This window comes from Lemur catta, chromosome 15, assembly GCF_020740605.2.
Source record: "Lemur catta isolate mLemCat1 chromosome 15, mLemCat1.pri, whole genome shotgun sequence".
Taxonomy (NCBI): domain Eukaryota; kingdom Metazoa; phylum Chordata; class Mammalia; order Primates; family Lemuridae; genus Lemur; species Lemur catta.
In genome coordinates, this window is record NC_059142.1 from 5,302,115 (window position 1) to 5,363,062 (window position 60,948).

The window sequence follows — 60,948 nt, forward strand, 5'->3', positions numbered from 1 at the left end:
CCAGTTTCTCCACTAGGATCTGTCCAACTGGTGGAACGAGTGCCTGGACCTGAGCAGCCCTGCTGTGCACAGACACTGTTCTTGGGGCTGGCCCTGGGCTCTGTGCTGGGGCTGACCCAGGCGTGCCCTTCTGCAGGGGATCTTCCTGCCTTTTGTCTTTTTTATTGGGCTTCAGGCACTGCAGAAAGTGTTCCCTTTACTGAAGCGGCTCTCTTCTGTAAGTTTTCTGACAGAAAATCATAGTATTCCCTGATGCGGGCAGCATGGCGCATCATATCATCTTGGGAGGTCCTTGGTCCTGCAGACCTTTGTTCCTGCTCTGCTAGTCTGGGCCTCCCCCAGGGCTCTGTCCTCTCGGTAGGGCCAAACTTCTCGCTCTGACTCTTCCAGGGCACCTTGGATTTTGGGCTGCTGGGCTGCTGCTGCCCCCGGCTGCTCCCTCCCTTCCATGCGGGGTCACGGAGCCCCTGGGAAGATGACATTTCCCTAGTGGACGCACTCACAGAGTAGGACGGAGAGGCCTGAGAAGGCAACATGTCTGCGGGGGAGCGCGTCAGCGTGACGGCTTCGAGAGTGCAGGCCAGTGGCACAGTCTTGGAGGACACAAGTGGCAGGACCTTGCAGCTGGTTCTCTGACTCTGCCTCCACTTTGAACTCAAACTTACTCACAACCTTTGCTTTGAGGCGTAGCTCTGCTGGATCCTGGCTGGGAGAAATTCTAGAGAGTGGGGAGCTCTGACTGGTCCCCAGAGAGCCTGAGCTCAGATTCACATTGACGGCTTGGTACTTTGTGCTCATACTTGCTCCCAAGGTGACTTCCCAAGCAGGAATCTTCTCTTCCTGAGCCTCTATTGTCTCCTGGGCCCTTTGGATTCAGCCCCACCGCTGAGCTCCAGCACTGCTCCGCTACTGAAGGGGTCTCCTGAGGCCACAGTCTCCTTCTCCTCCCCTAGCACATTCCTGCCCATTGCTGGAGTTGGACTTGGCTCTGCACTGCCTCTCCTGGTCCCCAGGACAGTCCTACTCTGCCAGGTTCTGTGCCTGAGGCTGCATGTGAGGGGCTGAGAAGGTCACCTGCCCTCCTGTCCAGTGGGAGGGCCCTCTGAGTGCCCACAGTTGTCCCCACACTGTGTCCCTCTCTGAATGTCATCTTCCGCAGGTGAGGGGACAGACAGAAAACCAGTCAGGATAAGGACTGACTTCTCTATTGTCACCTTCTCTCCTGGACCTCTCCAAGGACGTTCTCCCAGGAAATTGTCAACGTCACCTATAGAGTGATCTCCAAACTTACTGATGGCCCAGGAGGTAAAAGCAGAGTCTGGAATGGGCCAGGGCTGAGGCTTGAGATCTGTGGGCTCCATGGACTAGAGGTTTGAACCCCACCAGTGCCTCACCCAGAAACTTACAGTGTGAGCTTGGAGCATCTGCTGAGTGCAGGGATCAAGGAAGAAAAGCTCCTGGGAGGTGTTCGCGCAGCATTTCCAACCCCTCCAGGGTGGCAGATTTGTGGGTTTTGTGTGGGGAACAATCTCTGGGAAGATCTCCATCAGGGGGAAAGGAAATAAGGACCGAAACAGGGCCCTAAGGCAAGAACTGGAGAGGGGCCTATAACATCCATGCACAGAATCAAGAAATACCTCACTGAAGGTTCTAGAGGATGAGGAGGAGGAGTCAGACAGTGAGTGGATTAGGTCCCAGAGTTATAAATGAGAAAATTGCTTACCCAGGGGCCCAGAGAAGCAGCATGTGAAAAGAACCCTGAAACCTCCCTTGCACAGAGCACCATTGCCAAGGCCGTGGTCCCTGTGCCTGTGTGCGGGTCCTGGCTTCCTCCAGCCCTGCTGTTCCCAAGTCTGACACCCACACAAAATCCACAAATCTACCATCTAGAGGTGTCGCAAATGCTGTGTGAACACCTCCCAGGAGCTTTTGTTCCTTGATCCATGCACTCAGCAGATGCTCAAAACTCACACTGTAAGTTTTGGGTGTGCCACTGGTGGAGCCAGAACCTCCAGTCTTGGAGCCCGTAGACCTCAAGGCTCAGCCCCAGCCCCTTCCACACTCTGCTTTTCCCTCCTGGGCCATCACTGAGTTTGGAGATGAATCTATAGGTGACGTTGACAATTTCCTGGGAGAATGTCCTTGGAGAGGTCCAGGAGAGAAGGTGACAACAGAGAAGTCAGTCCTCACCCTGACTGGTTTTCTCTCTGCCCCCTAATCTGCGGGAGAGGATGTCCAGAGGGATGTGAGGGGGTCCCAGTCTGGGCACAACCGTGGGCTCTGAGCTCCTGGGCCCCACCTGTGGTTCTGTCCTTGCTGCTTTCAGCTGCACACCCAGGAGGCTGGGAGGGCGGGGAGGCCCCCTGCTTGTCTTCTGCCAAAATCTGATCCCTTCGTGGGAATTCAGCCTGCTTGGGCTGGAACAAGGTTTGAGTCAAAGGCTGGGGCTGGGCCATGTGCTGGGGCCAGGGCTGGGCCTGGGGAGGCTGTGGAGATGCTTCAGCCCAGTTTATAGTGGAAAAGCCTCAGGGACTTCACTGAATGAAGGGGAGCCATGGGGGATGGCGGAGCGGCTGAGGACCCGGGAGCTGCTCTGGTTTGTCTCTCACGTTCCAGAAGGGGTGTGGGGTCGCAGTGTCCGGCTCCCAGCCCGCTGACTTGAACATACTCCCCAGAGAACCCCGGCGGCAGTCTGGGCCCATGTGTTGCAGAAATGACCCCTCCTCTTCTTCCTGCTTCCACAGCTTCGGTTCTGCTCTCTTGGTCAGGAGCATCTCCAGGAGCTTCTGGACATCAGGGTTGATGAAAATGGGGTCACCAGCCTTTATCTGTCTGTGCGTGGGGTCTCCCCAGAATGAAGCCTCTGGGGGATGGTGGCGAAGAGGCTCTGGCTGGGACTGGCTGTGGTGCCAGGTGGGGAATAACAGGGCCTTGGCCACCGCCCACCACCCGGAGAGGAACAAAATGATGCGTTCAAGGCCTGAGAGGGTCGAGAAGGGAGGCCCCAAATATGAGTGACCTAGAAGTGAGCCGTACCGCACAGTGCCCAGGGGACTCTCTTCAAGTCAGACTGGTCTCCGTGAGGTTCTGCTGTAGGGTGGAGCCCAGAGGTGGAAGGTGCCCGGCCAGGGAAGCCGGGGAAGCCCATGGGGATGAGGTGGTGGCAGAAGCCTCTTCCACCCGCTCCCCACGCGGCCAGTGGGCTCTGGAAGGTGCTGCCTTGCACGCCTCTCCCTGGGGCATCTGGACATGAGAGCTGATGAAACATGGGCTTGTCAGGGAGTGTCCCCAGGCAGCTGCAGGGGACAGGAGGCACAGGCTGCAGCAGGGGACGGTGGGGCAGGGGTGCAGGCAGGGTGCACCGCCCTCCACTGTCCCCACGCTGACTTCACAGAGCTCTGCCCCTCCCAGGCCCCAGGGCTCCAGTCACATCCCTTTTCCCTCTGAGATCTCCCCCTCCCAGGTCAGCCCCAGGCCCGGGGTCCCAACGCAGGCCCTTATAGAAAGGGGGCCAGGGAGACAAGGGACAGTCCCTCACCTCTGCAGAAGTGAAGTCAGGTCCGTAGACCCCTCCAAGTCCGTCTGGGCATCTCTACAAGCTGGAAATCAGAGCCAGTTTAGGGGGAAACATAGGGAACTGGGTACCTTGCAGGAGGGTGAGTGTCCCCCTAGGACAGACCATGGGGGGTTAGACCCTGCAGCCCAAGCGTCAGTGTCCAGGCCACATGACCCTGGCAGTGACAGAAAGAAGTGCAGTAGGCAGCGCTGTGTCATGTACTCAGTGCTCCACATCCATCCCCCAGGGTCCTCACACGCCCCTGTGTGGGAGAAGACAGGGGTCACCTCCAAGAGAAACCAGCCTCAGGCAGGCGGAGCCGCTGTCCACAGTTGGCCTGGAGGCCCCACCTGCACACGCAGGTGGTCATGGGTCACCCCCACCCTCCCGCTGTGGCCGCAGCCATGCCCGGCCCACCCGGTGTCATGCCCGGTGTCATGCCCGGCATGGGATCTGAGAAGAATCCGGGTCTGGTTTCCTTCCCAGGAGCCCCCCAGGTCTCTGCAGCTGACTTGCTGGGAGACTCGTCCCTCAGGAACAGCGAGGCTCAGTCCCCCGGGGACTCCGGGCCACAGCCTTACCTTGCAGACCACAGCTCTGCTTCCCGCTCCGGGGCCTCCCCGTCATCAACACTGGACGCTGAGGCACAAGAAACATGGAGGGGCTGAGACCGGTCCTCCCCCACCTGCCCCCAGAGGAGCTGCAGACGGTCAGTGTCTGGAGGACGTGACCTTCTGCATCTACCTGATGGGGCTCTGTCTGCTCTTCTTTCCTTGTAGTCATTTTTAAAGTGGATTAAAGTGTTTTCTGTTATCCTTCGTTGAAACATGCACGGAGGGATTTTCTATGTGAGATCCACCATGGGCGTCTTCTGTCCCCATTCCTCTGCTGGAGAAACTCAGTGACTCGGGCCTAGGGGCTGAGCTGTCAGGCAGGAGCCTGCTTCCCTAGGAGGCCAGAGGCCACCGCAGCCTCGGATGGGAGGCTCTGGGGGGCTCAGCACAGCCCTCAGGTCACCTGACACAGAGGAAAGGCCGGGCTGAGGCCCCAGCCACGGGAAGGGGACTGATGACTGATGCACCAGGGCCCAGGGCCTTCCTCCCACGGAGACCTCAGCTCTGTCATTGCCTCATTCTGGCCCCTGAGTCCTCCCGTTTGATTTGCCCTGATGCCACCTACACACCTGCACATGTGGTCTGAGAGCTTGGGATAGAGATCCCACAGCACTGTCCCCTCCCTGCCCCACCTGGACCTGGGAGGATGAGGGCATTTCCCATCTCAGGAGTCTCTAGTCAATTTGTAAAAGTAGAAATATTAAAAAGGAAAGAGAGACTCATTCTCTGTTGGGTCTGGGCTGAGGGTCCTTACCTTATGATACTTCCTTTCTGCCCACGGGCTGGTGAGGATGGGTCACCCCCGAGGCAGGGGAGTAACAGGAGGAGGAGCCCCAGTCCACAGGGGAAGCCCAGCATGAGGTCTGCCACCCAGGCAGGGGAGCTGGGGCTCAGCCCTGTGTCACTAGGCTTTTCAGAGGAGAGAGATGATGCTCCATCTTCTGAATCGCACTGTTGCCCTCAAGCCCCTGAGGCTGGGAGTCTCCCCTGGGCCTGTTGACCAGGGCCCAGCCCTGCATCACAGAGCTGTGGCCTCCCTGTCACAAAGGGCTATTGGGGGGGAGGGGCGGGAGGTGGTGAGAGGAGGAGGCTGAACCACAGCCCCTCCCCCCCGCCGATCCCTCCACCCCTGGGCTCCTGGATCCCCCCCTCAGACTCCACCTGCACAACCTGTCACACAGGGACCTCAGTCAATTTTCTATTCTGTCCCCCTGGAGCCCAGGTATTCCCTGGTTCCTTTTATCTGCTGGAGGTCATCCACCAGAGAAAAGAAGGCCCAGGACAAGGCAGGTGGACCAGGCCCAGCCCCTGCCTGGATCTGAGCTTGAGCCTGGGGGCGGGTGCCTGGGCAGAAGGGGTACACGTGGGGACATGGGCATGACAGCAGTAGGGCGCCTTACCAGCCACCCTCGATTCTTCAGTTGGTCTGTGTCCTGGCTGGGAATAGAGAAAGGCCTGTGAAGTTTCCCGTAGCAGAAAAAAACGTGCATGTTTTCAACTTTCAGACAACTAATTAGACAAATTCTGCCAAGGGCCACGGCCCCATCCTGTCCTTGGTACTTCCATGGCTGACCACAATGTTTCGGAATTCACGAATAAGTTACCACTTGATCAGACAGCGTTTACACACCCGACACTGTACACGGCACCCTGACAGCATGTTCATCTTAGGCAAGTCACAGAGTTGTGCAAAACTTTTTAAAACTCAGCTTCAAATCCGTATGTAATGAAGCAAATCTGCTGTGCTACAGACTGTTATTCAAGAGTGATAGAATACAAGGCTAACGTGGCAGTTGCCTTTTTATATTGGATTATTTTATTCTCCCAGGAATTTTGGTTCTTTTCTAGGATTTATACTGTCATTTAATTCTCACATTCTTAAATTCTACTTCTGCGTTGATGAAATTGGAAAACTTAGTATGTGGAAAAAGTATGAGGACAGAGGAGAGTTGGACAGTGTAAATCCCTAGAAAAGAACCAAAATTCCTGGGAGAATTTCAGACATTCAAAGACTATGAAATTAATGGGTTCAACCCAAGGTCTCTCTGACCTCCAGGAGATAAAAGGAACCAGGTAATAGCTAAGTACCAAAGACAGGATGGGCCTGTGTCCCTTTGTGGAATTCGTCTAGTTGGGTGGCTGGTCAGCACCCTATTGCTGTCACGGCCACGTCCCCACGCGTACCCATCCTGCCCAGGCACCCGTCCCCAGGCTCAGGCTCGGATGCCCAGGGAGGAGCTGGGTCTTTTCATGCTCCAAGTGAAGAAACGGAGGCTCAAAGAGGTGGCCTGACTCGCTCCGGGTTCCCCATACAGCAGGCGGCAGAGCCGCAGCTCAAACACTGGCTTCCCGATTCCTATTCCAGGGCCCTTTCAGGGACTTGGGGCTTTGGTCCCACCTGGCTGCGCCCCTGACTGTTCCACTTGGGGAACTGTCAAATGGAGTACCCTACTGGGCACCTTGCTGTCCCCCTAAATTGAGGTTCTGTTGAGAAGGAAGAAGGGGGTAATTAATACTGTGAAGCAAACATCAGCCCCTGACCCAATTAAGTATGTCTCTATTGGTGCAAAATAGATACTGTTTGTTACGTTATACATTATTTTACATATCCCTCATTGCTGGGAGATTTTTCTTTTTAACCCAAGAGTGGACGCGAAGTTTTATTAAACATCTTCTCTGGCCTTCTGCCTGACTTCATAAGGATTTCCACTTTCACTCCTGTCCTTTATCCTGGTTTCATTTCCAGCCTGACATCATTTGCCTGCGGTTGAGAAGCAGACTGAGGCAGATCTGTGGTGGAGACTATAGGACCACGATTTGAATTGGGCCAGGAGCTAAAAATACCTTAAGAAAGTACATTTCTAATGGATTTCAAAGTGTTCTGTGGTCTGTGAGATCCCAATGAGTAGGGACTGCAACAGTGAAGTTCTGCTGAGATTAAAGCATTCCATTAAATTATGTTCATTCAAAAACAGTTGCCGTCAGAGCCAATCAGTGTTATTTTAAAAACACAAAATCCTGAGGCCAAAGCACGAGACCTGCTGAATCAGAATGTCAAGGTATAGAGCCTGGACATGCACTGGTTTCCATGTGATACTGACACATTTGATACATAAACATCATTTCATTTTATTTAATCTTTTCTATGTTGGACATCTTTAAACCTGTTCAAAAACTTTGCTGTGTATAGGGTGAAGAGTTCCTAATCCATTTTCCTATATCAACGCTGTATTCATATATGAATCCCTGCCTGTTAAAAGGTTTGATTGGTAAAGTCTTGAAAGAAGAGGTTGACAAAGGTCTCGTGTGCCACTTTCCGTAATATTGTACATAACTGTTTCGCCTCTGAAAATAAGGCACAGCAGGCTGAGGTTGCAATTTGGTAAGATTCATTCCTTATAAAGGTCAAGCCAAGGGACAGTTGTGACTGAGATAAGACAGTTTTTCAGGATGATCTGGAGCAAGTAAACATCTCAGATGTGTTTGATTGTTGATTTTCGTCTCCGTTGTAGGGGACTCTACCCGTCCCTGACATCTTGTCTGGGCCCATCATTTTCTAAAACGTTTTCTATCAGAGGAAATGACTGGAGAATAAGATGCAATCCTTTCTCCCAGTCTTCATTAGCTCTTCCCACAGAAGAAGTCACTTATCTGATTAGTGAGAAAGAACACAACTCAGCTGGTCGAGACATTACAAGTTCCGTGGGTCAATGTGGCTTCTGTGTGTGAACTCAGGCACGCTGGTCTGGATCTGTCTCAGTCTGTCTCTCTTCCTCTGTCTCTCTCTCTTCCTTCGCCTTTCCTTCTCTCCCTTCCTCCTTTCCTCTTTGTCTCTCTCCTGTTTGCGACCATCTGCTCTGCAGAACTGACTTCACTCAGGGCAAATCTCAAGGTCTAGATCGGGAGAGGTGTGGGGAGGAAGTGTTAGGAAGTCCAATTTCAGCCTCAAGTCCAAGCCGTATTCTGCAGTCTAGCTCTACCAGTAAAAAAGAAAATACATCATTTAATCATAAATGTGGGACTACTTTGTTTTTATTTATTTTGTAACTTGTGTTTGACAATTTGAAACATACACAAAAGTAGAAGGAATAGTATAATGAACCCCCGTTAATCATCACCCAGCTGCAAACATGTATTAATATATTGCCAACTTTGTTGTAGCGATACCTCCCCAAACCCCACCTATTGCTGGTCACTTTTTTTACAGCTTTTTAAGGCATAGTTTACATTCCATATTGTTCACCCATTGTAAATATACAAACCAATAATTTTAAATAAATTTGTAGAACTGTGCTATTGCCACAATCCAGTTTTTACTATTTCCCAACAAAATCCCTCATGACCATTTCAAGGCAATCCCCACCTTTGGGCCCAGACATCCACTGATCTGCTTTCTGTCTCTGTGAGTTTTGCCTTTTCTGGACATTTCGTATAAATAGAATCATACACTTCTTTCATTTAGCGTGCTGTTTTGGAAGTGTATCCATGTTGTAGCATGTACTTCGCTGATTTTTATTGCTAGTAGTTTCCACTGTATGGAAATGCTACATTTTTAAATCTATTCACCAATTCACAGACATGGGATTTTCAGTTTTTGGCTGTGAGGTACCATAATGTACAAGACTTTCTGGCAAGCACATATTTTCATTTCTCTTCAGTAAATATCTACCGAAGGACTTGCAGGATTGTACGGTAAGTTTACGTTTCACTATTTTGGAAAGTTATCACACCATTTTCCAAAGCGGCTGCGCCATTTTATATTACCACCAGCAATGTATCTGTTTCTCAGCATCCTCGCCAACACTTACTTTATTTCTTTTTTATTATAAGCATTCGTGGATGTGCAGCAGTATCTTTATGATTCTAATTTATATTTTCCTAATGACTAAGGATACTGCGTATCTTTCCATGTGCTTGTTAGCCATTCGTATATATTCTTGGTGAAATCACTATTCTTTTAATTGGGTTGTCTTCATATTGAGTTGTAAGTGTTCTTTATATATTATGGGTATAAAATCTGTTATTAGACACATGATTGTAACTATTTTTTTCTAGTCTGTGGCTTGTATTTTCACTTTCTTAATGTTGTCTTTGGAAGCATAAACATTTTTAATTTTAGTGAAGCTCAAATAATCATTTTTTCTGCTTTTGATGTCATAGCAAAGAATGACCTATCTAACGTAAGATCACAGATTTTGTTCTAGAAGTTTTATAGTTTTAGCTCCTACACTCAGATAATCCATTATGAGAAATCTTTGTTTCTGGTGTGAGATAAGGGTTTAAATTCATAGATTTGCCTGGGGATCTCCAGTTGTGCCAGCACTACTTGTTACAAAGACTGTCCTTGCTCACTGAATTCCCTTAGCACCTTGTCAAAAATACATTGAACTAAACGTAAGTGATTATTTCTGGACTCTCAGTTCTGTGCCGTTGATCTGTAATACGTCTTTTATGCCAGGAGTGTGCCATCTCAATTCCTGTAGATTTAGAGTCAGTTTTGCATAGGATGGTATATGTCCTCCAATTCTGTTGTTTTTCAAAATTGTTTTGGCTGTTCTTAGTCCGTTGCATTTCCATATATATTTTAGGATCTGCTTGTTAGGTCTACACAAAGCCTGTTGGGATTGTGCTGATAGGAGATTGTGTTTTATATGAGATTTTCATGGGGATTGTGTTGAATCTACGGGTCAATCTCAGGGAATCATTCTATTTACAATATTGAGTCTTTCTAGTCACAAACACAGTGTGTCTTCCCAGTAGATCTTCAACTTCTGTCAGCAAAGATTTGTAGTCTTCAGTGTAAAAGCCTTGTATTTCTTTTGTTAAATTTGTTCCTGAGGTTTTTTCAAAATGTTATTATGAATTGAATTGTTTTCTTTCTTTTTTTTTTCCTCTTATTTATATTTTTAGAGATAGGATATCACTCTGTTGCCCAGGCTGGAGTGCAGTAGTGCAATCATAACTCACCATGACCTACAATTCTTGGGCTCAACTACCCCTCCTGCCTCAGCATCCCAAGTAGCTGGGACTACAGGCATGCACCACAATGCTAAGCTAATTTAACAAAAAAAAATTTTTAAGAGCTGGAGTCTTTCCGTTTTGCCCAGGCTGGTCTCAAACTCCTAGACTCAAGTGATCCTCCCACCTTGGCCTCCGAAAGCCCTAGGATTACAGGTGTGAACCACCATGCCCAGCCTGAATTGTTTTCTGAACTTTCTTCAAATTGTTTATTATAAGCATAAAGAAATACAATTGATATTTATGTTTTGATCTTGTTTCCTATAACTTTGCTGAACTCCTTTATTATTTCTAGTATATTTTTGTGATTTCCTGCATTTTCTATATTTAGGTCAAGTTATCTAAGAATAAGATGATTTTATTTCTTCCTTTCTAATCCAGATGCCTTCAATTTCCTTTCTATTCCTACTTTGTTGAGAATTTTTATCACAAATAGGTATTGGATTTTGTCAAATACCTTTCATGAGTCTATTTGTATGATTATGTGGTTTTTGTCCTTTATTCTGCCCAGAATTGGTATACTACATTGACATTTTCAAACGTGAAAGCAATTTCACATTTCTGGGATAAACTACATTTGGTCAAGGTGTATAATCATTTCTATATATTACTGGATTTAATTTGCTAATATTTCCTTTAGGATTTTTGTGTCTATATGCATGAGGGATATTAGCCAGTAGTTTTTTTGTTCTTGTGATTTTTTTTTTTATTTTCATATCAAGTTAATACTAACTTCAGGAAAAATGAGAAGTTTTCCCTCCTCTTCTAAATCATGAAAGAGTTTGTGAAAAATTGACATTATTTCTTCTTTAAATATCTAATAGAATTCATCAGCAAAGCCAGCTAGGCCTGACTTTATGAGAGTTCAGTAACTAAGTCAGTTTCTTTGATATAGGTTCATTCAGATTTTCTGTTTCTTCTTGGATTCATTTTGGTAATTTGACTCGAAGAATTTTTTTCCATTTCATCTAAGTTATCTCTTTTGTTGGCATAAATTCGGTCATGACATTCCTTTGTAATTCTTTTAATTTCTGTTAGGTTGTTATTGGTGTCATTTATTTCTGCTCTAGTCTTTAGTATTTCCTTCTTTCGGCTTGCGTTTGGTTTAGTTTGCTTTTTCTTCTTCTAGTTTCTTAAAGTAGAAGCTCAAGTTACTGATTTGAGACCTATGATCTATCCTAGTACAGGTATTTAAAGCTCCAAATTTTCCCCTAAGCTTAGCTGCATCCCACAAATTTTGATATATGTTTTCATTTTCATTCATTTCAAAATATTTTCTAATTTCCCTTGTGATTTCTTCTTTACCCATGGGTTATTTAAAAGCCTTTGAGAATTTCCCAGTCTTCTTTCCGCTGTTGTTTTCCATTGCTGTTTAAAATTTCACTGTGGTTAAGAACATACTTTTTATTATTTGAATCCTTTTAAATTAATTAATGGTTTTATGGCCTAGTATGTGATCTATCCTAGAGAATGTTCCATTTTGCACTTGAGAAGAATGCATATTCTGCTGTCATTTGTGGAATGTTCTATAGATGTCTTTTAAGTCAAAGCAGTTGATAGTATTGTTCAACTCTTTTATATCCTTGCTGATTTTCTAACTGTTCTATTAACTATTGAGGGTGAGATATTAAAGTGTGTTATCGTTCAGTTGTCTATTGCTCCTTTCAGTTCTGTCATTGTTTGCTTAATGTATTTTGGGGCCCTGTTTTAGTTGTGTATGCACTTACTATTGTTATATCTTTCTGACAAATTGACCCTTTATTCATATGATATTGCCCTGGTGACTCTAGTCCTATTTATAGTTTTCAAGTCTATTTTGTCTGCTATTAATATAACTATTTCACATCTCTTACTGTTAATATTTACCTTCAACTTCTTTAAATCTAAAGTGTGTCTCTTATAGAAAGCATATATTTGGATCTTGTTTGGTTTTCTTTTAGTCAAGTCTGACAATCTCTGCCTTTTGATTGGATTGTTTAGTTCTTTCACATTTTAATAGAATTATGATGTAGGTAGATTGAAATGTGCCATTTTGCTATTTTGTTTGCTCTATGTCTCTTATACTATTTTCCTTTTTCTCTTTTACTGCCTTCTTTTTGTTAAATAACTATTTCTAGTCTATCGATTTAATCTTTTTACTATACATAGTTTAGTTTTGTTTTTGTTTTTGTTTTTTTTGAGACAGAGTCTCGCTGTGTTGCCCGGGCTAGAGTGAGTGGTGTGGCATCAGCCTAGCTCACAGCAACCTCAAACTCCTGGGCTTAAGCGATCCTCCTGCCTCAGCCTCCCGAGTAGCTGGGACTACAGGCATGCACCACCATGCCCGGCTAATTTTTTCTATACAGAGTTAGTTGTCCATATAATTTCCTTCTATTTTTAGTAGAGATGGGGTCTCGCTCTTGCTCAGGCTGGTCTCGAACTCCTGAGCTCAAATGCTCCACTCGCCTCGGCCTCCCAAGTGCTAGGATTACAAGTGTGAGCCACCGCGCCCGGCCATTTTAGTTATTTTTTAGTAATTCCTCTAGGAATTACAATTTACATCATAGTTTATCACCATCTACTTCAAGTTAATACCAACTGAATTCATATAAAATACAGAAACTTTGCCCTAATGTAGCTCCATTTCCTTTTCCTTTCATACTATCCTTGTCATATATATCCCATCTATATGTGTTATAAACTCAACAGTGCAATGTCATAATTATTATTGTTTTATGCAATCTCAAATAAATCTTTAAAGAGGAGAAGAAAAGAATAAAATGTAAACCTATACAATCTTGTATGTTAATCTATTCTTTCATCATTCACAGTTCTCTTCATTTCTTTCTTTGTGCTGATCTGAGTTGCCATCTGGGCTTGTTTTCTTTTCAGCTGAAAAGACTTCCTTTAGTATTGCTTGTAAGGCACGTCAGCAAGCAACACATTCTTTCCGTCTTTGTTCATTGAGGAAGAGGCTTTGCTTTGCTTCTTAAAATTTCATGGGAAGAAAGAAAACTAATCTCCATAAAGGTCAGTTTTTAGTTAGGAAGGAAATTGACCTTATCTATGTATTAATTTCATTTGTAACTATTTATATATAATACTTTCAAGGCAGTGATTGGTGATAGAGGGTAAAGATACAAGATTAATTGTATAAATACATATTTTGAAATAGATGTTTTGTATAAAAGTGTGGAGCTGATTTGGTTATTTGACCAAAGCATGTGATGTTCAGGACCTTGGTAGCAGTAACAGTCTCACTGGGTGACAACTTAATCAAATTTTAACCAAGTACATCAAAAGATATACTATGAATAATATAACAATATAGTTCCACACTTTGTTATACAACCAGGAGGGCCAACTTTTAGCTCTGTTTGCTTTTGAGATCTTAAAGGCTAGAAAACCAAAAATAAAGGGGAGAGTGTTAACTCACATTAACCAATTGGAAAACTTAGAAAAGGTGGGAAAAATTTTAAAAGGACCATTAATAAAAATTAGCATATTAAACTGATGGTCTTGTTTATCTGAAGAGAAGTGTGTGTGGGGGGGAGGGTGGTGTAGGTTCAGGAATAATCACGTGATCTACGCACTCCACTTTATGGGAATTACCCATATCACACATGCTGGATGGATTAATGGTTTATTAAAAAACGTCTGTTAGCTTTACTTCCTAAAGTTCATTTTTGCTTGTGCTGTCATACAATAGTTCCTCTACAGTAAGTATCTGTGCCTTGGGACAGGCCTCCAGGGGCTTGGCACATAATTCATAACAATAATGGAAATGACATGCTTAGTATTGATAGCCTTGGGACCCCGGCATATTTGGACAGAAGGAGAAGTTATATCACCCATGAAAAGGCTAATGAGATAGGCAGATTTCAGGGGAAAATGATCTTTTTGTGCTGCCCTTTGACCTTGTTCTACCAGTGGGACTCGTGTCTGAAGTGTACTGATCCCAGCATGGCCTTCCTGAGTGTGAGATTACAGGACATGGGGGGTGAGTTACGCAGAAGTTGGAGCATTCGCCAGTAAACACCAACTTAATTGGATGCCTTAATTATGTCACCTTCACTCCCAGGACATAACCCCAGGGACAGTTTGAGGACAAGATTTCAGTTCAAAATCTGTGTCTACTCTCCAGCTTTCAATATGGTCTTTCAGACAGTTAGCCGTGGTCCTCTGCAAATTGGAGAATATTCGTATATTTGGCAGTTGGAAATGCAGTTCTGGGTCTCGGGAGAGAATTCGGGGGAGGAGGAAGAGATGTGAGAGATGGAATATGTCTAAACCAGGTTGGCCTGTTTTCCAAGGCAGTTCTCTGGGAGACAGCCTTCTTGAAGCAGGTGGCACTGCCAGGACGCTGCTGGCCCTCTGCTAGCAGGTGGATTACTCCCTCGGGTCTCCAGACGTTGCATCAGCACAGGACTGATTCAAAACGAACAGAGAATCTGTGACTGTTTCAAGGTTTCTGAAACCTTAGGATCTTAAACATGAAGCCGTTCTCCAAGCTAGCAATGTGCTAGCTAGTAGAACACAGGAACTAATTGGAGAAAGGGGGCATTTGGGATACATTAGAAATTCAATATCAGCTTTGTAAAGTGTTTAATAATTAGCCACAGCTTTTGTCTCTATCCCTGCAGCTAGTGACATGAAAGTTATTAGGCTTCTAAAAAACAGTTTAAGCTTATGAAATGTATTAAGTAACAAGGTTTTTAATCAACAGTTCATTGATTCCAATGGGACAGTTGTGAGAGCAAAAAGCTCTGGATGCTGATAGCATAAATCTGTAGGCCAGTTCACTGCTACTTAAAAAAATCAAAGCAAGAGATATGTTAGAGGAATTTAATCCCCCTCCCCCTGCCTTTAGTAGTAACTTTAAGACAAGGGGAAAAGTTACCATAATACTAAAAATATTATTCCGATGTAAAACCAGAAGCTTTGTACCTTTCGTTTATCCTCCTTTTCACATTTACATTTTAGATAAAAGCGGTTTATAATGTGTCACTTTTATTATCTGTACTCAATAAATATTTCATGAGATTTCCAATTTAAAATACCATGCTTCAGGCAGACGACTAAAATAATTGAGAATTCAGAAATATAAAAATTTGTAGGCCAGGCGCGGTGGCTCACGCCTGTAATCCTAGCACTCTGGGAGGCCGAGGCGGGTGGATCGCTCGAGGTCAGGAGTTCGAGACCAGCCTGAGCGAGACCCCGTCTCTACTAAAAATAGAAAGAAATTATATGGACAGCTAAAATATATATACAGAAAAAATTAGCCGGGCATGGTGGCGCATGCCTGTAGTCCCAGCTACTCGGGAGGCTGAGGCAGGAGGATCGCTTGAGCCCAGGAGTTTGAGGTTGCTGTGAGCTAGGCTGACGCCACGGCACTCACTCTAGCCCTGGCAACAGCGTGAGACTCTGTCTCAAAAAAAAAAAAAATGTAACCATACTAAAAATGATAAACAATATAATACCTGAAACTTGGAGGAGTCTCGCTAACTACGAGGCTGATAGAACTGGATTGAGAACCACATCTCTCTGTTTTTTCACCTGAAACAGAAACCTCCTACAAACAGACCAGAAGATTCTTCATTTCTAATTTTCTGCAAGCAACTCGGGAGTCCGGGGCTACACCAATCAGAAGACCAGGCGCCAACCCTCTCTCTTGGGGCGGTGACTTTCTGAGGAAGCCGTGTCCCTGATCGCCATCACCGTGCCCATCGGGTCCCACCTCCTGCACCCACTCCCGGATGGCAGCTTGCAACAACTGGGTGGGAAACCGAGGAAAGTGGTGCTGGACTGTGTTGCCTGAGCTGCGTTGACCACTGAAGTCGATCCTGCCACTGGCTATGGGGGTTCCAAAGCGAACAGAGAGGATGGGCACAAAATGGTCAAAGTGGAATTTTCCAGGACCGAAGGGTTACAAGTCTAGAGAGACAGGAATTTTTACATTACAAAGGGCTACAGACTGCCAAGTAGGCTGAAATCTTCTCACATACCCTTGTATGTTTTTAAAGGAAAGGGAAACCAAAGAATTTTGTTTGTAATTAAGGTTCTCCCTGGGAATGGGAGTGTGAAGATGTTTCATTTTCCATCGTCTATATTTCTATATTATTTGGATTTTATTCTGACAATGACATTATAATCCAAAAATTAAAAATATTTCTATTTAAATATAACTAAAGGCCAGGCATGGTGGGTCACACATATAATCCCAGTATTTTGAGAGGCTGAGGTGGGAGGATTGCTTGAGGTCAGGAGTTCAAGACCAGCCTTGGCAACATAGCAAGACCTCATCTCTAGAAAAAATTAAGAAATTAGCCCAGCATGGTGGCACATGCCTGTGTTCCTAGCTAGCAACTCAGGAGGCTGAGGCAGGAGGACTGCTTGTTCCCAGGAGTTTGAGGCTGCAGTGAGCTATGATCTCTCTCACAACTGCACTCCAGCTTAGCCACAGAGCAAGACCCTATCTCTAATACATATATATATGTATATATGTGTGTGTGTGTGTATATATATATATAACCACATATATAACTAAAGATACACTTTAATCAAAAAATGACGGAGGCTGAGTGTGGTGGCTCATGCCTGTCATCCTAGCACCCTGGGAGGCCCAGGTGAGAGGACTGCTTGAGCTCAGGAGTTTGAGACCAGCCTGAGCAAGAGTGAGACCCCATCTCTGCTAAAAACAGAAAAAATTAGCCTGGCGTGGTGAGGCGTGCCTGTAGTCCCAGCTACTTGGGAGGCTGGGGCAGGAGGATTGGTTGAGTCCAGGAGTTTGAGGTTGATGTGAGCTAGGCTGATGCCACAGCACTCTACTGGGGTGACAGATTGAGACTCTGTCTCAAAAAAAAAAAAGAAAGAAAGAAAAAGAAGGAAACGTAGGGCCTAAGAATGAGGCAGCTAAGGTATAAAAGATGTGGCAAAGGAGGGCTTATTTGTTGTAAATCTGCAAAAATGAATGTAAATGTAAAAAATCATTCTTAAACCAGAAGATGTGAAATGTACTAATAATCTCAGATGATATAAACATTTTTTTTAGCATAATAGATATAGAAAGCAAGAAGAAACCATATAAATTGCTTAATTTTTCATGTTTTATAAGGGAACTTAAAAATATTTATCATTGAATAACTCTAACAGTTAGGAAAATATAAATTAAACATAGATTATTTTTAAATTTGTACCATTATATACAATATATATATTTCAAGAACTCTCAGAAAGAAAGATCACAACAGAAAATCTGTATAGACGAACACATACCTTAAAGGAAATAACAAGGATATAGCATAAAACAAGGTTGTAGAGGTGAGACAAACCTGTCTAATAAGAAGCAATAAACTATTTTAAAGTTAACACTTATTTTTTAGGCCTCATAGTTCTTGGCCTCTCAGAAATCCTCAATGTTACTAACCACGCCCTTGTTAAGACGCCTTTCCCCCTGGACCTGCACAACACCACATTCTGCTACAGCTCTCCATCTACTGCTCGTTCTGCTGGTTGACTTAACCTTAAGTACACAGACATTTAATACTGACAGCCCTCCTGGTTTGGTTTGACACCTGCTCTCAATTTGGTAAAGACAAAGGCATACGTACCCGCAGCTCCAGCCACCATCTGTATTAGAGCGACCCTCACATTTGTCATTGAAAAGCAGGCCTTTCTCCTGAGCTCCAGACCCACACAGACCTCTGCCCACTTGTCTTCCCTGAGAACGCCTCGAAGTCACCCCCACACAACGTGTCTGACACTGAACTGAACTCCCAAACCCGCTCTTCCCTGAAGAAGACAACCACGTCTTCCCGGTCTCCATGAAGGCCGTCGCCAGCACGCAGGTGCTCCAGATAGAAACCCACGTCATCTTGAATGCTCCCTGACATACTTAGTGAGCCTCCCCCGACACATGGCCCCTGCCGCCCCCTTAGCCATCACCTCCCACGGGGTGTCCTGCTCCAACCTGCTTTCAGGTCTTCTGACTTTCAATCAGCTACCACGCTCACTGCTTCTCCATGCTGCAGCCAGAGCAATCTTTTGGCAACACAAATCAGATAAATGGCCACTTCAAGCTCTTTGGTGACTTTCCTAGTTCTTTTGGGACAAAGCCAAAATAACTTAACATGTCCTACAAAGTCCTCATTGTCTGTCCCCTGTCTACCTTTCCTATCACCTTCCCTTTCATCCCCTCCCCCCCCCACCCCGCCCTGTCTACACTAAAAGGATCCTGTTCCCTCCTGCCACTGGGTCTTTGCATATGCTGTTTCCGCTGTCTGGAACGCACGTCTTTCATCTCTTCATTCAGTTAATTACCATTCAGGTTTCAAATTAAGTGTCATTTCTCAGAGAAAACTTCTCTGACTCCCAGACTAGTGCAGGTCCCAGATATACACCCTCACATAGTACCTTGTACTTTCCCATGAAAACATTCATCTCCATTTTAATTATATATGCACTTGTATGTTGTTTGAATAATGTCCATCTTCTTCCTCTAGACTGTAAGCTACGTGAGGCCAAGGATTATGTCTACGAAAGTGCTAGACATACATTATAAATACATTTTTGCTGAACGAATTTATTTATACATATCATACATTCCTATAACCATTCACTCATTTAGGAAATGTTATTCTGTTCTTTTGGAGAGTAGAGAAGGATCTTGGACTCAATGCGTTTCCAAACAAATCATCATCAGATTATGTTTCTAAAAGGCAATGTCTTTTTCACTCACAGCTGTGTTTCTGCAAAACAAAAGGGATTTTATTGTAAGAGATTCTCTTCTCTCTGAAATTAGAGCAAATCAACAGCTGGAGTATCTACGGAGTCCTTCGGTCCGTCTGTCTAGGGCTAGTGAGCATCCGCCTTGTGCTGCTTATTTCCACTCTACATTTGGGCCAGAGCCTGGATGCTTTGCTTTCCACACACACAGCACAAATCAACAGCTATGGTTGTTCAGACGCATGCATTTTTCCATTTCTATTGGAGACCAATGAAGAGTTCCCTATGGCCAGCTCCGAAACTTGATTTGCAAATGTGCCTTTGTGAAATGGGGGATACATCAGGAATTTGGTGCTGTCATCAGGTGCTTTAAATTCTGCATTTGGATATTGCTGTCATGAAAAATAAAGTTTGTACAACTGCCTATGAGGGCCACGTTAGAGGCTCTAGACCCTGTCTCAGAACAAAAGCAGGCGACAGCATAAAAAAGCGTAGGAGAAACTGAAAGCCTGCCACATTGTGATGTTACAGTAGCTTGCTTTCCAGCTCAAACAAAAAAATCCACGATTGTCTTCAGGACCCATGGAGATAATGGGAATGACCTCTGTTCTGGGAGAACACAGTTTTATGGGACCCCTAAGGGAACTGAGGAATGTTTTGGTTAGAACGGAGGTGCACTCAGGGCAAGTGTCAACCTAGAAAATATGGTAAAATATTTCGCCACACTGAGATTGGAATAATCGAAACAAAACACAGTTCTTTCAAAACAATGTATGTTTAAGTATATACATACAAGAATTACACTGGAAACCTATTAGAATGGCTAAAATTAAAAAGACCGACCACACCAAACGTTGGTAAGGACGGGGGTAGACTGGAGCTCTCAGCACTGCTGGGAATGTAAAGTGCTGCAGCCACTTTGGAACAGCCAGTTGGCAGCTTCTTAAAAGTTAAGTAGACATTTATCATCCCATACTAGTCACTGATCCAAGAGAAATAAAAGCATTTGTTCATACTAACACTTGAACACACATGTTCACAGCAGTTTCATTTGTGCTGGTCAAAAACTGGAACCAGCCCAAGTGTCCATCAGAAAGTGAATGAATAAACCAATGGTGGTACATCTGTACGATGGAATACTACTCCGCAATAACAATGAGTGAATAAAAACGAAAACTGGATGAATCTCAAAATAATTATGTTGAGTAAAATAAGCTAGAACAAAGAGAGAGAGAGAGGGAGGAAACAGACTTTATGACTTAATTTGATGCAAAGTTCCAGAAAATGCAAACCAATTTATAGTGACAGAGAGTGGATGAGCGGTTGCCTGGTGACGTGTGGCTGGGTGGGCAGGCAGAGGCGGGAGGAAGGATTCCCAAGGGGCATGAAGAAACTTCAAGAGGTGATGGATGTGTTAATTTTCTTGATGTTTATGGCTCCGTAGGTGTATACACGCACGAAAATGTATCAAATTTTTCACTTTAAATATAAGCAGTTTGTTGTACGTCAATTGTACCTCAATAAACCTACTTTTAAAATGTGTGAACACAGAAAAAGAAAAAAAGAGAGAAAATATCAACAGTCAGTTCTCATGAGAAGGGATATAATCTTGGGGGAAAAAATTTTAAAACCCAAATGTTTTTTAACTAGCAAAATAAAAGATGCAAACTAAAACAATGATATATAATTTTCTTTCTGTCAAACTGGGGAACTGGGGGATGGTTTTCAAGTGGTAATTTGAGTGCCAGGGACTGGGAGGTGTGTGTGTAAATGGTGCAACTTTTTTCGAGGGGACACCTTTAGTGACATCAAGTACATATCAAAGCCCTTAAAATGGTTTATCCATTGATCCAGTAACTCTATTGCTCCATTTCTAAGAATGCATCCTGAGGAAATAATCAAAGATGTGCACAAACACTTGCATGCAAGGATGATGTGCTTTTCAATGTCTGGCTGTTTGCTATCAGATTCATGCCCACCTTTATTGTCCTGTTTCAAATTTAAAAAAAAAAAAAGAGAGAGAGAGAGAGAGAACACACATTTCCCAGGCTCTGTGGTCCTTAGGTTTCTGGATAGTTGTCAGCATGGGAGGCACTGGCAGAAAATCAGGAGATTGGAGGCTGGGAGAACTGAAGGTGCATCTCAACTCTCTCTCTGCTTTTTGTGGCCTCACCAGAAACAGCTCTGACTTTTCCGTGTCTCAGCTAGCAGCAGACAGGAAGCTCTTCCTTGTGTTTCCAGCACTTTCCAAGCAGTGCCTGCCAGAGTCCTCATTCCTACTAGATAGTTCTATCTCACAGCTCCTCACATCGTCACTTCACCTCTGAGGCTTTCCTGCTCTCCCTAGATACTGAGTTGCTCGCTGACTTTGGCTTCTCAGTGCTTCCACCAACTGAATAGCAAACTCCCTGTATTAAACTCCCTCTGAAATACCTGGAGCAGTGTCTCATTTCCTGGCCAGTCTCTGACTAATACAGGTATTGATCAGAATGAGAATTTTCCTACCACAAATTTGAAAATTAGATACCTAGTAATAAGTCATTTGATAAAATGTATTATGGTATATCCAGATGATAGAATAGTTTGCAGACACTAAAAGCATGTTTTCAAAACACATTTAAGGAATTTTTAAAATGTGATATAAAATTGTATGACAAGCACAATTGTATGATAAGATTTTTAAAAACTGAATTATTGCTGGTGAGAATGTGAAATGATACAGCCACTCTGGAAAAGAGTATGGGTAGGTTTTTTTTATATATATGAAGTTAAATATATGCCTGCCATATAATCTGGCATTCCCACTACTGGGTATTTGTACTAGAAAAATGAGAATGTATGCTCTTACTAAAACCTGTACATAGATGTTTGTAAAAGCTTTATCTCTAATAGCCCGAAACTGGAAACAACCCAGATGACCTTCTATGGATGAGTGGCCAGACTGTGGTACAACCACACCGTGGAGTATTACTTAGCAATTAAAGGGTCCACGTCACTGACATACACAGCAACTTGAATGGATCTCAAGGGCATTACACTGAGCAAAAAAGCCGCGCTCTCAAAAGGCTACACTTCATACAATTCCATTTAATATCCTCAAAGTGATACAACTGTAGTGACGGATAACAGATCAGTGCATGCTGGGGCTACAGTTAAGGGGAGGGGTAAGATGAAGGAGTTTCTTTGTGTTTTATATCCTGGTTGCAGTGATAATAATAACACAAATCTACACAGAGAATAAAATTTCAGTGAAATACACACCAAGAAAAGGTGCACGTTCCAACCCATGGAGGAACAGGCAAAAATAGCAAAAAAAAAAAAAAAAAAGAAAGAAAACAAAGTAAAGGTGCATGTAAAAAGTGGTGAAAATCAAGTGTGGTCTGTGGTTTAACAGTTAATAGCATTGTACCAATGGCACTGCCCTGACTTTGACAATGTACTGTGGTTGTATAAAGTTGAGTAAAGGCTTCACAGGAACTCTCAGTGCTATTTTACAACTACTATGGCTTTTAAACTGTTTCAATATAAAACAATTTTAATAAAAAGATGTATGGACCTTGTGCCCTCTGGCCTCAAGCAGATTGCTGGAGACACAGCGGGGAGGTCTGTGAGTTTGATCTGGGTGGCGAGGAGGCCAGCGTGGATGGATGTGACAGCAGAATGCTGTGGGCTTCCGAGATGCCCTGCGATGGAGAGTGCCCGCGCTCCCGCCCCCACGCAGGAAAACCTCCCTGTTTGCCTAGGGCAGATTCCCTGGTGAGGGAGAATGCAGCCCCGGGTGCCATAGCAACCAGGTGCAGGTCATTCAGGTGCTGGGGCTGAGCAGGAGTGGCAGCCCCTCCCCCACTGTGCCGGGTCCCACCAGGGCTCTGAGACAGGCAAGACGGAAGCCAGTCCCTGGGGCAGCCCGTGGAGAAGCTGGAGCGCTTGCTTTCTTGCTGAGCTGAGGGGAAGGCCCACGGCAAGTTATTTCTCACCAGTCCAAACTGCTGTCTGTGCCCCCAGGGCTCCTGGGTGTCTGCAGTATGGTGGCTCCCATGTGTGCTTCAAGATAAACATGGCAGAGGCCAGACCCTCATGCAGCCTGGGGGAAAGCTGGAGTGTTGGACACATGGTGCATCTCTTTCTCATCCCAGGAAGAAGCTCGGATTTAGGGTTCTTCACCCACCCACTCTGGGCTGAGACAGGGACAGGGCTGTAGGGAGTGCTTCTGGCCTGGTCCAAACTGCCATCTTTGCTTTCAGTGGCTCCAACACTGGGGTCCTCTCCTGTCAGTGCTCAGATCCAGGCAAGACATAAACCAGTCCCCTGGGCAGCTCTCAGAAAAGTCAGAACCTTGGACGTGCGGTTCAGTCCTTGCCTTCCCTTCCCAGGGAGGAGCTGGGAGCTGGGGGTTTCTTGCTGATCACGGGACACGTGCAGAGGGGAGGGACTGTGCTTAGAGGGCTTCTTGGCCTTTCCTGTGGGCTTCGGTGCGACTGGTTTCATGCTGGCCTGTGTGTAGGAGCCTAAACTGGTTCCAGACTTCTCCCAAGGGAACTGCTGTGTGTGTCATTGCTGGGTCTGTGTGCCTGCGCCAGGGAGAGGCCAGGACTTCCTATGCTGCCATTTTTCTGCTGTCACCTACAAGCATTTTCTTTTTGATTGGTTTTCTCTCCCTTCTTTCTCCTTATCCCTGCATCACTGAATTCCCTCCCACCAGGTCACCAGGTTTCTAAGGAAACACTGCCCTTTCTTTGTTGGGTCCATTGTAATCCAGTCCTGTGTAGACCTGTAGACTTACGTTCACATACATATGTATCTGTCCAAATTTGGCACTGTTTACAAAAATGGGGGTGTATATATGAGCTTTCTGCATCTTGATTTTGACTCAGCAATACCTTCTATAAATTCTTTTGAGTTACCAGGTATAGTTCTGTTTTATAACAGTCATTATGAAATGTCAGTAACTGTGTAGCACTCACTATGAAAGGGTACTATTATTTAGTTAGTCATTTTCCTGCTGAGGGCATTCGCTTTATATCTACTTTTTTACCGCTAGGAACAACAATAGCACGTGTGTTTTCGGGTACACTGGGGCTTTTATTTTAGGAGGATAAAGTTCCAGGAGCGGCGTCTCTTGGCCAGGCGGTCTACAGCCCGCCACTCGGCAGGGCTGCGGCCGGTCAGAGGGGGAAGGCAGCAGGCTGCCCGGGCGGCCGGGCTGGAGGCCGGGCCGGGCCTACGGCTTCCTCTGGAGCTCCTCATGTCCCCCGGGCAGCAGTACAGTCACTGTCCACGAGGGAGCCAAGATATGGGTTTAGGGGCGGCTCCTGGCTATGGTTTGGGTCCCGTGAAGGACCGTCCAGGCCTGCCCATGCCACTGGTGACCTGCGCTGACACACTGCTGCCACTCGCTGCTCTGCCCCCAGCATGCCCCTTCCGGAAAGTGATGGAATTCTTCCAGAAGGCAGGAGGAGACCGAGGCCAGAAGATGACAGCCTAGGGAGGAGGGGTGGTGTCCATGGCATCGGGGTCAGAGGCCGGCGTGGACGATGGTATAGCAGAGGCCCTGCCCGCTGGAGCGGGGGCGACTGGAGGAGCCGTGGTGGGGAGGCTCGTGACGACAGGGGCCCTGGGAAGAGGGGCTCTCTGCTGCTGCCCGGCAGGGCTCCCGAGTGTGGGCTGGCGGGTGGGGCCGCGGCCCCTAGGTGGAGGGGGGTGGATGGGGACTCTGTTCTTTGCAGGGACGTGGGGATAGACCACAGTAGGGGTTGGGGGAGAGGTGAAAACATGGGCGGCAGAAGGGGGAGTGGTGTCCATATCTGTGACCTCAGCGTCTAAATGAAGTCGCTGGGTCACACGGGCAGATGGGCTGCCTTGGACGGTGGACTTGGCTGCTGGGGAAGAGATGAATGTGCCCTTGGGCAAAGGAGGGTTCCTGGGGGAAGGGACTAGAGGACCAGTGCGGAAGGAAAGAGTAGAATGGGTATGGGATGAGGGAGAAGAGATGGGGAGGGAAGTGGGAGGAGCGGAAGGTAAGGAAAGGGAAGAAGGGGCGTGGAAGGAAGGAGGAGGCTGGGAGTGGATGTAAATGGGAGGACGAAAGGTGAAGGAAGGAGGAGGGGAAGGGATGGAAAAAGGAGGAGGGATAGAGAAGGAAGAAGGAGGGGAGGAGATGAAAATGGGAGGTCGGAAAGTGAAGGAAGGAGGAGGGGAGGGGACAGGAGGAGGAGGGGGGTTAGGGAGGGAAGAAGGAGGAGGGTTGGGGAGAGGAGGAGGGGGAGGGTTGGGCAGGGGAGGAGGGGGAAGGTTGGGCAGGGGAGGAGGAGGAGGCTTGGGGAGGGGAGGAGGGGGAGGCTTGGGGAGGGGAGGAGGAGGAGAGTTGGGGAGGGGAGGAGGAGGAGGGTTGGGCAGGGAAGGGGGAGGACGGTTGGGGAGGAGAGGAGGAGGAGGAGGGTTGGGCAGGGAAGGGGGAGGAGGGTTGGGGAGGGGAGGAGGAGGAGGAGGGTTGGGTAGGGAAGGGGGAGGAGGGGAATCCACAATCATGGGCGTGGGGGACTCGGTTCTGCAGGGGGGCAGCATCAAGGAGAAGGGTAGGGGGCCAGGAGGTGCGGGCAGGTGCGAGGCGGGAGGCGCTGCGGGGAGGCCTGAGAGGGCAGGGCTTCCGTCCCCCTCAGGTGGTGTCCCCGCAGCAGCGCTGGCCCTACGGGGAGGAGGAAGGGCAGCGGGAACAGGCGCAGGGCAGCTAGGGGTTGTGAGGCTTGCGGAGGAAGGTGGAGGGACAGGAAGGACCACAGGGGCAGCAGCCAAGTCAGGGGTGGGAGGACCTGGGTCGGGGTCAGGAGAGGCCCGGGGCTGGGAGGGGGCCATCCGAGCAGCAGGGGAGAGAGCGGGGGCAGGCTGGGTGGCCCCGCAGCTTCCCAGGGCCTGTGTCTTATCCTCCCAGGCCTCTGCTTTGTCCCGCACGACCTTGGTGTTTCTTTGATCCCCGATGCTCTCCCCCAAGGCGCCTCGGTCTTCCTCCGCGGCGATGGCAGGCAGCTTCGCAGGTGGGGGCAGCTCACCTCTGTGCCATGACAGTGGCCCCAGCACAGGTGGTGGCAGTGGCAGCAGCGGTGGCATGGGCATTTTTCTCTTGAGGGGCCTTTGCCTGGTGGCCGAAGAGCCCCCACTCTGTTCGGCCTGTGACCCAGACACGGGCGCCTGGAGCGAGGCTGCAGAGCGGGGCCTTGGTGGCGCTGGTGGTTGGCCGCCGCCGGGAGGGCCCGTCTCCCCGTGCAGCCCGGGGGTCTCCGCGACATCCTCCGCCGCCGCCCGCGCGGGGTCCTGCTCTGGCTCCTGCTCTTCCTCGGGCTCTTCCTCCTGCTCCTCCTGCTGCTCTGCTGTCACCTGGGCCCTCTCCTGCTTCTGCTCCTGGCAAGACATGGGGAGGTGGCTGGAGGTTAGAGGCCTGGTAGCCCTGACCTCCGGCCCCCGTGGTGAAGGCAGGAGGGTCACCTGGCGTCGCTGGAGCGGCGGGATCCTGACGGCTCTGTACCGTCGGATGGTGGCCCTGATGGAGGAGGCAGGAGACAGCGCGGGCTTCTTTCGGGCCTCCAGCCAAGCTGTGCTGGGGAGGGTCCCCAGGGGGTAGCGCGCCCTCGGGAGAGGAGCATCCCTCCTGGGGGCTATGAAGAAGCCCCCGGACAGAGGCCGGCGACCCCCACTGGGGACGGGCGGCCTGCGGACGGGCCGCGAGGGGGGCGCAGGGGCCGCGGGGTGGGCGCGGACCGGCGCGGGGACATCGCGGGCGACAGGGAAGGGGGGATGGCGGCCCGGCGGGGCCCGGCGGAGGGTGGGGAGATTCAGCTTCCTCAGCCAGTTGCCCATTAGGGCAAATTGTGCAGTATGTGTCTCTGGAGAGCAGAAGAACTGGAGAGACCTCTCCGAGCACCCAGCTCTCCCGGAGACCGAGCAAGCACTGGTCAGCGGGGCGCTTGTGACGTCCCAATGGAACCGGTGACAGAGAGAGGCCACGCCGCGGCCAACGCGGGGGGCGAGCGCGGGGCCCAGCCCAGGGCGCAGAGAAAAGGCGCCAAAGGGCAAAGGGCAGCTCCTGCTGCTGGCGGCAGGTGTCTGGCACGAGATGGGCCACCGCGTGCGACTGTGGGGAACCGTGGGGCTCCCCGGGCCAGAGCCCTTCCCGCCTGGGCGCCGGCGCTGCGGGCTCCAGGGCGCCCGGGCCAGGGCCCCGCGCGGGCTGCCTGTGGCCGTGTGGCCGCCCTGTCCCCCGTCACAGGCGGTGGCAGGGCCTGCTGGAGGCCGAGCCCGGGGACAGCCCCGATCCTGCCAGGCTCCTCCGGGGACCTCTCCCCTGCCTCTGCGCTGCCACAGGGATCGCCAGCCCAGCTGCGAGGGTTTCCGAGAAGGGAGCACGGGGCCCAGACCAGGTTGGATGCTGCCCCCTATGACATCCCTTCCTGGCAGGCGGGTTCTGCTCACTTCTTTTCACAAGTTGGGTAAAAGGACAGTTAAGCCCTAGAGCATTCCTGAGGTCACACAGGTGGGAGTGGCCCAGCCAGGCTTTGAACCCAGCCTGCGTGGTTCTAGAGCGGTGCCTGCTGGGCACGTACACTTCATGTATTACCTTTTTTTTCCCTGTAGTTTTTAGGGTACTTATGAGCATGGCATAGCTGTACCAAGCACATGCACACCGAGGAGGAGGTCTTTACTTCAACTCGAGTTGACCATGGCCCACACTGGGCTCGTCTCCCCAGAAGAGATAGAGCAGGTCCACCAACTGCCAGCATGGCATCAGCCCGCATTTCTCTTCTGTTGAAGCCTTGCATCCCAGATTTTCTTTTTGGTCTGGCTTGAAGGATCACAATGTGTCAGGATTATTGTCTACATCAGTTTTGGTCTATCCTGAAAGAAATTCACCTGTGGATTATTCCATATGGCTAAGAAGCCGGTTTCTGTGGCCTCTTAGAATTTGTCTAGAAAGCAAATGTATCTATTTACAGGTTAACAGTGGAGCACTGTATTGGATGCAAACAGGGTCATTGTGATCATGCCAGCAGGGTCCACGCTTCGCCACACATTATGGTCACCTACATGTAACTCTAGATATTCTTATGCCCAACAGAGGAGACATAATTTTGGGTGTCAGGATAAAGGAAACCTGAATCATTGTCCTAGAAGCTGGAAGCTTCAGGATGACAACAAACATTAGAAAATCCTGCAGGTGACTTTATCTAGTTTTTATCTTGTTTCTTTGGCTTACTTCATTGGAATATATTTCTCATTCATGGGGCTGATGATTTGTTGTAGACTTACAACATGTAGGAGTTTCAGAATCAGGAATCAGAGATCAGTAAAAATGTTTTTATACACTTTTTAAGTTTAAAAAGGTCTGTTTAAACAACATTGGGCATAATTAAAATACTACAAAATTGGTTTTAGCCCTTTGCTCATAAGATTCCTTTCACAGTGTGTCTCCTTGCCTGTGCTCTGACACCATTTGATTTTTCCTTCTCACTTACTCACAGGAATGATTCTAAAATCTACATATGATCTTGTCACCTTTTTGCTTACGATGTCACACTTCCAGGAAAATGGACCGATGCCCCAATGCCTCGTCAAGGCAGGTAAGTTTGTCCCCATTCAGCCCTCCCTTGTCATACGGTACAGGTGCAGCTCCCAGTTTTGGTTTCACTCTTCATCCACATCAGGCCACCTTTCTGGCATCCCACTGGCTGGTCTCCCTTCCCTAACCTTTTGAAAGCTACTGATTTGACCAGGAAGGAAATAGTCCTTTTCCGTTTGTGACTATCCCCTTCTCCTCCTTGAAGGTGCAGTTCATGTTTCATTCCCCCAGAACTAATGTTCTTCTTACCTGCCCCTATATCTCAGTGCTTACCCATCCTTTTGAATTTTTGGTCCAGCCATCTGTCTTCCCCACTGCATTGTAAATTGGTCTGGGACAAAAGATGTCTTTCAGTTCTATTTCTCTACAGCCTACCACAGAATTTACTGTAGAGTTATCATTGAACAAATGTTTCATGAAATTACTTAGAAGCTGGGGGAAATGTTTATATTTTTCCCTTTTTCCCATCTTCAGATATTAGTAGTTTCCCTGGGTTGTAAAATGCCTTAGAGAATATTGTATTTTCAGCAATTAAGTCTAGCAAAGACCCAATAGAACTGTAGTTTGGCCCAACATTGGTATATTTAGAACTTTTGTGATGTGATTTCTTATTGGTTTAGACTAGAGCTAGCCTAGTTATTAAAGAGAATCATTTTTGAGCAGCATGATAAATTCTAAGTATACTTAAATTTTGAATAATGGCAGCACAGACAAGAGTTCTTCCTTTCTTTGCTCTTCTAGATGCAAGAGGCTGGATGCCAATCCCAGCCTCCCTGAGTGACTTGGGAATGTGTGAGGATGACTGGCCTAAGCTTAAGTTATAGAAAAAGACACACAACAAAGAGACATTTAAACATTTTTAAATATTAATACCAAAATCAGAAAGTGTGTCTCCTGGGAGGAGGGGCCCAGGTGGAGGGCTAAAAGCAGACTTGCACACACTGCTTTCATGAAGCAGATCGAAAGTGTTCAGTGGATATTCACTTTCAGATTGGTGATCTAAAAGAGAACATTGGGAATCAATATGAAGGTGACAGGAGGCTCCCAAAGTGAGGGGGAGGGAAGAGATGCACCCCACTCTGTGGGATCAGAGGCACCTAGGGAAGGTATCTGCATGTGGAGAAGGGACAGAGGAGATGACCCTCGGCTTAACCCTTCTCCCGTGCACTTTGCAGTCTGAGCTGTGTAAGGGACCCTCCAATGTAGCAGGCTGCTGGACTGACAGAGAGAGTTGACTGGAGACTGTGCCCGTGGTGTGGCTTTGGTGAGAAATCTTGGCAGGGCCCCACTAGCGGGAACCCTGGGTGGCATGGCTGGTAGCATTTTGAGATCACAGCCCCAGAGCACTGTGTCTATTAGGGGTTAGGTCAACCATTGCTACTGCCTCCCCAGTGCCCCTGCCAGGCCAAGGAGGGAGCAGAGAGGCTGGGGGCTCTTGCATGGCCCTTGGGCAAGTGCCATGTGCCCCCACCACTGGTGGGGGACTTGGGTAGTGTCAAAGATTGGGCCGCCATGTGCTGGTCCCTGCTGCCACTGATGATCTTGGGTTGGGCAGTGCTTAAGCCACCATGGGCCAGTGAACACTGCTGCCCACAGACATGAGTGGGGCAGCACTAAGGTAGACACGAGCAGACAATTGCTATTCCTATATTATGTTGTTTCTATTTCCACATCACCTTTTCATCTATATTGTCTTTATCCTCACTTTCTCTTCTCCAGATTGCTCTGTGAAATGCCTAATTAAACTCTTGGTCTCATTACTCCACACTCTTCCCTTACCATTTTCTAGTTATCTAATCCTTGGCTCAAGACTAATTCTTATCATTGTTTCGTGTAGAGCTTTTATTTATTTCCTGTGTCTATCTGTCTGTCATCAATCATCAATCTGTTGATCTATTCATAAGGATACATTGTTAACACTCATTGATCCACCATCCGACCTGAAAATTAGAATTTAGTAATAGCCTACATCAACTAATTGTAGCCCCACTTTCATTCCCTTGTGTCTGCTCTTACGAATCTTCTAGTCTTGAACCTATATTCATCTTCCCCTCGCTTTTGTTTTTAATGCACTTTTATGGTATCTATCCTAGAAAGTGGTTTTTTAAAAAATCGTGTTAGTTATTTATAGCCTTATAAGAATTTATCAGTAATAATCTTTGGATATACACTTTTTAAACTTAAAATTATGCTGCTAAGATCAGCCAAATTGTGGCATTTCTCTATGAATCATTCAGGGGAAAAAAAAGCTATTTCTCCACTGGTTTGAGTGACTGATCCCAATTACCCAGGACATTGTGTTGCTGCTACACAATGAGGGGCAAGGATCACAACCATGTCTCGGGTGCTTCTTAATATTTCCATGTCCAATAGCAAAGATTAATAAAACCTGCGGTAACAAAAATAAAAAAGTAGTACTATGGCAGTTTCAGACCCCTGAAAAATAAAAGTTTGGGTCGCCTCACTAAATAATGACCAAATGGCAGCTGTTTAGCAGCTCCCCTCAGAGATTTGGGGATCGGATATGTGGTCATCCCTCCTCTGAACTCCTAGGTTCTGATAGCACCACTCTTCCCTTTTTCTACCCCTAGTCCTAGTAGAAGTAACATATTTCTACAGTTAATAACTTTTGAGTTATAGTAGAACGTTTTTCACCTTTAGTCTCTTTCAGAATACAACTAAGTATCTAATTCTCTGTTTTAAATCTTTTTGTTTAAAAATACTGGGTGATTTCTGTTTACAGAATGGATTCTAACTGATCTGTATGGGAAAATAAAGTCCAGTCTATGTCTAATCACTAACAGATTCCATTTCAAATATGAATATTTTCATACATTTATTCCACTTCCACCAATAATTATTGTATGCATCTTATATGATCAAGACTGTGAGATACACAGTGTGGTATATTAAGACAGCTTTTGCCTTCATAATTTGACACAAAGTAGAGGTGCTTAAACATAATAGTCCAATAAAAATTGACCTTTGTATAGTGATTTATAGCATTTAAAGCATGAGCTATTGTGATCCTCAAACCCAAGGATAGAGACAGGGCAGGTATTATTATTCTGATATGTACACAAGCTTCAGACTTTCCCAACTTTATTCTGTTAGTCAGTAGAAGCACTGGCACATGTGCCCAATATTCTTATGCTGCCACTCTGCCAAAAAGAGCTAAAATGTGTTAAAAGTGATAATCTCAGTGAAATATCAATTTGTTCCAATATTTCTGAGAAGAATTTTCTGGCTGCCAAGGTCAAAGGTAGCTTCCTGGAGGGAATTACGTTGAGGGCGGACTTTCAAGTGCATGTTGCAGTCTCCGAGGCGAGCCCTCACCCGGCATGAGGAGATCCTCTTGCTGAAGAGTTTCCACCGGGCAGCCTTCGTGTCCCGATTTCTCAGACTAGAGATGAAACGATTTAACTTTGGGGTCACTGCCATGTACGTCACAGTTATCACTGCATCCTTTAGACTGTACCTAGTCAGAGGACATAAATACATGCCCATGATTATCCCATTATACAAAGAAACAACTCTGAGGTGAGAACCACAAGTGGAGAAGGCTTTGAGCACACCTGTGGTGGATGGAACCCCTAAGACTGTGGAAAAAAACCAAATATAAGAGATAACAATGCACAACGGTGGCACAGAGAAAACACCAACCCCCAGGTACATCATCTTCACATTAAGGTGGATGTCAGAACAGGACAGCTTGAGCAAAGAGGCAATGTCACGGTAGAAGTTGGCCACTTCGTGGTTGTCACAGAAGGACAGACTAGCTATGAGCAGAGTGCGGGGGAGGGAATTGGTGTTTCCAACCACCCAAGACCCAACAAGTAGCAGGACACAAGACTTTGGACTCACAATTGTTGTGTAGTGGAGTGTGCAGCTGATGGCCACAGCTCGATCATATGCAGTCACAGCCAACATATGGCTGTCTGTGTTAGCCATGGCAAGCATGGAATACTTCTGTGTTAGGCATCCTCCAAAGGAGATGATTTTGCTGCCCAAGAGATGGCTGGCTATCATCTTAGGGATGCTTACAGATGAGAAGAAGATGTCAACCAAAGAGAGGTTGGCAAGGAAAAAATACATTGAGTTGTGAAGGTGAATGTCAGAGTAAATGGCCAAGATGATGAGCACGTTTCCAATCAGTGTGATGGGGTAAACAAATAAGAAGAAGGAGAAGGAGAAGGAGAAGAAGAAGAGAAGAAAGAAGAAGAAGAAATCTGGTTCCTGTTGACCATTAACTCCCAGGAGGATGAATTCCAGGGTTGATGACTGATTTACTTCTCTCATGGATTCTTCAGCAGGAAAGGGGAGAGAATTCAGAATTATTAGTAAACTATTTTTGTGTAATGATCTTCCTTACCCATCACTTTTGACTCTGGGAATCAGATATGTCTATACCTGGTTTTACTAAATCCACAGTAATCTGCAGTAATTTCCCAATTTCATTGGGAAAATTCTGGTTGATAACTGAAACTCATTGACAGCTAGCCCTGGACACTTATGCCTAAGAAAGGAACAATCTGTAATTCAGAAGTGGTCATCCTCCTGAACCCCAGCACCACCCCCAAACACCTACAAGTTAGTCATTTAGCAAATAGTTAAATTTCATAATGTGTGTGTTGCACACTTTGGTAAGCCTTGTGGAAAAATCATATTTGACAATAAGTTTATTCATCTATTTATTCAATGAAAAGACATTGTCTCTGCTCCCAAGGATCTTACAAATTAATAGAGATGCCAGAATCATATACTAATTTTATTACACATGGATGAGGAAAGGATAGTATCGTGAAGTCTTTGAAAACAACACTTCAATGCAAAGAATGTGTAGTACAAGAGTACCTGGATAATGAAAAATGTTCCAGTGATCAAACTCAGAGTGAGCCCAGAGGCCAGGAGGTAACAGGTGTCTACATTGCCATTAGAAGACTATAAATCACAAGGAGCACAAAGTAGATTTTCAGCATCTCTTTTGATATGTTTTAACTCTTTCCAAACCCTTAAATATATGGAATCTACTGTTTTTCTCTCCCATCTTCTCTTCCTTTTATTCATTGTTTCTTTTGGAGACTCATCTAAGTCCATAGTGACATCAACTACTGCTTAATAGACTCTCAGATCTTCACCTGAATGTTTGATCTCTTTTCTCCATGTTTCCAATATTAAGTCATCCTGCCCACATGTCTGACCAAATCCCATGCCCTTCACATACAACCTATGTAGACTATAAACTTTTCTTAAGGAGGAAAATATCATCTTGTTTATTTTTATCTCCTCCAGAAACATTAGTTTGGAATATTGTTCATTTAAGGCACCAATAAGTTTTTACTCTATAATTCTTGAGTTGGATCCAGGTTTACTTCATGATTTCCCCACATGAGGGGAAGACAGAGTATAGAAAGTATAGTACACTCTCAAGGTCAGTAGAGAGCGGATCGTTCCAATAAGGGACAGCACCATCCCAGGGTTAGGGTCTGTCCTTTATGCTAATCCCTAATAATATGTTAAGCTGGGGGTGTAATATTCATGTCTTTTCAGGGAAATGGGTGGAGATTCCCAGAATCATGTATCCTCCCATTTTCTGTCCTTGTATGGCTGGCTCCGGAACTGTGATGGCGCTAGGGGAGGTGAGTTTTACTATGTTAATGGGGGAAGGAACTCCTGGACAGGTTCTCTATTCCTCCGCACATGCCCCCAAGGAGGGAAAGTTGCTGAAGCACCATTTCCCACTGTTGTGGTTTCTACTCTTTATCCTCATGGTCACCTGCATACCCTCATCTCTACCTAACAGGAGCAAGAGTCTAGAGTGGTCCTTTCCAACCAGCATTCCCTGAGGGATTTAACCTAATGCCATCCGTTCTATGTGATAGGCAACTCTGACCTATGCATCTAGAATGTTGCTAGTGTTGCTAGCTGTGTCTCCTTGGGAGAATTGAGAAAACAGTGAACCCAGTTGAGAAATGCGAGTATAAAGAATCTTATTAAACTAATATAGGTCACATGCCTACCTAGAACCCTCCCAGTGGCCAGGGCAGTAGATGCTCTGATCCCGCCACTCGGGAGCCATGGCTGGAACCACACTCCCTGGAACCAACTGGATGCCAGACAGAAATTGCCAGCTATTAGAAAGGGTGTAATAAAAGTCACACAGACCATAAGTAGTTATCACAAACAATTATCAAATAATAAAATGTGGACTTCTGTTTTATGCTCCAACATGCAGAGAACTTGGAAGTCATCATTCCCATCCTCACAACAAGAAAAAAGCTGAGAAAACTGGAAAGCAACAACTCTTCTTAGATTCCTCAGATAACTGAGGTCACGGGGCAAGCTGTTCCTTGGAAATTGGAGAGAGGTTGATAGACAGAATCCCAGCTTACCTGGAGCAGAAGCCACTGCTGCAGACAGCGAAGGTAGGAGCACTTAGACTGCAATCGACTAATTGCTGGAGAATAGAAGTGTCCTAGCTTGAGAGTTAAGAAGTCTGGGTTGGAAGGACAGTGTTAACAGGACTCCCACACTTTCCCGAGTTTTACCTCCAGGAAGCCCATCGGATTCTCCATGCGAAGGTTGGGAAAAAAATCCCTTTATGCTTCTGGCAGGCGGAGGGGAAACTTGACCATATTGAAATACGCCGAGAGTATATTTCTTTAACAAAGTCTTGCCCTCAAGGGAAACTGTTTTATCAGAGCCTAACCAAGTGTGGGATTTCCCAGAGGCTAATTGACAATGTGGGGAAAGAAAAGTATCCAGCCCCCTCTAGCCTTCCACATGGGAAAGTAAATACTTACCGGGACTCTAGCCTTCCTGTCCCACCTAAGTGGGGGAGGGAGAAGGGTAGCACTGTGAAGGTCACAGCCCAGGGACACAGACTTGCCGTGAGTCCTGAGTGAGACTGGGGTCTAGTCACAGGATTATAGAATGCTTTCCCTGCCCACATATCTTACCACCACATCAGTAGGACTCCTATATAATAATGCAATTATGATGGAAAGAACAGCACGGCTCAGATCCTGTTACAGGAGGAATGGCTAGGGAAACCCAAAGACAGCAAGGGGACAAAATCTAGGACAGCAGGGGAAATCTTAGTGTCTGATACCTACAGCTACAGCAAACAGTAAACACAATCTAACCCCTGGGCAGATAAACACAAAATTTCACACCAAAGGCCTACTTACTACAATTCCTTTTACCCAAAACATCATGTCCAGCATTCAACAAAAAATTATTAACACAAGGCATACCAAGAGCAAAACACACAGTCCGAAGAGATAAAGCAAGCACCAGAACTAGACTCAGACGTAACAGAGATTTGGAATTAAGACTGGGAATTTAAAATAACCACGATTATTATGCTAGGGGCTACAATGGAAAAGTGGCCATGTAAGCAGAAAGATGTAAGCTTTAAGAATCAAAAGGAAATGCTAGGAATCAAAAACACCATAACAGAACGAAGAACGGATTTGATGGGTATATAGACTAATGTTTGTCTCCCCTCCCCCCAATTCATATGTTGAAACCCAAGCTCCAGTGTCACGGTTTTAGGAGGTGGAGCCTTTGGGATATGATTAGGTCATGAGGACGGAGCCCTCATGGATAGGACTGGTGCCTTTACAAGAGCGGCCCCAGAGAACTCCTTGTAACGTATCAGGATGCAGCGAGAAGACAGCCATCTAGGAATCAGTAAGTGGGCTCTCCTCAGACACCAGATCTACCAGCACCTTGATCTTGGACTCACCAGTTCCCAGAATTGTGAGAAATAAACTTCTCTTGTTCATAAGCCACCCAGTGTATGGTATTCTGCTGTAGCAGCCCAGATGGACTAAGACAATCGGCTCATCAGTGGACTGGACAAGAATGAGGAAAAAAAAATCTGTGAGCTTGACGATATGTAAATAGAAACTTCCCAAACTGAAAAACAAATTTTAAAAAGGCATGAAAAAGTGGAAAAGAATATTAAAAAATTGTAGGACAATTACAAAAGGTGTAACATATACATAATGGTAATATCAGAAGGAGAGAAGAGGAAAAGGGACAGAAGAAATATTTGAAGTAATAATGACTAAGAATTTTCCAAAATTAATAACAGATAACCACAGATCTAGGAAACTCAGAGAACACCAAACAGGATGATACCAACTAATCTACATGTAGAAATATTATATTTAAACTTCAGAAAATGAAAGACAAAGAGAAAATCTTGAAAGAAGCGAGAAGGCAGGGGGAACCCCACTTTACCTATAGAGGAACAAAGATCAGAATAGTACCTTGGATGCTGGTCAAAGAGCACAATGTTTCCATTAGACAAGTGGGATAAGTTCTGGAGTTCTGTCGTACAGCATGGTGACTATAGTTAATATCAATGTATTATGTACTTGAAAACTGCTAAGAGAGTAGATCTTAAATATTCTCACCACAAAAAAGAAATGATAACTATGTGAGATGATGGATATGTTAATTAGCTTGATTGTGGTAATTGTTTCCTGATATATACATTTATCAAAACACCATATTGTGTACCATGAATAGATATAATTTTTCTTTGTCAATTATACCTCAATAAAGCTGGAAAAATTTCAATACAAATACTACAATTTCTTAATCTTCAGATTGTAAAAATTAAAGATATTTATTTATAACCCCCCTTAGTGGCATGGATTTAAGTAAATAGATATTATCATTATTTAGTGAACTATAAATTAGTGCAAAAGTTTAGGAAATTAAGAGCGATGTGTATGTGTGTGCATGTGTGTCTCAAATTTAATATTTGTACTTTTTAAATCTGATAACGTTGTTCATAGGTATTAATCCTAGAAAATAATTGCATAAATCTGGAACAAGAGCTCTGTAAGGACATTCATTACAACATTGTTTGTTACTGCAAAACAATTGGAAACAACCTGATTATATCCATAGAGATTTAATTAAATAAATTATGGTCTATATGTTTAATGTTATACTGTACTACCATTAAAACAGATAAAGCAGGAATTTAGTCTTTGCCATGTAAGATACTGCATTGCCTAAGTGTAGGATAAACAAAAAGCCGATCACAGAACAGTATAGTTCTGCTGATGTGAAATGAGCATATCACATATGCATAAAATCCCTGGAGGAATAAACACAAAATTCTTAAGAGGTGTGAACTCTGAATAATGGGATTTTTGGTGCGGTGAAGGAACACTTGGATCTTCATTTTATACTTGACAAAATAATATTTTCTGAATGTTTCCACTGTCAGGTGTGGCATTTCTGAATGATCTTAAAGTAAATATATTTACATTTGGGAGCACAAAGAGAAAACTCCCCAAGGAAACGCAACTTCCCCACTTGTTAAGGAAACCCCTTGGGTCTGCAGAAAAGGCAGAACACAGGAAAGGGATGAATGCTCAGGAGGAAGCGATGCCAAGACCTGGGGACCTTTGGGTTCATAAACAAGGTTAGTTGAGGCTGTGCTAAGTGCCCATGGGGTAGACAGGGAGGTGGGAGTTGTAGCGGTCTCAAAAGGTCTCACAATGTTTTCTGATGTGTTCAGACCTGGGGAAAAGTTCATTCACGCTATTATGACTGATCGTTAAATGTGATCAACTGTGGAGAGACAATCTTGTCCCAGTCCCTTATGGTACCGGTGGACCCAAGCCCAACCATAGGCTTGGAAATTTACCAAGCATGGTAAGGAAATTTCTAAGATCACAGAGTGGCGGATGAGTGGAGGTGCTGCAGTTATAACCCATATTCCTGATTTTTGTTCACAAGAATTTTTCCTTTGAGGGAAACACATTCTCTTTAATCCTGAAGCATCTGGAGACCCACGAGTATCATATTTCATCTCTGTTCTCTACACAAAATTGGCAAGCATGTCCCCAAAGGCAGGGAGGCTGAGGACTTTGATGGCACATCTTCCTCCCTCTCTCCCATCTGTCAGTCCTACTTCTGTCCTTCTATAATCATCTCCTAGCCAGAGGAAGCAGGAGTACCCAGGCTACTTTATATCATCACACCTTCAGGAAAACCTAAGTTCCATTTTTTTTTTCCTGGTGGGAAGGGTGAGGCCAAGTGATAACATCAAAGGCACAGAAGCTGGTTATTATACGGCCACACACTGATGGGAGGTGATCCCACAGTATGAATTTTATTCTCATCCCCCCACCCCTTCTCATTCTTCATGTATTGCGTGTCAGTTTCTTCATCTCATTGACATTCCCGAAGCATCTTGTTGGAGGCCCCTACCTCCCCCATTCTTTCCCAGCTCCCATTTTCTATCGTGCCCTTTCCCTCACTTCCACCCTTCCTTCCTGCCCCTTTTGCCCACCATCCTGTCCCTGTGTCCTCACATTTCATCCTCCTTGCTCCACTCCAGTCCCGTCCTGCCTCCCACTCATAGCTTCACTTCCTCATCTCAGCTCGTCTTTCCAGTGCCTTGACCCCAAGAGGAAATGACAGAGAAGCCAAGCTCCAGGTGCAGCCATGGGGACAGTGTTAGGAATGACACAGCAGAGGCAGAGTAGAATTGCCAGGACAGGGTGAGCAGCCTTCCCAGGGAGGCTGGACAGAATCAGAAATGAAGGGGCTGAGGGCTGGATGAACGCGAGGGGGAGGAAATACTGTGGGTCGGAGCTGCCCTGATGTACTAACAACACAGAGCCAGAAAGAGGCATCGCCAAAGGGACAAAGGGTGTGGTGTGTACTTGGTAAACACCTTTGTGAAGTGGAAGAGAATAGTAATTCAAGTAGAGATCACAACACATATTTAAAGACAAGTTTTAATGTATGCATACAACACCTTTGTGTTCCTTAATTTAAATAATCAGCTCAGTCCATGCAAGAGAGAGAAAGGGAGAGAGGGAAAGAAAGAGAGAAAAAAAAGAAAGACAGATTTTCTTTCATGAACTACATTTATAGATATGTATTTTGCAAGCAAGGAGCTTTGGGAGAGAAAAGAAAGACTTTGGAGGAAAAGGCTATGTTGGGTACTCCACAGTGAAAATTCTAAGGACCTAAATGGAGTATAAATGCTTACTCTTTCAAAGGCTTTATCATGTGTGTGAGGAAGGTGACATTAAATAAGAGAAAAAGACATAGCAGGAGGCCGGGCGCGGTGGCTCACGCCTGTAATCCTAGCACTCTGGGAGGCCGAGGCGGGTGGATTGCTCGAGGTCAGGAGTTCGAGACCAGCCTGAGCAAGAGCGAGACCCCGTCTCTACTAAAAATAGAAAGAAATTATCTGGTCAACTAAATATCTATATAGAAAAAATTAGCTGGGCATGGTGGCACATGTCTGTAGTACCAGCTACTCGGGAGGCTGAGGCAGGAGGATCGCTTCAGCCCAGGAGTTTGAGGTTGCTGTGAGCTAGGCTGATGCCACGGCACTCACTCTAGCCCGGGCAACAGAGTGAGACTCTGTCTCAAAAAAAAAAAAAAAAAGACACAGCAGGGGATGGAACATCCCTTTCTTGACTTTAGGATATATCATGTGTGCATTAATGCAGTTTCATTTAGTGGGCTCTTTTCCTCTCTAGACGCATCTGTCCCCTAAATATCCAGTGGGATCCATGTGGTAGTGAAGAGAAGAAACTGATTTTCTTGAAGGTGAAAGGCAAACAGCTGAATGAAATAGTGTTTGGCACTGGGCTCACGGTTTTGAAAAACTTTCCATACTCCGATCTGGAGGGAATCTCACATCCCCACCAGAAGGAAACTTTGCAGTGACGTTCTTAGTTACTTCAGCTGTGACTAACCCAATGGCCCTTCCCCAGGAAATGCTGCTTCCCAGGCATACCGGGCTGCAGGGCTTCAACTCTGCCCAGAAAATGGGCACAACTGAAAACAAGGCAGCCACGTGCCCAGGAGGCTTGCTTGGCAGTGCCCAACTTCATATCCGCCGTCTTTGTTTTTCTCCATAGCACGGATCACCGTGTGACACACTACACGTGACGCTTTTTTTTGTCTACTTTTATGGCATGTGAGATGCATGAGTGCAGAGATTTTTCTCTGTTTCATTCATTAATGCTCTAAAAGACTGGATCATGGAAGGAATTCAATAAATCTTTGTTGAGTGAATAAAGGAATGAATTATGCAGGGTCTCCTGCATTTGTATATGACAAATACAGAACACTGATCTTCAGGCATCAGGAGATAAGAAAAATGGTTATTGACTAATTTTTACTGGTTACTGCCTTCCTGGGAAATTTCCCTCAGTCCAGAAGAGGCAGGAAAGGAGGGACCTTGTCACCTCTCAGGTCAGTGACTGCCTCCCCACACATATCCGCCACAGAGCGCCCTGCACATCAGTGTTTCTGAGGCTGTAGATAAGTGGGTTCTGCATGGGGTTGATGACAGTGTTGAAAACGCCAACCCCTTTATCCTTGTCCAAAGCTTCCTCGGAACCCAGACGCATGTAGTTGAAGACCCCCGTCCCATAGAAGAGGAACAGCACAGTGAGGTGGGACCCACATGTGGAGAAGGCCTTCTTCCTGCCCTCCGCTGAACGGATTTGTAGACCCGCAGCTGCCAGGTGGATGTAGGAGGTGAGGATGAGAACCACAGGTGCACCGGCCATCAAAAGACCCAGAGCAAAGAGCAGCAGCTCACTGAGTTGGGTGCTGGAGCAGGAGAGCTGGAAGAGCTGTGGGAGGTCACAGTAGAAATGATTGACCTCTTTAGGGCCACAGAAGTTGAGAGTAGTTAAGGCAACAGTGTGGGTCAGTGCATTGGTGAAGGTGCAAGTCCAGGACGCAGCCACCAACATCCTCTGGATCGTCTGGCTCATGTGGGTGCTACAGGTGAGGGGCCAGCAGATGGCCAGGAACCGGTCATAGGCCATGGTGGTCAACAGGAAGCAGTCCATCGCAGCCAGAAGGTGGAAGGAGAATAGTTGTGTAAGGCAGGCTCCCTAGGAATTGTACGCTTGTGGGACAAGAGATGACTCAACATTGCAGGAACAGGAACAGTGATACATCCAACATCCAGCACTGATAGGTTCCCCAGGAAGAAGTACACGGGGGTGTGGAGTTTGGGCTCCGCCAGGATGGCGGCCAGGATGCTGAGGTTGCCCCTGACTGTGACCAGGTAGGCAAAGAGGAAGAGCACAAAGACCACAGACTGCATCTCTCCTGTTTTCACCAGGCCCAGAAGAGCGAACTCAGCAACAGCGGTTCTGTGGGTCCCAGGTTCTGGCTCCATGAGTTCCTGTAAGGAAATGTCCCAGCAGGGGAGCCATCAGTCCGCTCATTCACTTACTCAACATAAACATTTTCAACCATTTACGTTCAAAGCCCCATGGTGAGTTCCCAGTGTCTAGGTGAACATTTTCCCAGGACCCGGGCCATCCCTCACACACTGACCTCCACCACCTCAGTGCCTTAGTCCTGCTCTTAGCTGGGATGCCCAGTGCCACCACCACCTTGTCCCTCCCATCCTCTGCTAGCTGAGTGGATCACGATACTTGGGAAAATGAATTAAGGTAAAAGATCTAATGTACAACATGAGGACCAGGGTTAATAAAGTGTATTTAGGGTTTTGCTAAATGAATAGATTACAGCTGCTCTTGCCACGGGGTAACTGGGTGAGATGATGGGTGTGTTGATTTGTTTCACCATAGCAACCATTTTACTGCATAACAGTAAACAGTAACAGTAAACTGCACCTCATAACATCATGTTGTTTACCTTAAATACACACAATAAAATTTGTTTAAAAAATGATAAGAGAAGGCTTCCTCTTTGAATGTAGTAAGATTTAGGTGGAATTTCCTCATTGTTTTCTGAGGGATGAGCCGAAGCTAATATGCAGATTTCAAAATAGAAATCCAGAGAAACTGGAAAGCATTTAAAACGTAACCCGGGTATACAGGGTTCTAGAAATAAATGCAAATCAAGTGAAGGTACGGCAAGAATCAGACAGAAAACACCCATGATTGTGGGTGTCAGACCAGCTGAGTACATTTCTCCAAGGTGAGGGACCCTACTCTGACGTATACATTTAAAACCCCTTGTTCAATAAATCACTAGTGTTATTACTGTTACTTAAGCCCTTATACTGGACTTTGTTTAATTTAAAATTATTTATTTCGTGTATGTTGTCTGCTACTCCTCTCTAAGGTCAAACTTGCGAGCACAGCCTGTGGGTTGGCTGCTGACAGGTGGAGTTGGGACTCTGCATTGCACAGTCAGTGACTGGATTTCTGCTTGTCCTTGACTCAGGCGTGGTAGATGGACCAATGGCCCTAAGGATACGTCCTCTAAGGAAGAAGGCATATACTTGGAGACCCAGACTGAATTAAACCTTTCAGATTTTATGTCAAGCTCTGGATCACAAAATACCAATGTCTCTGTTGCCCATGGAATAAGCATGTCTGGAGATTCACTAAGAGCATTGTCATTTCCTTGCACAGAATTGCTGGGAATCAGGATGGGAAGCATTTGGAGTCTGTCAGCTCTAACAGAAGGGGAAGGGTGATGATCACCTGAGCGGGGGCTGTGAAATTCGGGGGCAGGAGTGGTTAAGGAGATCCCAGAAATCAGAGGTGCTGTAGCAGTAGGACTGATATGACTGTCTGGGGATATGGTCACCAAAAAAGTTTTTTAAATCTCTTGTTGATAAAAATGGGAATTGAGTGCACACACTGGTGGCATAATCTTGTCTGGTCTCAGTTTGGATCCGAGAAGCAGAGGAGGCAGTACTGAATGAGAAGCCCCCCAGCAAGCGGATTGTGCAGAGTTTAGGTGAGACTGCAAGAGCAAGAAGACTGCACTGTCTGATCTGACTCTAGAGAAGCCCAGGCAAATGCGCTCACACAGCCGAGAATCGAGGACAGTGCAGCGAGTCTCAACGTCGGCTGCGCGTTAGAATTATGTGGGACCTTTAGACAACCACGGTGCTTGGACTTCACCCCCAAGCCAACTAAGCCAGACTCTCTGACGGCGAGACTCAGGCACCAGGACTCTTCACAGCACCCGCCTGATCACTGCTGCCTCAGAGTTTCACTCAACAGCTGCTTCCAACCAGCAGCTCCTTCTCGCCACTCCCTCAAATTAAGACGTAGTCTTTTTTCATTTTCCTTTTACCGGTAATCCTGAAGGGAGAAGAGACAGTTTGAAAGACCACCCATAAAAGTTACAGAAATTTCAGGTATCGTGCAGAGATTTGGTGGTCAGTATTTCCAGCCGCAATTCCTGACCCGCTGTTAGACCAGATGCTCAGCTCCCTTGATTATTGCAATCACCTGGGAGGCTTTAGGAAGAAAATACAGATTCTCAGTTCTTTCACCAAGAATTCTGATTTAATTGGTGACACCTGGGTATGAGTACATCCTTCAACCTTCCCAGGTGGTTCTAATGTCCAACCAGGACAGAGAACCTCTGACAGATTTGCAACCTTGGGAGTGTGATAATGGCTTCTTGCTCCCCTCTTCCCTGCTCTTCTCTTTACCGGATGTAAAAGGGCCCTTCCAGGTTGTGTAGTCCCTTCCACAAAGACCCGTCCACCTAGGCTTGCAGTCAAGGCAGTGACCACAGACCGACCCACAGTTTCAAGCGGACAACATGCATCTCCCCGGGCCCTCTATTACAGCAAGAGGACGTCTCCAATGTGAGGCTGTCTCAATGACCAGCCTCCCAAATGAGGCAGAGGGGAGACTGCAGGGATTCGGAGGTCTCTAAGATGTCCTTAAAGTTCCAAGTTTACTTGATTTGGGGTAGGGCAGAAATCATCCTCGGGCCTGATTATCATTGATAACCTTGGTAACAAATAAATGCTTTGCAAATCAACAGGTCAATGGTTGGATAACACCTCTTTACATATGTTATGTTAAAACCAGTTCACTACTCCCATTTCCCCACATTTTAACTCAAGCATTAGATTGTTACTCTAGGATTTTCCCCCCTTGCTTATGCTGTGTTTGCTTCCTGCAATGCTTTCCTCCAACTCTACATGACCGAGTATTTCAAGACTTGATTCAAATGTTAGTTGCTGAATGTATTCTTCCTTGAAAATTTCCCATCTCTCTCTTTCTCTCACACTCTCTCTCCTATCTACCACTACAAACTATTTTTCAGAACTTATGACTGTTTACCTTCTAGCTCAGCCATTTCTCTATAGAGCTGGTCTCTCCTACTTCTTTATAAGGGACTTGAGGACAGAACATATGTTGGATTCATTTTCTAAATAGCAATGCTCATCATAATACTAAACACATAGTAGTTTTCCAATAATTCTTTTTTTTTTTTTTTTTTTTGAGACAGTGTCTCACTCTGTTGCCCTGGGCTAGAGTGAGTGCCCTGGCGTCAGCCTAGCTCACAGCAACCTCAAACTCCTGGGCTCAAGCGATCCTCCTGCCTCAGTCTCCTGAGTAGCTGGGACTACAGGCATGCACTACCATGCCCAGCTAACTTTACATGTATATATTTTTAGTTGTCCATATAATTTCTTTCTATTTTTAGGAGAGACGGGGTCTCACTCTTGCTCAGGCTGGTCTCGAACTCCTGAGCTCAAACGATTCTCCCGCCTCGACCTCTCAGAGTGCTAAGATTACAGGTGTGAGCCACTGCGCCTGGCCCCAATAATTCTTAAATAAATAAATGGATGGTTCTAATATTTATATGATTTCAGAGAAAGGGAGCATCAGTATGAGCTAGAGTTGTCATGAAAGACTTTATAGGCACATTGGGATTTGACCTAGATTTTATGGATTAGTATGAGTTAGAGGAGCTGTGGGGTTCAGTGCAGGGTTGTGGCAGGAACCCCTTTGTGTTAAGAGACAAGTGGGTCATGGACCAATCCTTTGCTGACATGTTTTTCACTTATACCTCCCCAAACAAAAAGACGCTTACAGAAAAGCACATCACGGCCAAGGACAGAAGAGCCATGAAACAGCTGCTGCCAACCCTCAGAAGGCTCGAGGTGCAGCTCACTTAAAATCTGGGATTCTGGGATGACCTCAGGTCACCTGAGACATCCCATCCAGAGTGGCTGGCAGGGTCGCCATGAGGCCCTCCTGCATGACCACTCTCCAGGCTGTCCTTACTGAGCTGTGACAGCTCCCTGTGCTGGAACTCCAACCCATCCCTTCAGGTTCCCAGCGATGAAGATGCTCAACAAGGGCTTTGCTGGAGAGAAGGTCCTAGGCTGCCTGGTGCAGCGGGTGTGGGCAGTGAGCCGGACTCCGCAAGTCCCCTCACACTCGGTGACAGACAGCAGGCTTCGCCCGAGAGGGGGACATGGGCAGTGGGGACCACAAAAGGAACCAGGACCTCTTGATTATAGTCCCAGCTCTTCCCCTAAATGGTTTTTCCCTTTCAGGGGCATCCGAGGCGCTGTGTATAACGTCAGGCTTATCAAGCCGTCGGGAACAGAAGCCCCTTCTCTGTTTGTGACAGCAGAGGAAGGACTCCCGGGAATACTCACCCTGGAAGGGCACAGAAGCCAGAGGGGTTTCTTCAGGAAAGGTGAGGAGCTGTGCGGACCCGGCTACCCGCCCAGAAAGCAAGCAGGTAGCTGTGTGTTAGAAACGAGAGGAGAACAAGCGGATACCCTCTCTGCCGTGGGGCTCCTCTTCCTGCAGTGTTATCCTCTGCGGGACCCAGAAATCAGCCCTCCCGGGAGGGCGGGGTAGTGTGCGGAGAGAGACACGGCAAGCGAAGCCTCTCAAGCCCTTCACGCAGATGGCGGCCACGTCTCCCGTTTGCTGGCATTTAGGCCTCACAGAAGGCTTCCCCTCCGGTGCTGGCTTTCCGGGCAGCTGGTTAGGGCGGGTGAGGCAGCTCCGCTTCCCGGTGGGTGACTGAGGTCTCCAGGACTTGCACTTATCCTCAGAGTCCCGGGGAGGGGCGAGGTGCAGGTGGGGGCGAGATATGGGTTTCCTAAAGCAGGGATGTTCTTTCCCAGATGTCAACCCAGGGGCCTTGAGCAGAGACAAGCCAACTTCTGAACTTGCCTTGGACCTGGGATGAGGACGAGGCCCCAGAAGAGAGGGAGAAGCCTTCTTCAAAGCCGGCGTACTGATGAGCCCTCAAGAATGGGGTGCTTTCTCTCTGGGGGCTTGTTAGTGGTGCCATTGGGACTGTGTCTTCGGGATCCTGTAATGATTCTGGAAGTGGTGGTAGAAGAGCTATGTCACGCTGGAAGGACTCCTGGGAAGCCGCCTACCAACACGATTTCCTAAGTCAGGCCCTTAGAAAGTGAGAGCCCCGGTGGAGGCCACAGATTAATGAGCAGAGGGTGTGGGAAGGTCGAGGGCTGTGTTCCTCCAACTCCTATTCCCACTAATAATTGCTCTCCCAAGGCAGGGTGGGTCACCCCCTCCCCCAAGACAGGCTGGGTCACCCCCTCCCCCAAGGCAGGGTGGGTCACCCTCTCCCCCAAGGCAGGGTGGGTCACCCGCTCCCCCAAGGCAGGCTGGGTCACCCCCTCCCCCAAGGCAGAGTGGGTCACCCTCTCCCCCAAGGCAGGGTGGGTCACCCCCTCCCCCAAGGCAGGGGGGGTCACCCCCTCCCCCAAGGCAGAGTGGGTCACCCTCTCCCCCAAGGCAGGGTGGGTCACCCGCTCCCCCAAGGCAGGGTGGGTCACCCCCTCCCCCAAGGCAGAGTACTCTCTCTCCTCCCACCACGGAAGTCAGTGCAGGAAAGTCATCATAGACAGACCTGCTCTTCTGGTCATTAGTGGTTTGACTTTGTAAAGCTGCTGAACACTTTTGGGCCTCAGTTTCCTCATCTAAGAGATGAGCATATCCTCCACCACAGAGCATGGGTGTGAACATTAAATGAAGTAAGATTCATTAAGCTGCTAGCAGAGGTGCAACAGTCCATCTACATATGAACTGCTAACACGTATGAGTGTGTGGTATGTACACGGTGATGCACTAAGAACTTTACAAGCCTGAAGGCCCTATAGTTCCTCACAACAATTCTAGGAAGCAGATTGTAGCAGACATGTCAGACGTTCTGACTCACATCTGCTTAGCCTGTCTTCGGATTTCAACCATGGCTGGGTGGACAGTGAGTTCCCTGCAGGCTTCTGCTCACTGCAAGCTGACAGTGTACCCCCTTCCCTGGGATCCCTGATGGCGTGAACGCTGGGAGAGCTCACTCTGAGCACGTGTGGAGCTCAGAAGTGCAGAGGGCAGCTTGACAATGGGGAGTGGAGATGGTGGATAGAGGCCCTACCGCATCTCCACACAATTCTGGGGGCATTCTATATGCTCCTGCAGAGTCAAGTCTCTGCTGTCCATAGCAGGGACTTTGGTAATGCACCCCTCAATTGGGGACAATTCTTCCTTCTCTGTCTCACTCTTTTTTTAAATCAGTCCTGCTCCCTGGGAACACCTCCCAAATAAATAACCTCACTGTCGCTCCATGAGATTTCCCAGTGAAACCACACTCACTTCTTGTCTTAGACTCTGCTTTCATGGGAACCCAGCTAAGACAGTGGATTCTGGGGGTGGCTCCAGGAAGTATATCCTCCAGAAAGAATGCTGGGACTGGACCACTCACCCTCTTGGGGTAAACGGGGTTGGTGATAACCCCTAGCATGTGATGGCATCATCATTGCTCAGACTTGCTTGTGATAGATTGGGATGAGGTACAGGTGGAAAGCGAAACACTGGGTTATGTGGTAGCTCTAGAACTATAGTAATTATAAGTATTGTGGAGTTGTAAGAATAGGGATGGCTTTTGTCAAGTTCCTTGAAAGCCTGGAAGAAACTGGATAATAGCTCCATGTTATCCAAGAGCCATCAGCTCAGGGTGTGTTGTGAAATCTGGAAATCTTCCACAGTGACATTTAATGAGATATTAACCTTCTGTAGCCTTAGATGCACAGTGTTAAAAATTAGGCCTTGGGCTTAGTTGTAAGGGTGGAGAAACTACCATGAGTGCTGGACATGTACTTTGGGCAGCTCTCCTCTGTTAAACTCTGAGCCCTGGTAGGAAAGGAGTGAGACCTTGAGTCCTGGAATGGGGATGTCTGAGTGGATGAGCATGAGAATAAGCATGAATCCTCAGACTCCCCTGAATCCACTTGCAAGGGCAGAAGCATCCCTGACCCTTGCTAGAGGAGAGAAACCTCACTGTGTTGCCCAGGCTAAACTCAAACTCCTGGGCTCATGTGATCCTCCCACCTTAGCCTCCCACGTGGCTCAGACTAGAGGTGTGCATCACCATGCCAGCTTTGAGGAAATATTTTGCAATATACATGTCCAGGTCTTATTAGAGTCACTAAATCAAAATTTTCAGGGGAGAGACTAGACTTGCAGAATTTTTAAAAAATTTCCCCAGGTCACCATGATGCACAGTCCCAGCTGAGAACCAGTAACAGCAATCACTTCGGTTTCATCTCTCACTCACTTGGCCAATTCCCTTTATCATTTGGGGACTTGGCCGAAAAGAGGAAAGTGTGAGAAATGGAGTCATTTACTGAAAACCTCATTTAATTTTCCTGGGTAGGGGGAGAACAGGGACTAGTGAAATCAAAATGCAACTTGATTTTGCCATTTATAAGTCTTATCTCTCACCTTCCCATCAAGACATTCTAGATTCGAGAGAGTTTAGACTTATCTAAGTGGTTGTTTCTGCCAGAATAAAATAATAAGTCAGTTAATTATTTGTTCTTCCCTCGTTTCCCATTTCATCAGCACCTATTCATTGCCAATCTGCTTTCCTCACAGTCCCCTGAAAATTGACCTCTAGGCAAGTTTACAACTCACTCTCTTTCCTGAGAATTATTATCCCCCAGACTGAAGAGCACCTGGTCTAAAGATATCAACTGGAAAACAACAACAACACAAAAAACCCTCTTCTTTGTATTCTCCCTTGATCGCCTACTTTGGAATTGGCTGCGTATTTCTGATGCTCCCTTTTCCCTTTCCATTTTCCGTCCCCAGCCTTGCCCCTGAAAGGAAAACCATTTTCACATAAACTACGTTTGTACGGAACTTATCAACAGCAGCAAGATTTCCATTTAGTGTGAAATGCTTTTGGTTTTTTTTGAGTTTTAAGATAAACCCTATTTCCAGGACAAATTTTGCTTTCTTCTATTGTTTTACATCAGTTAGAAAACACTTGGGTTGGAAAAAACTGCTCGAAAAGAAGTTTTACCTTTAATAAATTCAGTGTTTTCACAAGTATTTACTATAAAAGAAGGCCATACCTTTAACAACGTTGCTTCATTAAAAATATCAATATTTAAAGTAAAATCTTAGGCAACTAAGTTATTTAAAAATATTTTCTTTTCCATGCTTGAGCTTCCAAACTTGGAAAATTGACCTTTACATATGTCAAAGTGAATGCATATCAAATATTTTGAAAATAAGGGTCATTGATCTATACCTTGTTTTTGCAGCGTGTGAAAGTGGTTTTGCTGCTATCGATAATTCTGCTTGTAGGCAGCACAGTGAAGAGCAGTGTTGCCATGGGCATCCGGAACATTCGGATTGGCACCACAGTCTAGAAGAATAGCTGCACATTCCTCATCCTGGCATTGTATGGCCTGCCAATATTAGACCAAGAAATAGATGCAAATTCTAGAAATTCAGAATAAACATTCTACAGGTGTCACCCACTAGTTATATTTAAAAGAGATAAATACACCTTGATTCTACGTATTTAAATCAAATCCATCACATGATGAAATACTTGGCTGCTATCTACCTTAATCAGAGCTGCCTTGTTCTCACTGTCACAGATGTTAAGTTGGCATTTCTGTCTCCCAGCAGAGTTACCACTTCCGGATGGCCACGGGCACAGGTCAAATGTAGAGCAGTCCTACGAGAGTGAGAGGGCTTTTTAGGAATTCATAGCACTCTCCCTCAAAACTTAGACAATGATCCATGTAGTTGTTAAACATTAAATAGTATGCTATTCCTTTGCCTTCAAAACAAATATTTAATTTTCTTGTGAAGAAAGTACAATATTCACTAGCTCTTATGACTCACTACATTAAGGGAAGGTCAGCCCACTTAAATAGAAACTCTGGGTTCAGGTCAATGGGGTTTGATCCTACTTTAAGCTCTCTCACTTACTATTGCTTAGCCTTTCTGTACCTCAATTTCCCCATCAATAAAATGGGGACGCAAATAGTACGTATCTCACAGAACACCACTATGATACTTAAAAAAAAAATCTGTACAAAGGAATTAGAATACTTCCTAGTGCAAATAAGAGCTCAATAATTGTTAGATATTGTAATTATTATGACTACTTATTAACAAAGATGATATTTTAACTCAGTAAAATGATACTATCATTCCTACCTTGGGGTTTGTTTTAAAGATTAGAGATAACACTGTATTTCCATGATTCTAAGATGCTCGTTTTCCCACGTTTTAACATCTCTGACATTGGAATGCCACTTGAAAGTCATGACTTATTTCAACTATAATTGGAAGGATTATAAACATTCTCTTATTGATACATAAAATAATGGGGCATCATTATTCAACCTTATGTTGAAGGTTTTAAAAAGCATTGTTTTCCTCCTGTATAATTTAGTTCTTTACTTGGCTTTTCTTGATATGCATGAATACTTCAATGTGGTCAGAAAACTTTTCCTCATGTTGCTAAGGGTCATTTGCTCCCCTACTCAAGGTACTAGTCTTTCTTTATTCACATCCTCTATACTACACTGTATGCTCATGATGTTGGACAACCTTCCTAATTAATTCAAGTGGCCTTTTCATTGGGTTTGACTTCCAAGTTATCTAAATGACTTTCCCATAAGAAAAACAAAACAAGCACACTATAAAAGGTTTTTCTTTACATTTTGGTAACTGGCCTGGGAAACAGAGATTTTGTATTTTATCAAGATAATTCCTGTGTTGTCTCTGTTAGGTTTTTGATTGCTTGAAAAACTGAACTTTTAAACGTTGAGGTTTTGACATCCATGTAACTTTCTGTACTGCCTCTGAAGTCTTTTGATCATCACTGTTGGTTGAATGAATTGCCATTATTTTACAATGATCTGTGATTCTATTTTGAGCAGGTGTTTTGAACCTTTTGACATCTTTGACAGATGTTCTCAAAATCAAATTAAAGCTATTTCAAATATTGTTAACCCATGCATTACTAAGTTACATGGCCTTGACACCTGGGTATCTAACACCAAACTCAAGTTAACCAAAGCCATGTTTTCAGACTCGAGAGACGACCGCACTCAAAATGAATTGCACTCATGGGGCAAAGGGCCAGGCCTGTACTCAAAAATATTAAGACTCATTTAATAATTTTGCTTCTATCTAAATTAATGTTTAACTACCTGTAAGCTTCCTTGTCCTGTCATTATCAGAACTAGAAATGATTTATAAGCCTTTTGTTTAAAATATGGTTAATTCTTTAAAAGAACATACACAAAACATTCTGATACAAAAATATCTAAATCCTTAGGCTCAAATGGTTGTGCTATGTATAACAAAATTCCTACAAGTCTGCAACTAAAAGCAAGATTCTCAATGCTTATATAATAGATAAGTTACTTTTTCACCCTTGCCTTTGGTTTTTGCTCTTATATTACCTAAAGGGTTTTAAAAGATTGATAATGACCAAGATTCCCATTTCATGACATTCAGAAATGGGCAACAGAATATAATCCAGTGGGCGCAGGTCTCATAAAAAGGAAAAACTCAAATCCATGCATTATCCAAGGACAGCTCCTTAAGGTCCTGGACTAGTGATCTGGAGGCCATACAGGTTTTAAGTGAGTCACCCACTGCCACGCATGGCTGGTGTTGCTCCTTGTGAGTTATTGGCAAGCTCTCAAACTTGCATCTGAGATGCAAAGCCATGCCTTTGAAGCAAATGGCCACATTGTGCTCCTGAGAACGCCATCAGGGCTGATAAGTGATGACTACATGGACCTACAATGGAACCGAAAGGTGCGTCCACATTGGCTTGGCAGGATGCCACAAAGGCAGCCGACCCCAGCTGTGCTTCTTGACGGACATGCAAAAGCCCTGCGATACCATCATGCTAAGAAGACATTGATACTAGCTGGAGCCATTATAATTCGAGTAGCATAGACAAGGCCAGGAAATGACCCATTGGCTATTACGTCTGCTGCTAGGAAGGGAAGCCGTGTGTTGTGCTGCAAGCCAGGCTCCCTGAGAGGGCCTAGGAAAGAAAATACGTCGATAATAATTTACAGGTGTAGATTTGCCCTTGAGAGTTCCCCGTAAACACCCGTGATTGTGCTCACGGGCTAGGACACGCTCCCGCGGCGCGCGGGCTGCGCTTGTGGCGGTTGCGGCTCCGGAGCCCCGAGCGGTCGCCTGGCCCTGGGCGGCCTCGGTGTCGCAGCGCCCCCGCGCGGCCCGAGAGCCCGCCTGACCGCGCCAGCCCGCGCCGGCCCCTCCTGGCACGCGGGTCGCGGGCGCTGCGCCCCGGGATCCCCCCTGCGCGGCCGCTCCCCGCGCCGGAGCCAGGACCACCGCCAGGCTTGGCCGCCGCTATGACATCTGGCCGCGGGGGCCGCGCTGCGGGGTGCGCGGCCGGGTCGGGGGCTGCGGGGCCGCCACTCCCGGAGCATCTCGTGCCAGTGGCGAATGCAGCCCCGGACGGGTCGCCGATCGCGCCGGCTCCTCCGCGCACCGGGCGCGCTGGCGCCGGAGACGGGGCTGGGCGGCCGCTTCCCGCGCCGGAGCCGCTGTTGCTGCCCTGCCCGCAGCAGGCGTGACCTCGTCGGGGCACCAGGCCTGGGGGCGCAGCTGTCGGCGCCGGCGGGTCTGGGGCTGCGGGGCCGCCGCCGCCCCCGCCCGGAGTCTGCACCCGCGCAGCCGGCGGGCACGACAGATTCCTGGAAGGTGACGGCGGAGAAGGACTGCCTGGACCCCGGCTTCACGCACGCTCTGAGGCTGCTGCCAACAAGAAGGCAAGGATGACAGAGAGTATGCTGATGTGGAAGAACGTGAACCTGGGACAGAAAGTGTCAATTCCGGTAAAAATTCCCGAAGTTCAGCTTTGCGGGGAAACTTTTGGATCCACGTGGCAAATCTCTGAAGAGGTTACAAGAAGAAACCTGGACAACTGTGTCCATCCTTGGAAAAGGTTCCATGAGAGACAAGGCGAAGGAAGCAGCGTTGAGGAAAAGTGGAGCAAAGGACTCCCACCTCCACGATGATCTCCACGTTCTCACTGAAGCGTCCGTCCCACCTGCAGAAGCTGATGCCTCGATGGGACAGGCTCTGGGAGAAATCAGTCCGTCATCCCTGAGTATGATCTAGGCCAGCGCAGCTGGATGAATTAACATATTTGAATGGGGGCTCAGAAAATGCCCATGTCCCAGTGGCTGGAGGGAATCCCACGTTGCCTACAAGACCTGTCCCAACCCCGGCAACAGCCAGGGGAAGGGCGGGAGGAGCCGCAGCCCGGCTGGTGGGCACTGGTGTACACCCAAGGGCCAGTGAATCTGAGAACGTGACCTCTCCTCTCAAGGGGAGTCCCCGGCAACTGGGTGCTGACCTCCACCGCCACCCCTAACAGGAGACCTATGGACAATGTTTGGAAGATATAAAAGAAATATAAATCAGGAGAAGAAAATACTCATCTTGACCAGTCCTGATATAAATTCATGATCCCAAACTTTTTTTAAGTGGGCTCAACAGCCATATTTCCCATTTCCATTCATTCTCCTCTTCCGACGCAGTTTCATACCTCACCTCCTCCATAAACCACTCATCCCTCCTCTTCCATCTCTATTCTCCCAGCTGATGACCTCGATTCTGACTTACCTGTTAGTGTATTTCCACAACCCCCTCCCACCAGGTTACCAACATCTCAACTTTGTTTCCTATTACGAGATGAATTGTCTGTGCTCTGCTGTCAAACAAATTTCAAGAATTGTTTGTAATTGTTTCTATTCCATCTCATCTCCTTCCATCTCTTGTAAACCCACAGCAGTCAGGATGTAACCCCTGCCACTCCACTGAAATTGCTCTTTGTCAAGTACCCTGGTGACCCCCCACTGCTAAATCAAATAGTCAACTCCACCTTGGCCCATCAGTAGCATTTCACATTGCTGAAGACTGCCTCGGCATAGAAGTATTTTCTTCCAGGATACCACCCTCACTGACACACTGGCTGCTCCTTCTCAATCTTGTTCCTGGCTTTCCTTCTCTGTCCTGTGAACCTTGTACTGCTCAACAGCTCAGTATTTAGACTTCTATTTTCTGGTTACACTCATTCCCTTGGTGATCTCATACAACCACATGGACTTTAATGTATATAAATAAAATCTCTTAATTTTTTAATTCTAACTCAGACCTTTCCCATATCTCCAAAATGGTATATATAAGTTACTCAACACTTTCATTTTGAGCTCTCACACTTAACATACCAAAAACTGAATTTCTAATAGTTGTCCCACAAATCTGCTCCAGTTACACCTTTTTTTATATCAGGATGGCAATTCCATCCTTCTTTAATTGTTCAGACCAAAAATCTTGTGGTCAGTGTTGAATCCTCTTTCTTTTATACCATACATTCTAATCAGGAAATCCTGCTGGTTCTGTCTTCAAGATATATATTTGGAATCTAACGAGGTCTCACCAACTCCACTGCAACCATGTCAGTCTAAGCTACCATCCTCTTTGTCCTGGACTGTTTATAATAGCCTGTGAGCTATATATGTCCCCTCAAGATTATCTCAACAGAGGAGCCAGATTGTTATCATTAAATTTTCAGTCAAACCATACCATTCCTCTGCTCAAAATCCTTCAATGGCTCCTACTTTCTCAGAGTCAAAGCCAAAGTCTTTATAATCCCTTACAAGACACTGTGCTAACTGGTCCTATATAGGTCCCTGACTTCATCTCCTACTATTTCCTATTTACTCCATTCCATACAAAAGTGATCATTTCATTGTTCAATGAACATGTCAGACACACTAATACCTCAGGGCCTTTACTCAATCTGCTCCTTTGGCCAGAAATATTTCTTTGTCAAATAAATGCATGATTTATTCCATGTTCTTTAAATCTTCCCTAGAATGTCCACTTCTCAGCCAATCACACTCTAAACACTCAATTTACAGTTGCAATTCTCCTAGAACTTCCAATGGTCTTTACCCTGCTCTAATTTTTTCTCCATAGCACTTTGATTATCTTTTAACACACTCTATTATTTCCTTATATCGGTGTCCAATTCCTACTTTTAGAATTTTAACTCTATGAGGGCAGGGATTTATTTGTTCTATCCCAGCACCTAAAATATGGCCTAGCACTTAGTAGACACTATTAAATATTTGTTAAACAAATAGTCTATAAACTAGCATTTATCCATTCAAAAAATATACACCCTTCTTCTAAAATGAAGAAATGTTTAAATTTGATAGAATAACATTTCAATCACCTTATTTCTTAGAAGAAAGCAAAGCCTAGAAAATTAAATGGCTGAGAGATTGAAGTTCACATATTAAATCAGAATGAGGAGTACAAACTATGTCTTCTAGATTTCTAAACCAGAAGTGATTCACATTAAAATGACATGTTTGTTCTTTCCAGTTAAAATCTAGAATTATTTTCCTCTTATCTTTGTAATAGCTAATGATAGAAGTCATACATCCATAGTTCTCAAACTTCAGTGTGAATAAAAATCACTTCAGAAACGTGTTCAAATGCAGGTCCCCAGGCCAGGATGCAGACTTATGGTTAGATTTGAGAAAGGGCATAGGAGAGTTTGCATTTTTAACAAGCACTCTTAATTATCCCAATACAACATACTGGTCACAGATATACATTTTGAAATGCACTGCCTTAAAACTATCATTAAGTGGCACATTTTTAAAAATATGAGGCTTAACAAATTATTCCACTTTTTATGCAGTCTTCTTCCTCTAACAACTGTAAGTATTTGCCCTGAAGTGATATATCAGTAATGGCATCATTACGTATAAAAAAGAAGAAATGTTTGGTAGGAGAATAAAATGTTTGAGATCCACTTTGAGGAACTGTTATGATTTCTTAATCACTATCCCTTGGGTAAAAAACTTCCAAACTAGAGCAGTTATAAATGAGTAAACAGCAATTTCAAATTTCCTCCGAAGAATCCCAAAATGTTGTCATTAAGATAGACTGAAATTTAGAAGCAAAAAAAAAAAAAAAATTAGTGGGCAATAGTACAGGGTTAAGAAGAAATGCTAAACACATCAAAAACATACAAGTTGGGAGAGCAAATTTAAAACATTAATTCTAGAACGTATACTAATAGTTTTACCCCACTAAAGTATTTTTAAAGAATCTAAATAGATCCTTAATCATACAGAGAGTAGATAGAACAGGCTAAATACTGAAAGGTACTTGAAAAATAATTGGAACCACTTAAACATGATATTATTACTTCATTTCAGACCAGGAAACTGAAAAATTATGGGACTCTAAATGAGTTAATTTCAGTTTTAAGAAATTTTATGTAATTTTAAGAAAACTTTTAATTCATTATCTTTGAAATAGAAGACTTTAATTTTGTATTGCCATTGTAAAATTCTTCTATATAATTTTAAAATTTTATAATTGGACAGGTAACATTTTCTAAAAATCTTGGAAACTAACCACCACTAGAAATAGATCATCAAACTATAAACATTAATGTTTTCTTTCTTTAAGTCTTAGACAGAATAACCATGAAAATCAAACAAGTGTTTAAAGGAATAAAAAATAAAGAAGTTAGATAAATAAGAAGAGCTTCTACCAGATAAAAATGTTTTTTAAAAGTCCATAAACACTTAGTTCCATTGATTTTTTTCTATCATTTTTCTATTCCCTATTTCATTTATTTCTGTTCTAATATTTATTGTTTTCTTCTGCTAACTTTGGGCTTAGTTTGTTCTTTTTTCTACTTGAGGTGTACAGTTAGGTTGTGCTTTTGAGATATTTCTTCTCATCTAATGTAGGCTTTTATAACCAATAACATCCCTCTTGGTACTGCTTTTGCTCTATCCCATACCTTTTGGTGTTTTGTGTTTTTTTCAGTTTTTTTAGATTCTGTAATTTCCTTCTTTGATTTCTTTTTGATTTAATGGTGGTTCATGTGTGTATTATTTTTCTATGTATTTGTGAGTTTTCCTTATATTATTTGTTATTGATCCTAGTTTTATTTTATTGTGGTTGGAAAAGATACTTGGGAGGATTGAAGCATTTTAAATTTGTTAAGAGTTGTTCTGTGACCCAGAATGTGATCTTAGAGAATACTCTCTGTGCACTTGAAAGCAATTTTTATTATGCCGCTGTAGGGTGAGAAGTTTTGTTATGTGTCTGTTAGGTTCATTTGGTCTGTATGTTGCTCATGTCTGCTGGTATCCTTATTGATTTGTTTATCTGGATGGACTGTCCATTATTGAATGTGAGAAACTGAAGCCTCCTACTATTATTATATTGCTATTTATTTCTTTCTTCAGATCTGTCAATGTTTGCTTTGTACATTTAGGTGTTTTGATGTTGAGTTCATATATCTTTATAATTGTTATGTTCCTGTTACATTGATGCTTTTGTAATTACATAATGACTGTCTTTGTCTTTTGTGACTTTTTGACTTCTATCAAATTATATAAAAAAGAATACAAATATAGCATGAAGAACTGAATATCCATAATACTACTAATGGGAAGGCCAGTGTCTCTTTAAGCTTCCACAGCCATGGAAGCAAGTAACATCTAAAATTCCTTTGACTTTACATTCTATGTAACATGGCAGAGAGAAGTGACAGCAATAAAAAGAGAGCAACGATCTTCTCTGGGTGGCGTTCCTTAAAATGGGAATGAACAAGCCGGCATTTAAACCAGCAGGAAAACATGAATTACTCAATGAAAATATTGGGACAACTTGCTGAACAATAAAAAAATAAATTCCAAAATGTTTCTTATAAAAAAAATTCACATGACTAAAGATTATATTTTTAAACAAAGCTCTAGAAATATAAGGAGACAACATAGACATTCATATAACCTTGCAATGGGAAAGGATTTTCTAAATATTAAGAAAGGCAGAAACCATGAGTGAAAGACTGATTTATTTTATCACTTGAGATTCATGCCAGGCTTCAGACAGTGAAAGTTTATCAATTTCATCTTTTTCCAGCAGAAAGAAAATGTGTTACATGGCAAATTTTCAGAAGTCCCCTTGGCTTGAAAACAGGATCATTTAAGGGTCTCCTGGAATAATTGGGTCTCAGCTCAGCTCCTTAAAATTTAACAGTTTTCTCCTGCCTCATAGCTAACCCAGCATAAAGTTCTTTTTCTCAGGTATGACATGCGCTCATTCCCTTCAGTTGTCTTATTTCTAGCATTTAAATCTGCACTGTCCATGGTGTAGAGGCTTTGGAAAACAGTCTGGTAGCTTCCCAAAGTATTAAATATAGAGTTACCACATGGCCCAGCAATTCAGCTCCTAGGTATATACCTAAGATAAAGGAAAACATATGTCAATAGAAAAACTTGTACATATATACAGGAAGTCCCTGGGTTACAGATGAAATACGTTTCTGAGAATGTCTTTAGAGGGGATTTGTATGCAACTCAGATCCCTGATGAACAGTGCATATACAGTAATAATAATAATAATATAATGGCTCATATGTGGTAATAATAATACAATGTAATACTGTAATAATAGTACCCCTGTATTATAATAAGTTACAGAAACTATTGTGCTCTTTCTTTTAATTCCTAGGCTAATAGGAATGCTATGCTTGGTCTTCTAACCAAATCAATAATAACCTTTCCATTTCAATAATTAATCACTATGCTGCTTATTAATAACTGGTGCTTTCATTGGAGCACTGCCTTTCACATGTTCCATTATTCTTACCTTATCCTTTATAATTGTTCTGATAGTCAAGTGACTGAAGCTTTATGCTTTCCCAATGAATGATAGCATCTGGCCTTTCTCCGAATGCTTAAGTATTTCTACTTTCATTTCCACGTAATCACCTTTCCCTCCACTGCAGTCTCACCTGGACTTTCAGTGGACGTTTGCTTTGGAGGCATGGTCATAGGGTAAACAGACTCACAAAATCGAATAAAAAAGTTAAGATGAAAGTGATGCTGTGCGTAAGTGCCCGTATAAACAATTAGACAATAAAGACGCTGTGTCAGTGAACCACAAACCATGCGGGTCTGTTTACGTGTATGGGAGAAACTAGTTCCGGAATTATTAATTATTTAATTATAAATTATCCTTATAGGGAGCCTGTTCATAAGTACAGAACACAGTAAGTCAGTCTGTAAACGGGACTGCCTGGACAGTGTAATACTGTAATAATGATAATAATGATAATACCCTGTACTGTAATAATAAGTTACAGAAACTATTGTGCTCTTTTAATTCAAATGGAACATAAAAACAAATTCATACAAAAAATTTAGATAGGATGCACAAGAAATTTCAAAAAAGAGTATTATAGGTTAACACTCACCTTATGTTGTGTCAAAGTCTCCCTTATTGGCAGGGGCATTTTTGAGGCAAGAAGGGAGCTGACGTCGACTTGAAAATGACGATGGGGGTGGCGCTGGAGAGGGGGCGCTGGAGAGGGGGCGGGCGCTGCAGAGTCAGGGTTTGGTCCTGTTGTGGAGGAGGGAGCTGACCGCGGAAGCGGGTTTCTTGAAAAAGGTATCTGGGGTTGTCTGCACAGCCTTTTCCTTTTTTTCTTCATAAACGGCCTTGTAGCAGCTGATGTTCTCACTAACTGCACAGTAAACCTTTGCAAACCCCTCAGTGCTAGGTCCTTGCTCCTGACGCTTAGCAAATCCTGCTTCAGTGAGACGAAAGGCTCAGCTCGTGCTTTTGTCGTAAACTTTCTTGGCTCTGGATCTTCTGATTCTTCGTGTTCCTGTGATTCTATCAGCTGCTTCTGTATCTACTGATGGGACCAGCCGCCAGCGTACAGACGCTGTGCCAAGGAACCACTTGCGCCATGTGGGTTTGTTTGTATGAGCAGAAGAAATAAGTTCCCAAATTATCAATTATTTAATTATAAATTTTCCTTATGGGGAGCCTTGGGAGCCAATTTGCAAGTACAGAATGCCATAAATTGGGTCATCTGTAATCTGGTGACTGCCTATATATATCTAGATTATCTATATCTATATATAGGTATAATTAAATATATATATATCCTCTGTATATATATCCTCTATATATCTCATATATCCTGTATATATGTAATATGTATATTTAAAAGCAAGGGTCTTGCTATGTTGCCCAGGCTGGATTTGAATGCTTGTGCTCAAACGATCTGCCAGCCTCAGCCTCCGCAGTAGCTGGGATTGCAGGTGTGTGCCACCGCATTTTTTAAAATTTATTTATTTTAGGGATGGGGACTCGCTATATTGCCCAGGCTGGTCTCTAACTCCTGGCCTCAAGAGATCCTCCCGCCTCATCCTCTGGAGTAGCTGGGATTACAGGTGTGAACCACCGAGCTTGGCTTAATATCTTTTTAAAAAATCATTTGTATGTTCTACTGCT

General features: G+C 45.2%; 2 protein-coding genes, 1 long non-coding RNA gene and 1 pseudogene across 3 annotated transcripts; 2 read left to right on the forward strand and 2 right to left on the reverse strand.

Moving 5' to 3' along the window:
* Positions 1-31,708: 31,708 nt before the first annotated feature.
* LOC123620218 (olfactory receptor 1A1-like) lies at positions 31,709-32,797 on the reverse strand. Its single transcript, XM_045525265.1, has one exon. The coding sequence runs from the start codon at positions 32,795-32,797 to the stop codon at positions 31,709-31,711; it is 1,089 nt and encodes a 362-aa protein (XP_045381221.1).
* A 1,195-nt stretch (positions 32,798-33,992) lies between these two features.
* LOC123621081 lies at positions 33,993-46,574 on the forward strand. Its single transcript, XR_006729003.1, has 4 exons — positions 33,993-34,137; positions 34,734-34,923; positions 45,810-45,955; positions 46,395-46,574. It is a non-coding gene; the product is annotated as an uncharacterized LOC123621081 (long non-coding RNA).
* Positions 40,747-41,705, reverse strand: LOC123621080 (olfactory receptor 3A2-like). Its single transcript, XM_045526847.1, is given in 2 exon segments — positions 40,747-41,405; positions 41,408-41,705. Coding segments are annotated over 2 exon segments (945 nt in total). The 5' UTR covers positions 41,694-41,705.
* Positions 46,575-53,037: 6,463 nt separating the features above from the next.
* Positions 53,038-53,971, forward strand: LOC123621126 (annotated as a pseudogene).
* The last annotated feature ends 6,977 nt before the right edge of the window (positions 53,972-60,948 follow it).

Coding starts and splice junctions, on each gene's coding strand:
- LOC123620218 (XM_045525265.1), bottom strand. CDS start 32,797: ATGAGAGAAGTAAATCAGTCATCAACCCTGGAATTCATCCTCCTGGGA.